This window comes from Alosa sapidissima, chromosome 2 (assembly GCF_018492685.1).
Source record: "Alosa sapidissima isolate fAloSap1 chromosome 2, fAloSap1.pri, whole genome shotgun sequence".
Classification (NCBI taxonomy): domain Eukaryota; kingdom Metazoa; phylum Chordata; class Actinopteri; order Clupeiformes; family Clupeidae; genus Alosa; species Alosa sapidissima.
In genome coordinates, this window is record NC_055958.1 from 39,252,809 (window position 1) to 39,311,947 (window position 59,139).

General features: G+C 43.2%; 2 protein-coding genes and 4 long non-coding RNA genes across 7 annotated transcripts; 5 read left to right on the forward strand and 1 right to left on the reverse strand.

Moving 5' to 3' along the window:
• Positions 1-765: 765 nt before the first annotated feature.
• LOC121692200 lies at positions 766-1,846 on the forward strand. Its single transcript, XR_006025239.1, has 3 exons — positions 766-846; positions 1,304-1,365; positions 1,458-1,846. It is a non-coding gene; the product is annotated as an uncharacterized LOC121692200 (long non-coding RNA).
• Positions 1,847-12,537: 10,691 nt separating this feature from the next.
• On the forward strand, positions 12,538-18,821 carry LOC121697466. The gene is made up of 8 exons (XM_042079000.1): positions 12,538-12,622; positions 13,575-13,636; positions 13,741-13,885; positions 14,174-14,226; positions 15,602-16,051; positions 16,210-16,347; positions 18,116-18,469; positions 18,658-18,821. Exons 3-8 carry the CDS (start codon positions 13,881-13,883, stop codon positions 18,819-18,821), a joined length of 1,164 nt encoding a protein of 387 aa, XP_041934934.1. The 5' UTR covers positions 12,538-12,622; positions 13,575-13,636; positions 13,741-13,880.
• Positions 18,822-24,831: 6,010 nt separating this feature from the next.
• LOC121697475 lies at positions 24,832-31,172 on the forward strand. Its single transcript, XM_042079011.1, has 8 exons — positions 24,832-24,916; positions 25,877-25,938; positions 26,037-26,181; positions 26,470-26,522; positions 27,896-28,396; positions 28,555-28,692; positions 30,461-30,814; positions 31,009-31,172. Exons 3-8 carry the CDS (start codon positions 26,177-26,179, stop codon positions 31,170-31,172), a joined length of 1,215 nt encoding a protein of 404 aa, XP_041934945.1. The 5' UTR covers positions 24,832-24,916; positions 25,877-25,938; positions 26,037-26,176.
• A 6,012-nt stretch (positions 31,173-37,184) lies between these two features.
• Positions 37,185-38,439, forward strand: LOC121692267. The gene is made up of 3 exons (XR_006025245.1): positions 37,185-37,269; positions 38,232-38,293; positions 38,392-38,439. It is a non-coding gene; the product is annotated as an uncharacterized LOC121692267 (long non-coding RNA).
• A 398-nt stretch (positions 38,440-38,837) lies between these two features.
• On the reverse strand, positions 38,838-46,642 carry LOC121692355. Of its 2 annotated transcripts, XR_006025254.1 has the most exons (3): positions 46,262-46,642; positions 39,913-40,251; positions 38,838-38,981 (listed from the first exon to the last, which is right to left on the reverse strand). It is a non-coding gene; the product is annotated as an uncharacterized LOC121692355 (long non-coding RNA). The 2 variants fall into 2 exon arrangements; XR_006025253.1 differs by lacking the exon at positions 38,838-38,981 and having other exon boundaries at positions 39,888-40,251.
• A 9,429-nt stretch (positions 46,643-56,071) lies between these two features.
• On the forward strand, positions 56,072-57,460 carry LOC121692107. The gene is made up of 3 exons (XR_006025230.1): positions 56,072-56,376; positions 56,575-56,740; positions 57,125-57,460. It is a non-coding gene; the product is annotated as an uncharacterized LOC121692107 (long non-coding RNA).
• Positions 57,461-59,139: the final 1,679 nt, after the last annotated feature.

Sequence of the window (59,139 nt, forward strand, 5' to 3'; positions counted from 1 at the left end):
TTTTCCGTATGTTTGCCTCCAGGGGTCATGTTAACCCATTTCATGTGCACACATGTGCACAAACAGATACACACACACACACATACATTCACAGTAATCATACGTATGACACATACTCACACAGTAGACATATGTACGCATGGATGCACAGGCACATACGCATATGCAGGCACACACACAAGCACGCACACGCACACACACACACACACACACACACACACACAACATAAACATGTACATGCACACATGCACACAATTCAAGAATTTCTCAGAATTATGAACAGGCAAGATGGAGGTGGGGTTGTATAAAATGAATTTTACATGTGAAATCTATGAACTAATCATGTTTTGGTACTTGTTGTCTAGCAGATACCAGTGAGAATTGAGTGTGGATAATGCAATTTAGTGAGACAGTTAGAATCCTATAGGCCTTTCAGCGTGATTTATTTTTGTGGAAAAAATGTGCTGGACTGGGCGGCGGTCATATTTTGTACCGCTCTGCGGTACATCTAGTTTTTGTAAGGGCTGTCCCCTCATAAATCTGGAATTTCCTTTAAGAATCTTCCTTTGAGAAAGTCTCTGTGTAGTTTCTTCTGAGAGGCTGAGTCACATACAGTACTGCAGGCAGTGAGAGCAGTGATGTAGTATATTAGCGAGCAGCAGGATGGGTTGCTTAATGTCCAAAGGTCATCTGGGCGGGAAAACTCCCACTGCGCATGCTCTCACTTTCCCGCCATTCCACCACATATAGTACGGGAGGAACCGAGGAACGAAGGTCAGAAAACAAGCTTCGAGTTTTGGAACTGGTGTAGCAGCTTCTCCTGAAATGTGCCCTAAACAATGTTGGTAAGTGGCAACACTTAACTGTAATTACTGTGTTTTAATCATCTTTGCTACAACTGGGAGTTTTTTTTTGCTTGCATGTGCTGTCGGGTGTGGCACTACGTGACACACACTCTGTGGTTAACCAACTCTCACAATAGCTGTATATACTGCATACATTGTTATATAACAATATGCACATATTGTTAGAAGGCTATACATTAGAGGTTTGCGCAGAGGCTGAGGGCTGTGTGTTGTTTCAGTTCTGTTGCTGCCACCTCCACTTGCTGCTTTGCATGCACACAAGTTACGGCAGACTGTGGTGCTGTCTGTGAATGGAGTTTTGTCAATGTGGTTTCTTTGTCAATGTGGTGCATCACACACACACACACACACACCACAAGCTCTTTCAAGTGACACACAATCTATCTGTATGTGTGTGTGTGTGTGTGTGTGTGTGTTTTCTCTCTCTCTCTCTCAGAATGAAGTGGATTATTCCAAGTCAGGTTAAGAGGTCGCAGGGTTGTGGCCCTTTATTTTTGGGTGAGGACCAACTAATTCTCTCTCTCTCTCTCTTCTACTGAAACCAGTCGATCAGAGCCACACATAATAAAGGTTTTTGTGTTTCTTTCTAGTATTCGTCCCTTCTTTGCTTGCCATCTTCACATCCTCTCACGTGGTACTGCCGCCATCATCGCATTATTGAGGAACACCACATAACTCAGATACTCTCAAAGATTTCACACTCGACTCGAGATATGAGGCAAGTGCATGCAGATTTGTGTTTTACTCTGATACCTAGCTTTCGAAAGATGTGCTGATGCAATCAGTCTTTCTGACGCTTCCTGTTTGTGTTTCGTTGCTGTTGTGTGTGGCGTATGACTTCCAGTCTGTCTACATTCAGACCATAAGCCGTGTAAATTCAGACACAAGCTGAACGGTGTAAATTCAGACATATGCTAAACTCTCCGGCAGTGCTGTGTGTATACAGTGTTGTGTGGATAAGCCCTTATCTGTTTTTGATCTGAATATCTTTTGGGATGTTGCACAGACAAGGGACCATGGTGATTGGCATTTGGCTGCTGATGGCGACGCTTTTTTGTGGTAAGTCTCTGAGTTTTTTTCTGAGGAAGAGTGTTTTTGTTGTGATTTGGCTGATCATTTACATCGATCCGGTGAGATGAAATTTTCTGATTGGCTGGTGGGGTGGCTATTCTGAATAACAGGACACCTATGAAGTAGATCTAGTAAAAAAAGTTTAATCACCGTTCCAATACTTATGAATGGTAACTATAACAACCATACTACTTCAGTTGAGCCTGGAAGCAGGCTCAATGGATTCAACTGTAAATAAACTAATAAAACAAATTTCATTACATTCACTTTACTCTCATATCATTCCACCACTATCACTGTTAGGGCCAAAGAAGATGTACAACAAATTGAACAAGTCGGCTTCTTTGTAAACAGAACCTGTTGTTTCCTTTGTGTGCTGTAAAGGCATGATTATTGAATGGCAACTGGGTGATAAGCGGGATAACACCCTTCGAGGTGCCCCGTTATGTGGACTTAATGGACTCGGACGGAGGAAATGGTCCTCCACTGGGCGGCAGGGAGTTCTTAGTCTCCGCCTCATTTATAAATTCTGCAACCTGGTCTCATTAGCGAAACGTTCCCCTGGGAACGTTTTCGCAAACCTAGCCAAACGTTCCACCAGACACGTTTCTGAGGTGCAAACTAGCCAGCGGGGGTGCTAAAGAGAGACATTTAGAAGTTGTTTACTACAGTTAGATCTAGTCAAACTAAATCGCAGCTTACACAAGCTCAGCAGTATTCATTGGTTACCAACCCAAAGTTTTGAATTAATAGTGCCTATATCTCACTACATTTTACAAAATATAAAGGCACAAACTCTGAACTGCCGTCTATGAGTTAGCTGCCACATCTTGATTGTTTTCTTTCACAAGCAACCCGGGGGATTTTAGCTAAATTGTCAACACACTCGACTTCCGCTACAAGGTGCAGCTGTTCGCGGGTTCAAATCCAGCCGTGTGCCGAGTCTGGTCTTCGTCTGTTGTGTTGAATTGCATGGCTCCGCCCTGCACACAGCTGGATTCGAATGAGTGGGTAGTGCTGGTGGCTACATAATGCTAATAAGCTAACAGTTATGCACCACAGTCAGGTGCACCAGCGGCACAGGGGATACGGGGGATATGTCACCCGCAGTTTTAAAGAGATGGCAATACTGACTGTAGCCTACCTATAACATTTTGTTCTGTTTTACTGTAATATGTGACTGGTTGTGTATGACTGTAATATGGTGAATGATTGTGTTTCTGCAGGAGCAGTCATGTCAGCTCCAGTACCTCCACACCAGTCCACAGGCTCTGCTATCCCGGAGGACCTGGTGGAGGTGCCGTTGGGCCAGTCTGACAGCTCTGTGACCCCAGAGGACCTGGTGGAGGTGCCGTTGGGCCAGTCTGACAGCTCTGTGACCCCAGAGGACCTGGTGGAGGTGCCGTTGGGCCAGTCTACAGTGTTGTCCTGCCAGCTACATCTGCCTCCAGGCTCTCTGGAGCAGAACTGCGTCATAGTGCAAACCAAAGACACTCGGGAGAAGAACACACCTTTGTTTCCAACCGGCCCGGAGAAGTAAGTGGAAGTGCTCGAGCAGGTGCTCCTCTACTTGAGGAAAGGTCAGGAGAAGCCCGAGTTTCAGTCCCCGCTGTACCGAAACCGGACCAGCCGCTGGGATGGGGGAGACGTCAGCGTGCAGCTATGGAACGTGTCTGTGAGAGACAACAACACCGTCTTTCAGTGTTTTGTGACTCCTGGCTGCCAGGAATATGTGCTCAAGAGAGAGATTACACTACGGACAGTGGAGAGGACAGATGGTGAGAAACTGCTCTGATGTTTCACTTTGCTCCCTGCTCTGAGGTATTTTACACATGCCTGCTTGCCTGAGCTGATGATGTACCACATGCCTGCTTGCCTGAGCTGATGATGTCCCATATACATACATTATCATCAGGTGAAATGTAAATAAACTTGCTTTGTTTTGTTTACTGAATCCATCGTCTGCAGGTGTGAATCAGAACCCTACTGTGACCGTGACTGCAGGTGTGAATCAGAACCCTACTGTGATCGTGACTGCTGTGGTTGTACCTGTGCTGCTGCTGCTGCTGGGTGCCATTGCGGTTCGTTGTGTCTGCACCAGAATAAAGCGTGAGTACCTCTGTTCTAATCACTGCACTACAAGTTGTTGAAATCAATATTGCATGGTTCATTGTTTCTACATGATTTTTAGGCTCTCAGACTTTTTGTGATCTTCTAAGCAGATTTTGATTAGTCTCTTTTGCTTAGGTTCACTATCTTACAGACAACAAAAACATAAAACACACACACACACACACACACACACACATATATATATATATATATCTCATATATCCATATATAGTGTATCTGTTCTTTAGATCAGCGGTCCCAAACCACCGGGCCGCATTCCTAACCGGGCCGTAGCCTACGACATGAGTTAAAAAAAAAATGCATGCAAACTAAACCAAATTTAATTCGCAATAATGTCACGTTTTTACATGGCATAGGCCTATGTATATGCAGTTGTTTGATTGCACGCATGTTTGCATTTTGCAAGGTCTATTTTCTGTCTGTCCCGCCTTCAACACTTTTACATATTGCCTTCAGCGCTGTGCAGCCTCAGGTCAGCTCACTTCACTTGATCAGTTCTTGGCGAACGGTATGTCACACAAAGTTAGCTAAACTGCTAGAATGAGCAACAAAAAACAAGCATCTTTAGCAGGTCACTGGCCAGAGTGTTTGAGTTGAGAGAGCCGCTGCAGAGATTTCTTACAGAAAAAAAGTCACCGTTGGCTGCACATTTTAGTGATGAGGACTGGGTGTCAAAACTCGCTTACCTGTGTGGCATATTCGGGTTGCTTAATGACCTCAACCTGTCACTCCAGGGGAGAATGACGACTGTCTTTAAACTGGCAGATAAAGTCGCTGCATTTAAAGCCAAGCTTGATCTGTGGGGACGACGAGTGGATCGGGGTGTATTTGATATGTTCCAAACAGTAGTGGGGGTTTTGGGAGAGACTGAGGCAGGGCCCTTTCTCTCGCAGCTGGTGCGCGATCACCTTGTTGCGCTTTCAAATGAGTTTGAGAGTTACTTCCCATCCTCCAAAGATCCACGGCAAACCACTGAGTGGGTCCGCAACCCATTTGTCAATATCCCGAATAGTCCTAACTTGTCAGCAGTTGATCGAAATTGCAAATGACGGTGGTCTTAAGAGTGTCTATAAGGAAACCTCTCTGAAACCTCTTTTGGATCAAAAACAAAGCAGAATATCCCGAGATAGCCGTAAAAGCGCTGAAAACATAGCTACCATTTCCCACCACCTATATGCGAGGCCGGGTTTTCGGCAATGACTGCAACTAAGACCAAATTGCGCAATCGACTGGACATTTCAAACACACTGAGGGTGTCACTGTCTTCTATTATTCCATAAGCAGGGCTCCCACTGATTATATTCGTAATGCACGTTTAGTTCCCATGTTTTCCCATATTTTGTTAAGCATGTTCACACTTATAGATGTAGCTTCAAGTTGTTCAATATTCATAGTTCATATTGTTCAATTTTCACTTCTTCAAGTTCACGTTTTTCACATGTTTGAGAGATCGTTACCTTCGCTGTTCACACATAACTGGAGCTAGTTCTTTTCAAGTAATGCGCATGCACAACACATATGGAACATGGAACCCCCGACATATGGAACATGGAACCCTCCGTGAAAAAAAAATAGGAATCAAACCGGTCCATGGTACATAAAAGGTTGGGGACCCCTGCTTTAGATGCATGTTTATACAAAATAGCTTTATGTTTTCACTGATTGTATGCAGAGTCCGAGTCGGCAGTCTTGTACTGCAATAATTCCAGTGTTATCATACGCTGAATGTGCTTGCTGTTTACTGTGTTTGACTGACAGGTTCTAAATCTGCTGCAGGAGCCAATCAAGATGCCACAGAGGGAGGGGCCATGGGAGCAGTGGAGAATGGAGTGATGGGGAAACCCACTGAGGAGAGCGTGGGAAACCAGGACCAGCCGGACGGACCGGTTGTGATGACCGAGGACCAGCCGAATGGATCATTGAACCGAGACCAGGACCAGCCCAATGGATCAACTACTTACTGGAAGAAACAGCAGCACCAGCAGAGTGGATCAGCTGAGAGCACAGCAGCACCAGAACAGGAGCCTCTGCTCAGGAACGAACACAGCAGGGGGGAGGACGGCCGCGGAGGCCCGAGTGACCAGGACAGAGCCCTGAGTGAACAGGAGACCTGTCTGTAAAACAACATTATGATCATACATATGATAAACATATGGTATTATTATTAAATATAGTATCCTATATAACATTTATTATTATTATTATTATTATTATTATTATATTATAATAGTAGAAGATGGACTGAATTATATCATCATGAATAGCATACTAATTATACTGAATATATGGCACTGTGGCAGCAGTGGCTCAGGAGCTAGAGGAGTCGTCCAGTAACTGGAAGGGTGCTGGTTCGAGCCCAACTCCTCCTGACCTTGTCAAAGTGTCCTTGAGCAAGACACTTAACCCCAGTACTCCCGATGAGCAGGTTGGCGCCTTGCCTCCGCCATCAGTGTGTGTGAGAATGTGAGGCATGACAATGTAAAGAGCTTTGGGTGCTCGCAGGAGACGAAAGAAGTATAAATATACTCTTTTGATCCCGTGAGGGGAAATTTGGTCTCTGCATTTATCCCAACCCGTGAATTAGTGAAACACACTCAGCACACAATGAGGTGAAGCACACACTAATGCCGGCGCAGTGAGTTGTCTGCAACAACAGCGGTCGGGGTTCGAACCGGCAGCCCTCCGGTTACAAGTCCGAAGCGCTAACCAGTAGGCCACGGCTGCCCCACAAAAGCACTATAAATGCAGTCCATTTACCACTTAGAGGTCAGTGAATGACCAAGAGATTCCTTTATTACACACTGCCACCTAGTGGCACTGTGAGTAGTATACAGCCACTGTGGCAGTGACTGTCTATGCAGTAAAAGCCAGTCAGTGTTGTCTAACTGCCCACACAGCTTTGCTTTGTACAAAGTGATTGTTATAGCTTCTAAAAGTCTCATGAGTCAAAAACACAAATGAGGTGAATAGTATGAGAGTGAGGTTATAATGTGTATACTAACACGACACAGGACATACTAACACGACACAGGACATACTAACACGACACAGGACATACTAACAGGACACAGGACATACTGACACGACACAGGACATACTAACAGGACACAGGACATACTAACAGGACACAGGACATACTGACACGACACAGGACATACTAACAGGACAGAGGAAATACTGACAGGACACAGGACATACTGATTGTCCACCTGTGCACACCAAGACCCAGGGCCGCGTTTGGGCATTAGGCTGCAGCCCCGGGCCCGGCCACTAGGGGGCCCCGGCGCGGGACATTTAAAAAAGACAAAAAATAATATGATCATATATATATGAAGGGTTCAGGTGCAAAAGCCTCTAAATGCCACCTACGTCAAAAATTAGATAAAGATGGTGAGTGGATGCTCTCCACACATAGTATACGTTAGTCAAATAATTTAACTTCAAAACCCACTAAATACCACTCTCTTCCTGGTCTGAAATATCGATTTATAGGCAAAAACCTATAGGAGCCTGATTTTAAATGCTCATTTAAAAGAAACGTGGTCAGACGGATTTAGAGGGTTTTGCGTCTGAACTCTTCATATATTATATATAAATAATATGATCAATAATATGATATTTTGATATTTTTGATGCATTTCCCCACCAGTAGTGAAGCCCGCGTTGTCTTATCGTCACGTGTCGTTGCCCGTATCAATGCATGCTATCACAGACGACAATGGCTTCGCACGAGACGATTAGGAAACATGAAAGCGGAGCTCGAAAAAAGAGAGAGCGGCAGCCTGATGTTCTCAGTAAAGCGCGTCTGCAAGTGTACGGCCGTACGCGCTGTGCGTACCTTTAGGCTACTCAACAATGAGAGAGAATTTCCCCTGTGTGTGTGTGTGTGTGTGTGTGTGTGTGTGTGTGTGTGTGTATTCACACCAAATTGGCCTACCATAACTTCCCAACTCTGTACAGTATCCCATTAACTGCATTACAGCAGGCTACAATTTACAATTAGAATGCTGTGCTAGCACACACATCATGTTATTTATTTTTATAACTGTGATAAGTTGTTGTACAACATATCAGCCATAAGCTGACTTATGCCTGGCGTGTGTGTTCAGAGCCTGGCGTGTGTGTCTGTCTGTATGTCTCGTCTACAAATAAAAAGCAGAAAAGCCAATAGTTTGTTCTGTCTGTATTAAGCATTGCACTTTGCACATACACACACACACAAACAAATGTGCGTACACACACACATTCACATGCACACAACACATACACACACACACACACACACACACACACACATACATACTGCCATTGTCAGAGATTCAGTAATGAAGTCCTCTGACTACAGATCATCCTACTTCGTCAGTTTCCTTCTAATAATGTATAAGTATAGTATTAGTACAAGTATAAATATAGCTGCAAGCAGCAATGTGGGGGCCAAGCAGTGCGCTATAGCAGGAATGGCATTGCCATGCCATGAGCAAGCACTCACAGCAAGTTTGATTGCAATTGGATAAAGAATGGCTGAGAAATAAGCTCATTTACTTTGTTACAGTGCCCCTAGAGGCCAAATTACACCAATGTCTTTGTGCGTTCTCACAATCAGCTACCATGTCCCTCTACCAAGTTTGGACTTCATACACCAAAGTGTTGCTGAGATGTGAGCTCACTTTCTTTATTACAGCGCCCCCTATAGAGGCCAAATGATGCCAATTTCCTAGTGAGTTCTCACAATCAGGTACCAAGTCCCTGTACCAAGTTTGGACTTCGTACATCAAAGTGTTGCTGAGAAACGAGCTCACTTCCTGTATTGCAGCGCCCGCTATAGAGGCCAAATGATGCCAATTTCCTAGTGCGTCATCCTAATCAGGTAACAGCTCCTTATACCAAGTTTGGACTTTGTACACCAAAGCGTTGCTGAGATACAAGCTCACTTCCTGTATTACAGCGCCCCCTATAGAGGCCACATGATGCCAATTTCCTAGTGCGTCCTCACAATCAGATACCAAGTCCCTGTACCAAGTTTGGACTTCATACATTAAAGCATAGCCGAGATGTTAGCCCACTTCCTGTTTGGTGGCTTCATCGCCATATTTGATTGGCTGTCACGGGCAAACAAAAATGAAATTAAAAAATCTGACAAGTATCGTTTGTGCGGCTCGGTCTGAAGATCATCTCCGCCAAGTTCTGTGAAAATCGGATGAAATTTGTAACAGCTGAAACTTTTCATAGAGTTTGGACTAAATCCAATATGGCGGAGGTCCAATATGGCGGAAAGTGACGTAATAGGAGTCATTGAACTTAGGTCGGTCCAGGGATTCCAACAGTGCTTGATTTGTGAAAATCGGATGCACCGTTCAATGATCACATGCGTTAATACAATCCAGTTTTGACCCATTGGTGGCGCTAGAGTGTTGGGCATAGAGTTCGGTAAATTGGTGAGAGTGATGATGGGACAGTGTTGAATCAAAGTGCCAAATTTCATAACTTTAGACCCAGCGGTTCAATTTTCGGCCAGATTTTGACCTGTTGGTGGCGCTAGATGGCTGGGTTTAGAGGTCCGTAAATGAGTGTGAGTGGTCAGTGGAGTGTCCCGAAACTTTCTGCCAAAAAATCTGCACTTTTTAGCCAGGCGTTCTATGGGCTGCCATAGACTCCAATGGCAGAAGTGTAATAATAGGAAAAGCTAGTAACTCAATGGGTGCCTTCGCAGCTTCGCTGCTTGGCCCCCAATAATAGGAAAAGCTAGTAACTCAATGGGTGCCTTCGCAGCTTCGCTGCTTGGCCCCCAATTATACCATACTGTAGGTATGACTGAAAAAAGAAGAAAATAAAACAAAACAATTAATAGCTCAATTTGATCTGTATTAGTGTCCCTATATTAGTGTCCCTGTATTAGTGTCCCTATATTAGTGTCCCTATATTGGTGTCCCTGAATTGTCCAGTTTCATCTAAAAATGTCCCTTTTATAATGTCTTTTGGTTTGTTCTGAGAGGCCACGTCACTGTAGTGTTTCGAATGGAATTGAGTGTGAATATGGTAGTAAAAACCATTATTTTGGTAGTGTCATTTGGCTATTGATAGTTGTGGTGTCATTTGAGCATTGATAATTGTGGTACAGGCCTTGGTATGCGTTTGCCTATACAGTAGGCCCTTTTTGACCAAAGTAAAGTCTCACCAAGGGCTGCAGCACAGTCAGCGTTGGCCCACCATGGTTTCCTATGGTTTTAGTGCAGTAACTATACTAGTAACTATGCAGGAACTATTACCATGGTACCCCAAACCACAGTTTGTTTTAAACTGCGCTATTTAAATAAACATGACTATAGTTCTTCATGGTAGCTTTGGTACCACCATGGTTCCCCTACCACTCTTCATTCTTTTTACACACACACACACACACACAGACACACTGTCACAGTCCGGCCCAGAATCCCCACTTAGTCTGTGATCTGTCTGTGCCTCTGCTGTCCCTGGACTCCGTTCCAGGTCTGTGATCTGTCTGTGCCTCTGCTGTTCCTGGACTCCGTTCCAGGTCTGTGATCTGTCTGTGCCTCTGCTGTTCCTGGACTCCGTTCCAGGTCTCTGATCTGTCTGTGCCTCTGCTGTTCCTGGACTCCGTTCCAGGTCTGTGATCTGTCTGTGCCTCTGCTGTTCCTGGACTCCGTTCCAGGTCTGTGATCTGTCTGTGCCTCTGCTGTTCCTGGACTCCGTTCCAGGTCTGTGATCTGTCTGTGCCTCTGCTGTTCCTGGACTCCATTCCAGGTTTTCCCTCTGTCCTGGCTCCTAGCTGACTGACAGGGGAGCTGCCCAATCATCAGCGCATGCACTGTCACACCTGTTGCCACTCTCCTTGTAAGCCACAGCATTTAAGCAGTGCCAGGAGGTAGGGTTGGGCGAATGAAGCCCCATGAGGCTTTGGAAGGTTCTTCCTGATTGTATCGTAAATGTTTCGAAGTGTCAAAGCATCGAATACAAAACAGTGACATCTGGTGGTTAGCAGACATAACGGCGGCTCTCATTAGCGATTAAACAATCACAGACAAAGCCACATGCCGACCAAATGGCCCTTCTCTGACACTGGTAAAACAAAGCGGAGAGACAACGTGTTCTGTTCCCTTGTGAGTAAAAACTATTAGGCCTACAGTCATTGGAATAAACATTATAGTTTTGATATGCTTCTAATAATTTGAATTGAAAATGTAATGTGCTTGGTTTTAAATAATGCTATGTTTCCATGAACATCTTAAAATGGCCTTGGGAGGGTGGTAGCGTGTTCGTATACCGCACGCGCGACCGCGGTTCAAATCCCGCCATGTTCATAATTGCCATGAGTTAGCATTATTTGATATTGCATGCTTCTCTATTGTGGTTGTGTTTAAGACTTCATTTGATGTTTTGCAAAAACTAATGGCAAAATAACGTAGGCTAATTGCTGTAGATGACCACAGTAGTGTCAGATAACAGAAAACATATAAAGGGCATTGTGAAAACATGGGGCATTGTGTACAATGGGGATTGTGAAGTCCTTGTGTAGGGCTACAATTTTAGAAGGGTGCTTGTGCAACAAAACATATGTGTTGGGGACTTTCAGGTTTATCGAACCCGTAACGCTTTAGGGATTTGATACAAGCACCGGTGCCCCTGTGTCAAATGTCCCATTTAAACTTTTCAGTGACGTCCGAAGCTTCGTACGTCATCAGTCACGTGACCTTACAACTTTGATACGCGCTCCGATACATTGTGCCGAAGCAGATTGCTTCGCGGAAGTGATACGAGCTTCGGTGCCTCGGTGTCAGACTTCCCATCCCTACCAGGAGGAACACTCTTTGCCAGATTGTCACAGTGGATTCTCATGTATGCTCATGCTCTTTTGGATTACTGGTTTTTGACCTAAGCCTGTTTTTTTGTACTTTTGAATTCGACTCAACCCTTTGGAAACCTTTGCTTGGACCTTGCATTGCTTTGTTGCCAACCTATGCCTGTTCAGCCATGTGAGTCTCGTCTAGTCCCTTTGTTTCATCTGCTTGTGTATTTCTTGGCCAACTCGTGTACCGAACTCTGTTTTTGCCACCTTGGATTTTTGATTGAACCTTGCCTGTGTTTTTGCCTGCCAACCTGTGTACTGGACTCTGCCTGTTTTTGCCACTTTAGATTTTGACTGAAACCTGCCTGTACCTCTGCCGTTTTGGATTTTTTGAGTTTGCACTGTTTTGTCAAGTCACACTGCCTGGTTCAGTTTTGTAAGGGCTGTCCCCTCATAAATCTGGAATTTCCTTTAAGAATCTTCTTTGAGAGTCTCTGTGTAGTTTGTTCTGAGAGGCTGAGTCACATACAGTACTGCAGGCAGGGAGAGCAGTGGTGTAGCATATTAGCGAGCAGCAGGGTGGATTGCTTAATATCCAAAGGGCATTTGGGCGGCAACTCCCACTCAGTTTCTCAGTTTCCCGCCATTCCACCACATACAAAAGGAAGGAACGGAGGTCAGAAAACAAGCTTCGAGTTTTGGAACTGGTGTAGCAGCTTCTCCTGAAAAGTGCCCTAAACAATGTTGGTAAGTGACAACACTTAACTGTAATTACTGTGTTTTAATCATCTTTGCTACAACTGGGACTGTTTTTTTTTTTTTTTGCTTGGATGAGCTGCCGGGTGTCACTACTTGACACACAATCTGTGGTTAACCAACTCTCACACTGGCTTCCATTTATCGGCAGCTGGATGTCTTCCGCATGGTTTGCCTAGAGGTGAAAGTGTCATGTAGAAGTGTCGTCTGAGATTATTTGCCTTTGAGGTTATGGTTGCGCATAGAGATTAAACCCCTTTATACTGTAGCTCTTGACCGTACAACAAGCTTTTTAGATGCTAACATGGCAACTTGCTATGAATCCTACAAAGTTTAAATTCCATCAAGGACTCTCTCATGTAGAATAGCGGTTGTAGATTAAGCCCAGTGGTATGCCAAGAGGTATGTTACCTCTTTCTAGTTCTTCAGCAAACAATCGGCTGTACAGTCACAATGAGATGAGGCCTATAACATGGTAACATGCTAACTGCTAGGTTAAGATTCCATCTAGCAAAAAGGCCATCATGGTCCTGGTCATTGTCGTTTTTCTGCGTGGGTAAAAGATTGTTGTTTGATGATATCCTCCTTTACTATACTCAGGTATATTGTTAGAAGGCTATACATTAGAGGTTTGCGCAGAGGCTGAGGGCTGTGTGTTGTTTCAGTTCTGTTGCTGCCACCTCCACTTGCTGCTTTGCATGCACACAAGTTACGGCAGACTGTGGTGCTGTCTGTGAATGAAGCTGTCAATGTGGTTTCTTTGTCAATGTGGTGCATCACACACACAGACACACGCAAACACTCACACACGCAAACACTCACACACACACACACATATACACGTACACACACCACAACACAAGCTCTTTCAAGTGAAGCTCTCTGCCACCATCTCTCTTCTCTCTGTGTCTGTGTGGGTGTGTTTTCTCTCTCTCTCTCTCAGAATGAAGTGAATTATTCCAAGTCAGGTTAAGAGGTCGCAGGGTTGTGGCCCTTTATTTTTGGGTGAGGACCAACTAATTCTCTCTCTCTCTCTCTCTCTCTCTCTCTTCTACTGAAACCAGTCGATCAGAGCCACACATAATAAAGGTTTTTGTGTTTCTTTCTAGTATTCGTCCCTTCTTTGCTTGCCATCTTCACATCCTCTCACGTGGAACAGGAAGTGATCTGGTACTGCCGCCATCATCGCATTATTGAGGAACACCACATAACTCAGATACTCTCAAAGATTTCACACTCGACTCGAGATATGAGGCAAGTGCATGCAGATTTGTGTTTTACTCTGATACCTAGCTTTCGAAAGATGTGCTGATACAATCAGTCTTTCTGACGCTTCCTGTTTGTGTTTCGTTGCTGTTGTGTGTGGCGTATGACTTCCAGTCTGTCTACATTCAGACCATAAGCCGTGTAAATTCAGACACAAGCTGAACGGTGTAAATTCAGACATATGCTAAACTCTCCGGCAGTGCTGTGTGTATACAGTGTTGTGTGGATAAGCCCTTATCTGTTTTTGATCTGAATATCTTTTGGGATGTTGCACAGACAAGGGACCATGGTGATTGGCATTTGGCTGCTGATGGCGACGCTTTTTTGTGGTAAGTCTCTGAGTTTCTTTCTGAGGAAGAGTGTTTTTGTTGTGATTTGGCTGATCATTTACATCGATCCGGTGAGATGAAATTTTCTGATTGGCTGGTGGGGTGGCTATTCTGAATAACAGGACACCTATGAAGTAGATCTAGTAAAAAAAGTTTAATCACCGTTCCAATACTTATGAATGGTAACTATAACAACCATACTACTTCAGTTGAGCCTGGAAGCAGGCTCAATGGATTCAACTGTAAATAAACTAATAAAACAAATTTCAATCAAAAAAATTCAAAAAAAGTTTAATCACCGTTCCAATACTTATGAATGGTAACTATAACAACCATACTACTTCAGTTGAGCCTGGAAGCAGGCTCAATGGATTCAACTGTAAATAAACTAATAAAACAAATTTCATTACATTCACTTTACTCTCATATCATTCCACCACTATCACTGTTAGGGCCAAAGAAGATGTACAACAAATTGAACAAGTCGGCTTCTTTGTAAACAGAACCTGTTGTTTCCTTTGTGTGCTGTAAAGGCATGATTATTGAATGGCAACTGGGTGATAAGCGGGATAACACCCTTCGAGGTGCCCCGTTATGTGGACTTAATGGACTCGGACGGAGGAAATGGTCCTCCACTGGGCGTCAGGGAGTTCTTAGTCTCCGCCTCATTCATAAATTCTGCAACCTGGTCTCATTAGCGAAACGTTCCCCTGGGAACGTTTTCGCAAACCTAGCCAAACGTTCCACCAGACACGTTTCTGAGGTGCAAACTAGCCAGCGGGGGTGCTAAAGAGAGACATTTAGACGTTGTTTACTACAGTTAGATCTAGTCAAACTAAATCGCAGCTTACACAAGCTCAGCAGTATTCATTGGTTACCAACCCAAAGTTTTGAATTAATAGTGCCTATATCTCACTACATTTTACAAAATATAAAGGCACAAACTCTGAACTGCCGTCTATGAGTTAGCTGCCACATCTTGATTGTTTTCTTTCACAAGCAACCCGGGGGATTTTAGCTAAATTGTCAACACACTCGACTTCCGCTCCAAGGTGCAGCTGTTCGCGGGTTCAAATCCAGCCGTGTGCCGAGTCTGGTCTTCGTCTGTTGTGTTGAATTGCATGGCTCCGCCCTGCACACAGCTGGATTCGAATGAGTGGGTAGTGCTGGTGGCTACATAATGCTAATAAGCTAACAGTTATGCACCACAGTCAGGTGCACCAGCGGCACAGGGGATACGGGGGATATGACACCCGCAGTTTTAAAGAGATGGCAATACTGACTGTAGCCTACCTATAACATTTTGTTCTGTTTTACTGTAATATGTGACTGGTTGTGTATGACTGTAATATGGTGAATGATTGTGTTTCTGCAGGAGCAGTCATGTCAGCTCCAGTACCTCCACACCAGTCCACAGGCTCTGTGACCCCAGAGGACCTGGTGGAGGTGCCGTTGGGCCAGTCTACAGTGTTGTCCTGCCAGCTACATCTGCCTCCAGGCTCTCTGGAGCAGAACTGCGTCATAGTGCAAACCAAAGACACTCGGGAGAAGAACACACCTTTGTTTCCAACCGGCCCGGAGAAGGAAGTGGAAGTGCTCGAGCAGGTGCTCCTCTACTTGAGGAAAGGTCAGGAGAAGCCCGAGTTTCAGTCCCCGCTGTACCGAAACAGGACCAGCCGCTGGGATGGGGGAGACGTCAGCGTGCAGCTATGGAACGTGTCTGTGAGAGACAACAACACCGTCTTTCAGTGTTTTGTGACTCCTGGCTGCCAGGAATATGTGCTCAAGAGAGAGATTACACTACGGACAGTGGAGAGGACAGATGGTGAGAAACTGCTCTGATGTTTCACTTTGCTCCCTGCTCTGAGGTATTTTACACATGCCTGCTTGCCTGAGCTGATGATGTCCTATATACATACATTATCATCAGGTGAAATGTAAATAAACTTGCTTTGTTTTGTTTACTGAATCCATCGTCTGCAGGTGTGAATCAGAACCCTACTGTGACCGTGACTGCAGGTGTGAATCAGAACCCTACTGTGATCGTGACTGCTGTGGTTGTACCTGTGCTGCTGCTGCTGGGTGCCATTGCGGTTCGTTGTGTCTGCACCAGAATAAAGCGTGAGTACCTCTGTTCTAATCACTGCACTACAAGTTGTTGAAATCAATATTGCATGGTTCATTGTTTCTACATGATTTTTAGGCTCTCAGACTTTTTGTGATCTTCTAAGCAGATTTTGATTAGTCTCTTTTGCTTAGGTTCACTATCTTACAGACAACAAAAACATAAAACACACACACACACACACACACATATATATATCTCATATATCCATATATAGTGTATCTGTTCTTTAGATCAGCGGTCCCAAACCACCGGGCCGCATTCCTAACCGGGCCGTAGCCTACGACATGAGTTAAAAAAAAAATGCATGCAAACTAAACCAAATTTAATTCGCAATAATGTCACGTTTTTACATGGCATAGGCCTATGTATATGCAGTTGTTTGATTGCACGCATGTTTGCATTTTGCAAGGTCTATTTTCTGTCTGTCCCGCCTTCAACACTTTTACATATTGCCTTCAGCGCTGTGCAGCCTCAGGTCAGCTCACTTCACTTGATCAGTTCTTGGCGAACGGTATGTCACACAAAGTTAGCTAAACTGCTAGAATGAGCAACAAAAAACAAGCATCTTTAGCAGGTCACTGGCCAGAGTGTTTGAGTTGAGAGAGCCGCTGCAGAGATTTCTTACAGAAAAAAAGTCACCGTTGGCTGCACATTTTAGTGATGAGGACTGGGTGTCAAAACTCGCTTACCTGTGTGGCATATTCGGGTTGCTTAATGACCTCAACCTGTCACTCCAGGGGAGAATGACGACTGTCTTTAAACTGGCAGATAAAGTCGCTGCATTTAAAGCCAAGCTTGATCTGTGGGGACGACGAGTGGATCGGGGTGTATTTGATATGTTCCAAACAGTAGTGGGGGTTTTGGGAGAGACTGAGGCAGGGCCCTTTCTCTCGCAGCTGGTGCGCGATCACCTTGTTGCGCTTTCAAATGAGTTTGAGAGTTACTTCCCATCCTCCAAAGATCCACGGCAAACCACTGAGTGGGTCCGCAACCCATTTGTCAATATCCCGAATAGTCCTAACTTGTCAGCAGTTGATCGAAATTGCAAATGACGGTGGTCTTAAGAGTGTCTATAAGGAAACCTCTCTGAAACCTCTTTTGGATCAAAAACAAAGCAGAATATCCCGAGATAGCCGTAAAAGCGCTGAAAACATTGCTACCATTTCCCACCACCTATATGCGAGGCCGGGTTTTCGGCAATGACTGCAACTAAGACCAAATTGCGCAATCGACTGGACATTTCAAACACACTGAGGGTGTCACTGTCTTCTATTATTCCATAAGCAGGGCTCCCACTGATTATATTCGTAATGCACGTTTAGTTCCCATGTTTTCCCATATTTTGTTAAGCATGTTCACACTTATAGATGTAGCTTCAAGTTGTTCAATATTCATAGTTCATATTGTTCAATTTTCACTTCTTCAAGTTCACGTTTTTCACATGTTTAAGAGATCGTTACCTTCACTGTTCACACATAACTGGAGCTAGTTCTTTTCAAGTAATGCGCATGCACAACACATATGGAACATGGAACCCCCGACATATGGAACATGGAACCCTCCGTGAAAAAAAAATAGGAATCAAACCGGTCCATGGTACATAAAAGGTTGGGGACCCCTGCTTTAGATGCATGTTTATACAAAATAGCTTTATGTTTTCACTGATTGTATGCAGAGTCCGAGTCGGCAGTCTTGTACTGCAATAATTCCAGTGTTATCATACGCTGAATGTGCTTGCTGTTTACTGTGTTTGACTGACAGGTTCTAAATCTGCTGCAGGAGCCAATCAAGATGCCACAGAGGGAGGGGCCATGGGAGCAGTGGAGAATGGAGTGATGGGGAAACCCACTGAGGAGAGCGTGGGAAACCAGGACCAGCCGGACGGACCGGTTGTGATGACCGAGGACCAGCCGAATGGATCATTGAACCGAGACCAGGACCAGCCCAATGGATCAACTACTTACTTGAAGAAACAGCAGCACCAGCAGAGTGGATCAGCTGAGAGCACAGCAGCACCAGAACAGGAGCCTCTGCTCAGGAACGAACACAGCAGGGGGGAGGACGGCCGCGGAGGCCCGAGTGACCAGGACAGAGCCCTGAGTGAACAGGAGACCTGTCTGTAAAACAACATTATGATCATACATATGATAAACATATGGTATTATTATTAAATATAGTATCCTATATAACATTTATTATTATTATTATTATTATTATTATATTATAATAGTAGAAGATGGACTGAATTATATCATCATGAATAGCATACTAATTATACTGAATATATGGCACTGTGGCGGCAGTGGCTCAGGAGCTAGAGGAGTCGTCCAGTAACTGGAAGGGTGCTGGTTCGAGCCCAACTCCTCCTGACCTTGTCAAAGTGTCCTTGAGCAAGACACTTAACCCCAGTGCTCCCGATGAGCAGGTTGGCGCCTTGCCTCCGCCATCAGTGTGTGTGAGAATGTGAGGCATGACAATGTAAAGAGCTTTGGGTGCTCGCAGGAGACGAAAGAAGTATAAGTATACTCTTTTGATCCCGTGAGGGGAAATTTGGTCTCTGCATTTATCCCAACCCGTGAATTAGTGAAACACACTCAGCACACAATGAGGTGAAGCACACACTAATGCCGGCGCAGTGAGTTGTCTGCAACAACAGCGGTCGGGGTTCGAACCGGCAGCCCTCCGGTTACAAGTCCGAAGCGCTAACCAGTAGGCCACGGCTGCCCCACAAAAGCACTATAAATGCAGTCCATTTACCACTTAGAGGTCAGTGAATGACCAAGAGATTCCTTTATTACACACTGCCACCTAGTGGCACTGTGAGTAGTATACAGCCACTGTGGCAGTGACTGTCTATGCAGTAAAAGCCAGTCAGTGTTGTCTAACTGCCCACACAGCTTTGCTTTGTACAAAGTGATTGTTATAGCTTCTAAAAGTCTCATGAGTCAAAAACACAAATGAGGTGAATAGTATGAGAGTGAGGTTATAATGTGTATACTAACACGACACAGGACATACTAACACGACACAGGACATACTAACACGACACAGGACATACTAACAGGACACAGGACATACTGACACGACACAGGACATACTAACAGGACACAGGACATACTAACAGGACACAGGACATACTGACACGACACAGGACATACTAACAGGACAGAGGAAATACTGACAGGACACAGGACATACTGATTGTCCACCTGTGCACACCAAGACCCAGGGCCACTTAGTGTGTGTGTCCCCTGTGTGTGTGTGTGTGTGTGTTTGGGCATTAGGCTGCAGCCCCGGGCCCGGCCACTAGGGGGCCCCGGCGCGGGACATTTAAAAAAGACAAAAAATAATATGATCATATATATATGAAGGGTTCAGGTGCAAAAGCCTCTAAATGCCACCTACGTCAAAAATTAGATAAAGATGGTGAGTGGATGCTCTCCACACATAGTATACGTTAGTCAAATAATTTAACTTCAAAACCCACTAAATACCACTCTCTTCCTGGTCTGAAATATCGATTTATAGGCAAAAACCTATAGGAGCCTGATTTTAAATGCTCATTTAAAAGAAACGTGGTCAGACGGATTTAGAGGGTTTTGCGTCTGAACTCTTCATATATTATATATAAATAATATGATCAATAATATGATATTTTGATATTTTTGATGCATTTCCCCACCAGTAGTGAAGCCCGCGTTGTCTTATCGTCACGTGTCGTTGCCCGTATCAATGCATGCTATCACAGACGACAATGGCTTCGCACGAGACGATTAGGAAACATGAAAGCGGAGCTCGAAAAAAGAGAGAGCGGCAGCCTGATGTTCTCAGTAAAGCGCGTCTGCAAGTGTACGGCCGTACGCGCTGTGCGTACCTTTAGGCTACTCAACAATGAGAGAGAATTTCCCCTGTGTGTGTGTGTGTGTGTGTGTGTGTGTGTGTATTCACACCAAATTGGCCTACCATAACTTCCCAACTCTGTACAGTATCCCATTAACTGCATTACAGCAGGCTACAATTTACAATTAGAATGCTGTGCTAGCACACACATCATGTTATTTATTTTTATAACTGTGATAAGTTGTTGTACAACATATCAGCCATAAGCTGACTTATGCCTGGCGTGTGTGTTCAGAGCCTGGCGTGTGTGTCTGTCTGTATGTCTCGTCTACAAATAAAAAGCAGAAAAGCCAATAGTTTGTTCTGTCTGTATTAAGCATTGCACTTTGCACATACACACACACACAAAAAATTTGCGTACACACACACATTCACATGCACACAACACATACACACACACACACACACACACACACACACTGCCATTGTCAGAGATTCAGTAATGAAGTCCTCTGACTACAGATCATCCTACTTCGTCAGTTTCCTTCTAATAATGTATAAGTATAGTATTAGTACAAGTATAAATATAGCTGCAAGCAGCAATGTGGGGGCCAAGCAGTGCGCTATAGCAGGAATGGCATTGCCATGCCATGAGCAAGCACTCACAGCAAGTTTGATTGCAATTGGATAAAGAATGGCTGAGAAATAAGCTCATTTACTTTGTTACAGTGCCCCTAGAGGCCAAATTACACCAATGTCTTTGTGCGTTCTCACAATCAGCTACCATGTCCCTCTACCAAGTTTGGACTTCATACACCAAAGTGTTGCTGAGATGTGAGCTCACTTTCTTTATTACAGCGCCCCCTATAGAGGCCAAATGATGCCAATTTCCTAGTGAGTTCTCACAATCAGGTACCAAGTCCCTGTACCAAGTTTGGACTTCGTACATCAAAGTGTTGCTGAGAAACGAGCTCACTTCCTGTATTGCAGCGCCCGCTATAGAGGCCAAATGATGCCAATTTCCTAGTGCGTCATCCTAATCAGGTAACAGCTCCTTATACCAAGTTTGGACTTTGTACACCAAAGCGTTGCTGAGATACAAGCTCACTTCCTGTATTACAGCGCCCCCTATAGAGGCCACATGATGCCAATTTCCTAGTGCGTCCTCACAATCAGATACCAAGTCCCTGTACCAAGTTTGGACTTCATACATTAAAGCATAGCCGAGATGTTAGCCCACTTTCTGTTTGGTGGCTTCATCGCCATATTTGATTGGCTGTCACGGGCAAACAAAAATGAAATTAAAAAATCTGACAAGTATCGTTTGTGCGGCTCGGTCTGAAGATCATCTCCGCCAAGTTCTGTGAAAATCGGATGAAATTTGTAACAGCTGAAACTTTTCATAGAGTTTGGACTAAATCCAATATGGCGGAGGTCCAATATGGCGGAAAGTGACGTAATAGGAGTCATTGAACTTAGGTCGGTCCAGGGATTCCAACAGTGCTTGATTTGTGAAAATCGGATGCACCGTTCAATGATCACATGCGTTAATACAATCCAGTTTTGACCCATTGGTGGCGCTAGAGTGTTGGGCATAGAGTTCGGTAAATTGGTGAGAGTGATGATGGGACAGTGTTGAATCAAAGTGCCAAATTTCATAACTTTAGACCCAGCGGTTCAATTTTCGGCCAGATTTTGACCTGTTGGTGGCGCTAGATGGCTGGGTTTAGAGGTCCGTAAATGAGTGTGAGTGGTCAGTGGAGTGTCCCGAAACTTTCTGCCAAAAAATCTGCACTTTTTAGCCAGGCGTTCTATGGGCTGCCATAGACTCCAATGGCAGAAGTGTAATAATAGGAAAAGCTAGTAACTCAATGGGTGCCTTCGCAGCTTCGCTGCTTGGCCCCCAATAATAGGAAAAGCTAGTAACTCAATGGGTGCCTTCGCAGCTTCGCTGCTTGGCCCCCAATTATACCATAGGTATGACTGAAAAAAGAAGAAAATAAAACAAAACAATTAATAGCTCAATTTGATCTGTATTAGTGTCCCTATATTAGTGTCCCTGTATTAGTGTCCCTATATTAGTGTCCCTATATTGGTGTCCCTGAATTGTCCAGTTTCATCTAAAAATGTCCCTTTTATAATGTCTTTTGGTTTGTTCTGAGAGGCCACGTCACTGTAGTGTTTCGAATGGAATTGAGTGTGAATATGGTAGTAAAAACCATTATTTTGGTAGTGTCATTTGGCTATTGATAGTTGTGGTGTCATTTGAGCATTGATAATTGTGGTACAGGCCTTGGTATGCGTTTGCCTATACACTAGGCCCTTTTTGACCAAAGTAAAGTCTCACCAAGGGCTGCAGCACAGTCAGCGTTGGCCCACCATGGTTTCCTATGGTTTTAGTGCAGTAACTATACTAGTAACTATGCAGGAACTATTACCATGGTACCCCAAACCACAGTTTGTTTTAAACTGCGCTATTTAAATAAACATGACTATAGTTCTTCATGGTAGCTTTGGTACCACCATGGTTCCCCTACCACTCTTCATTCTTTTTACACACACACACACACACACAGACACACTGTCACAGTCCGGCCCAGAATCCCCACTTAGTCTGTGATCTGTCTGTGCCTCTGCTGTCCCTGGACTCCGTTCCAGGTCTGTGATCTGTCTGTGCCTCTGCTGTTCCTGGACTCCGTTCCAGGTCTGTGATCTGTCATGCCTCTGCTGTTCCTGGACTCCATTCCAGGTCTCTGATCTGTCTGTGCCTCTGCTGTTCCTGGACTCCGTTCCAGGTCTGTGATCTGTCTGTGCCTCTGCTGTTCCTGGACTCCGTTCCAGGTCTGTGATCTGTCTGTGCCTCTGCTGTTCCTGGACTCCGTTCCAGGTCTGTGATCTGCCTGTGCCTCTGCTGTTCCTGGACTCCATTCCAGGTTTTCCCTCTGTCCTGGCTCCTAGCTGACTGACAGGGGAGCTGCCCAATCATCAGCGCATGCACTGTCACACCTGTTGCCACTCTCCTTGTAAGCCACAGCATTTAAGCAGTGCCAGGAGGTAGGGTTGGGCGAATGAAGCCCCATGAGGCTTTGGAAGGTTCTTCCTGATTGTATCGTAAATGTTTCGAAGTGTCAAAGCATCGAATACAAAACAGTGACATCTGGTGGTTAGCAGACATAACGGCGGCTCTCATTAGCGATTAAACAATCACAGACAAAGCCACATGCCGACCAAATGGCCCTTCTCTGACACTGGTAAAACAAAGCGGAGAGACAACGTGTTCTGTTCCCTTGTGAGTAAAAACTATTAGGCCTACAGTCATTGGAATAAACATTATAGTTTTGATATGCTTCTAATAATTTGAATTGAAAATGTAATGTGCTTGGTTTTAAATAATGCTATGTTTCCATGAACATCTTAAAATGGCCTTGGGAGGGTGGTAGCGTGTTCGTATACCGCACGCGCGACCGCGGTTCAAATCCCGCCATGTTCATAATTGCCATGAGTTAGCATTATTTGATATTGCATGCTTCTCTATTGTGGTTGTGTTTAAGACTTCATTTGATGTTTTGCAAAAACTAATGGCAAAATAACGTAGGCTAATTGCTGTAGATGACCACAGTAGTGTCAGATAACAGAAAACATATAAAGGGCATTGTGAAAACATGGGGCATTGTGTACAATGGGGATTGTGAAGTCCTTGTGTAGGGCTACAATTTTAGAAGGGTGCTTGTGCAACAAAACATATGTGTTGGGGACTTTCAGGTTTATCGAACCCGTAACGCTTTAGGGATTTGATACAAGCACCGGTGCCCCTGTGTCAAATGTCCCATTTAAACTTTTCAGTGACGTCCGAAGCTTCGTACGTCATCAGTCACGTGACCTTACAACTTTGATACGCGCTCCGATACATTGTGCCGAAGCAGATTGCTTCGCGGAAGTGATACGAGCTTCGGTGCCTCGGTGTCAGACTTCCCATCCCTACCAGGAGGAACACTCTTTGCCAGATTGTCACAGTGGATTCTCATGTATGCTCATGCTCTTTTGGATTACTGGTTTTTGACCTAAGCCTGTTTTTTTGTACTTTTGAATTCGACTCAACCCTTTGGAAACCTTTGCTTGGACCTTGCATTGCTTTGTTGCCAACCTATGCCTGTTCAGCCATGTGAGTCTCGTCTAGTCCCTTTGTTTCATCTGCTTGTGTATTTCTTGGCCAACTCGTGTACCGAACTCTGTTTTTGCCACCTTGGATTTTTGATTGAACCTTGCCTGTGTTTTTGCCTGCCAACCTGTGTACTGGACTCTGCCTGTTTTTGCCACTTTAGATTTTGACTGAAACCTGCCTGTACCTCTGCCGTTTTGGATTTTTTGAGTTTGCACTGTTTTGTCAAGTCACACTGCCTGGTTCAGTTTTGTAAGGGCTGTCCCCTCATAAATCTGGAATTTCCTTTAAGAATCTTCTTTGAGAGTCTCTGTGTAGTTTGTTCTGAGAGGCTGAGTCACATACAGTACTGCAGGCAGGGAGAGCAGTGGTGTAGCATATTAGCGAGCAGCAGGGTGGATTGCTTAATATCCAAAGGGCATTTGGGCGGCAACTCCCACTCAGTTTCTCAGTTTCCCGCCATTCCACCACATACAAAAGGAAGGAACGGAGGTCAGAAAACAAGCTTCGAGTTTTGGAACTGGTGTAGCAGCTTCTCCTGAAAAGTGCCCTAAACAATGTTGGTAAGTGACAACACTTAACTGTAATTACTGTGTTTTAATCATCTTTGCTACAACTGGGACTGTTTTTTTTTTTTTTTGCTTGGATGAGCTGCCGGGTGTCACTACTTGACACACAATCTGTGGTTAACCAACTCTCACACTGGCTTCCATTTATCGGCAGCTGGATGTCTTCCGCATGGTTTGCCTAGAGGTGAAAGTGTCATGTAGAAGTGTCGTCTGAGATTATTTGCCTTTGAGGTTATGGTTGCGCATAGAGATTAAACCCCTTTATACTGTAGCTCTTGACCGTACAACAAGCTTTTTAGATGCTAACATGGCAACTTGCTATGAATCCTACAAAGTTTAAATTCCATCAAGGACTCTCTCATGTAGAATAGCGGTTGTAGATTAAGCCCAGTGGTATGCCAAGAGGTATGTTACCTCTTTCTAGTTCTTCAGCAAACAATCGGCTGTACAGTCACAATGAGATGAGGCCTATAACATGGTAACATGCTAACTGCTAGGTTAAGATTCCATCTAGCAAAAAGGCCATCATGGTCCTGGTCATTGTCGTTTTTCTGCGTGGGTAAAAGATTGTTGTTTGATGATATCCTCCTTTACTATACTCAGGTATATTGTTAGAAGGCTATACATTAGAGGTTTGCGCAGAGGCTGAGGGCTGTGTGTTGTTTCAGTTCTGTTGCTGCCACCTCCACTTGCTGCTTTGCATGCACACAAGTTACGGCAGACTGTGGTGCTGTCTGTGAATGAAGCTGTCAATGTGGTTTCTTTGTCAATGTGGTGCATCACACACACGCACACACAGACACACGCAAACACTCACACACGCAAACACTCACACACACACACACATATACACGTACACACACCACAACACAAGCTCTTTCAAGTGAAGCTCTCTGCCACCATCTCTCTTCTCTCTGTGTCTGTGTGGGTGTGTTTTCTCTCTCTCTCTCTCAGAATGAAGTGAATTATTCCAAGTCAGGTTAAGAGGTCGCAGGGTTGTGGCCCTTTATTTTTGGGTGAGGACCAACTAATTCTCTCTCTCTCTCTCTCTCTCTTCTACTGAAACCAGTCGATCAGAGCCACACATAATAAAGGTTTTTGTGTTTCTTTCTAGTATTCGTCCCTTCTTTGCTTGCCATCTTCACATCCTCTCACGTGGAACAGGAAGTGATCTGGTACTGCCGCCATCATCGCATTATTGAGGAACACCACATAACTCAGATACTCTCAAAGATTTCACACTCGACTCGAGATATGAGGCAAGTGCATGCAGATTTGTGTTTTACTCTGATACCTAGCTTTCGAAAGATGTGCTGATACAATCAGTCTTTCTGACGCTTCCTGTTTGTGTTTCGTTGCTGTTGTGTGTGGCGTATGACTTCCAGTCTGTCTACATTCAGACCATAAGCCGTGTAAATTCAGACACAAGCTGAACGGTGTAAATTCAGACATATGCTAAACTCTCCGGCAGTGCTGTGTGTATACAGTGTTGTGTGGATAAGCCCTTATCTGTTTTTGATCTGAATATCTTTTGGGATGTTGCACAGACAAGGGACCATGGTGATTGGCATTTGGCTGCTGATGGCGACGCTTTTTTGTGGTAAGTCTCTGAGTTTCTTTCTGAGGAAGAGTGTTTTTGTTGTGATTTGGCTGATCATTTACATCGATCCGGTGAGATGAAATTTTCTGATTGGCTGGTGGGGTGGCTATTCTGAATAACAGGACACCTATGAAGTAGATCTAGTAAAAAAAGTTTAATCACCGTTCCAATACTTATGAATGGTAACTATAACAACCATACTACTTCAGTTGAGCCTGGAAGCAGGCTCAATGGATTCAACTGTAAATAAACTAATAAAACAAATTTCAATCAAAAAAATTCAAAAAAAGTTTAATCACCGTTCCAATACTTATGAATGGTAACTATAACAACCATACTACTTCAGTTGAGCCTGGAAGCAGGCTCAATGGATTCAACTGTAAATAAACTAATAAAACAAATTTCATTACATTCACTTTACTCTCATATCATTCCACCACTATCACTGTTAGGGCCAAAGAAGATGTACAACAAATTGAACAAGTCGGCTTCTTTGTAAACAGAACCTGTTGTTTCCTTTGTGTGCTGTAAAGGCATGATTATTGAATGGCAACTGGGTGATAAGCGGGAGAACACCCTTCGAGGTGCCCCGTTATGTGGACTTAATGGACTCGGACGGAGGAAATGGTCCTCCACTGGGCGTCAGGGAGTTCTTAGTCTCCGCCTCATTCATAAATTCTGCAACCTGGTCTCATTAGCGAAACGTTCCCCTGGGAACGTTTTCGCAAACCTAGCCAAACGTTCCACCAGACACGTTTCTGAGGTGCAAACTAGCCAGCGGGAGACATTTAGAGAGACATTTAGACGTTGTTTACTACAGTTAGATCTAGTCAAACTAAATCGCAGCTTACACAAGCTCAGCAGTATTCATTGGTTACCAACCCAAAGTTTTGAATTAATAGTGCCTATATCTCACTACATTTTACAAAATATAAAGGCACAAACTCTGAACTGCCGTCTATGAGTTAGCTGCCACATCTTGATTGTTTTCTTTCACAAGCAACCCGGGGGATTTTAGCTAAATTGTCAACACACTCGACTTCCGCTCCAAGGTGCAGCTGTTCGCGGGTTCAAATCCAGCCGTGTGCCGAGTCTGGTCTTCGTCTGTTGTGTTGAATTGCATGGCTCCGCCCTGCACACAGCTGGATTCGAATGAGTGGGTAGTGCTGGTGGCTACATAATGCTAATAAGCTAACAGTTATGCACCACAGTCAGGTGCACCAGCGGCACAGGGGATACGGGGGATATGACACCCGCAGTTTTAAAGAGATGGCAATACTGACTGTAGCCTACCTATAACATTTTGTTCTGTTTTACTGTAATATGTGACTGGTTGTGTATGACTAATATGGTGAATGATTGTGTTTCTGCAGGAGCAGTCATGTCAGCTCCAGTACCTCCACACCAGTCCACAGGCTCTGTGACCCCAGAGGACCTGGTGGAGGTGCCGTTGGGCCAGTCTGACAGCTCTGTGACCCCAGAGGACCTGGTGGAGGTGCCGTTGGGCCAGTCTACAGTGTTGTCCTGCCAGCTACATCTGCCTCCAGGCTCTCTGGAGCAGAACTGCGTCATAGTGCAAACCAAAGACACTCGGGAGAAGAACACACCTTTGTTTCCAACCGGCCCGGAGAAGGAAGTGGAAGTGCTCGAGCAGGTGCTCCTCTACTTGAGGAAAGGTCAGGAGAAGCCCGAGTTTCAGTCCCCGCTGTACCGAAACAGGACCAGCCGCTGGGATGGGGGAGACGTCAGCGTGCAGCTATGGAACGTGTCTGTGAGAGACAACAACACCGTCTTTCAGTGTTTTGTGACTCCTGGCTGCCAGGAATATGTGCTCAAGAGAGAGATTACACTACGGACAGTGGAGAGGACAGATGGTGAGAAACTGCTCTGATGTTTCACTTTGCTCCCTGCTCTGAGGTATTTTACACATGCCTGCTTGCCTGAGCTGATGATGTCCTATATACATACATTATCATCAGGTGAAATGTAAATAAACTTGCTTTGTTTTGTTTACTGAATCCATCGTCTGCAGGTGTGAATCAGAACCCTACTGTGACCGTGACTGCAGGTGTGAATCAGAACCCTACTGTGATCGTGACTGCTGTGGTTGTACCTGTGCTGCTGCTGCTGGGTGCCATTGCGGTTCGTTGTGTCTGCACCAGAATAAAGCGTGAGTACCTCTGTTCTAATCACTGCACTACAAGTTGTTGAAATCAATATTGCATGGTTCATTGTTTCTACATGATTTTTAGGCTCTCAGACTTTTTGTGATCTTCTAAGCAGATTTTGATTAGTCTCTTTTGCTTAGGTTCACTATCTTACAGACAACAAAAACATAAAACACACACACACACACACACACATATATATATCTCATATATCCATATATAGTGTATCTGTTCTTTAGATCAGCGGTCCCAAACCACCGGGCCGCATTCCTAACCGGGCCGTAGCCTACGACATGAGTTAAAAAAAAAATGCATGCAAACTAAACCAAATTTAATTCGCAATAATGTCACGTTTTTACATGGCATAGGCCTATGTATATGCAGTTGTTTGATTGCACGCATGTTTGCATTTTGCAAGGTCTATTTTCTGTCTGTCCCGCCTTCAACACTTTTACATATTGCCTTCAGCGCTGTGCAGCCTCAGGTCAGCTCACTTCACTTGATCAGTTCTTGGCGAACGGTATGTCACACAAAGTTAGCTAAACTGCTAGAATGAGCAACAAAAAACAAGCATCTTTAGCAGGTCACTGGCCAGAGTGTTTGAGTTGAGAGAGCCGCTGCAGAGATTTCTTACAGAAAAAAAGTCACCGTTGGCTGCACATTTTAGTGATGAGGACTGGGTGTCAAAACTCGCTTACCTGTGTGGCATATTCGGGTTGCTTAATGACCTCAACCTGTCACTCCAGGGGAGAATGACGACTGTCTTTAAACTGGCAGATAAAGTCGCTGCATTTAAAGCCAAGCTTGATCTGTGGGGACGACGAGTGGATCGGGGTGTATTTGATATGTTCCAAACAGTAGTGGGGGTTTTGGGAGAGACTGAGGCAGGGCCCTTTCTCTCGCAGCTGGTGCGCGATCACCTTGTTGCGCTTTCAAATGAGTTTGAGAGTTACTTCCCATCCTCCAAAGATCCACGGCAAACCACTGAGTGGGTCCGCAACCCATTTGTCAATATCCCGAATAGTCCTAACTTGTCAGCAGTTGATCGAAATTGCAAATGACGGTGGTCTTAAGAGTGTCTATAAGGAAACCTCTCTGAAACCTCTTTTGGATCAAAAACAAAGCAGAATATCCCGAGATAGCCGTAAAAGCGCTGAAAACATTGCTACCATTTCCCACCACCTATATGCGAGGCCGGGTTTTCGGCAATGACTGCAACTAAGACCAAATTGCGCAATCGACTGGACATTTCAAACACACTGAGGGTGTCACTGTCTTCTATTATTCCATAAGCAGGGCTCCCACTGATTATATTCGTAATGCACGTTTAGTTCCCATGTTTTCCCATATTTTGTTAAGCATGTTCACACTTATAGATGTAGCTTCAAGTTGTTCAATATTCATAGTTCATATTGTTCAATTTTCACTTCTTCAAGTTCACGTTTTTCACATGTTTAAGAGATCGTTACCTTCACTGTTCACACATAACTGGAGCTAGTTCTTTTCAAGTAATGCGCATGCACAACACATATGGAACATGGAACCCCCGACATATGGAACATGGAACCCTCCGTGAAAAAAAAATAGGAATCAAACCGGTCCATGGTACATAAAAGGTTGGGGACCCCTGCTTTAGATGCATGTTTATACAAAATAGCTTTATGTTTTCACTGATTGTATGCAGAGTCCGAGTCGGCAGTCTTGTACTGCAATAATTCCAGTGTTATCATACGCTGAATGTGCTTGCTGTTTACTGTGTTTGACTGACAGGTTCTAAATCTGCTGCAGGAGCCAATCAAGATGCCACAGAGGGAGGGGCCATGGGAGCAGTGGAGAATGGAGTGATGGGGAAACCCACTGAGGAGAGCGTGGGAAACCAGGACCAGCCGGACGGACCGGTTGTGATGACCGAGGACCAGCCGAATGGATCATTGAACCGAGACCAGGACCAGCCCAATGGATCAACTACTTACTTGAAGAAACAGCAGCACCAGCAGAGTGGATCAGCTGAGAGCACAGCAGCACCAGAACAGGAGCCTCTGCTCAGGAACGAACACAGCAGGGGGGAGGACGGCCGCGGAGGCCCGAGTGACCAGGACAGAGCCCTGAGTGAACAGGAGACCTGTCTGTAAAACAACATTATGATCATACATATGATAAACATATGGTATTATTATTAAATATAGTATCCTATATAACATTTATTATTATTATTATTATTATTATTATTATTATATTATAATAGTAGAAGATGGACTGAATTATATCATCATGAATAGCATACTAATTATACTGAATATATGGCACTGTGGCGGCAGTGGCTCAGGAGCTAGAGGAGTCGTCCAGTAACTGGAAGGGTGCTGGTTCGAGCCCAACTCCTCCTGACCTTGTCAAAGTGTCCTTGAGCAAGACACTTAACCCCAGTGCTCCCGATGAGCAGGTTGGCGCCTTGCCTCCGCCATCAGTGTGTGTGAGAATGTGAGGCATGACAATGTAAAGAGCTTTGGGTGCTCGCAGGAGACGAAAGAAGTATAAGTATACTCTTTTGATCCCGTGAGGGGAAATTTGGTCTCTGCATTTATCCCAACCCGTGAATTAGTGAAACACACTCAGCACACAATGAGGTGAAGCACACACTAATGCCGGCGCAGTGAGTTGTCTGCAACAACAGCGGTCGGGGTTCGAACCGGCAGCCCTCCGGTTACAAGTCCGAAGCGCTAACCAGTAGGCCACGGCTGCCCCACAAAAGCACTATAAATGCAGTCCATTTACCACTTAGAGGTCAGTGAATGACCAAGAGATTCCTTTATTACACACTGCCACCTAGTGGCACTGTGAGTAGTATACAGCCACTGTGGCAGTGACTGTCTATGCAGTAAAAGCCAGTCAGTGTTGTCTAACTGCCCACACAGCTTTGCTTTGTACAAAGTGATTGTTATAGCTTCTAAAAGTCTCATGAGTCAAAAACACAAATGAGGTGAATAGTATGAGAGTGAGGTTATAATGTGTATACTAACACGACACAGGACATACTAACACGACACAGGACATACTAACACGACACAGGACATACTAACAGGACACAGGACATACTGACACGACACAGGACATACTAACAGGACACAGGACATACTAACAGGACACAGGACATACTGACACGACACAGGACATACTAACAGGACAGAGGAAATACTGACAGGACACAGGACATACTGATTGTCCACCTGTGCACACCAAGACCCAGGGCCACTTAGTGTGTGTGTCCCCTGTGTGTGTGTGTGTGTGTGTTTGGGCATTAGGCTGCAGCCCCGGGCCCGGCCACTAGGGGGCCCCGGCGCGGGACATTTAAAAAAGACAAAAAATAATATGATCATATATATATGAAGGGTTCAGGTGCAAAAGCCTCTAAATGCCACCTACGTCAAAAATTAGATAAAGATGGTGAGTGGATGCTCTCCACACATAGTATACGTTAGTCAAATAATTTAACTTCAAAACCCACTAAATACCACTCTCTTCCTGGTCTGAAATATCGATTTATAGGCAAAAACCTATAGGAGCCTGATTTTAAATGCTCATTTAAAAGAAACGTGGTCAGACGGATTTAGAGGGTTTTGCGTCTGAACTCTTCATATATTATATATAAATAATATGATCAATAATATGATATTTTGATATTTTTGATGCATTTCCCCACCAGTAGTGAAGCCCGCGTTGTCTTATCGTCACGTGTCGTTGCCCGTATCAATGCATGCTATCACAGACGACAATGGCTTCGCACGAGACGATTAGGAAACATGAAAGCGGAGCTCGAAAAAAGAGAGAGCGGCAGCCTGATGTTCTCAGTAAAGCGCGTCTGCAAGTGTACGGCCGTACGCGCTGTGCGTACCTTTAGGCTACTCAACAATGAGAGAGAATTTCCCCTGTGTGTGTGTGTGTGTGTGTGTGTGTGTGTGTATTCACACCAAATTGGCCTACCATAACTTCCCAACTCTGTACAGTATCCCATTAACTGCATTACAGCAGGCTACAATTTACAATTAGAATGCTGTGCTAGCACACACATCATGTTATTTATTTTTATAACTGTGATAAGTTGTTGTACAACATATCAGCCATAAGCTGACTTATGCCTGGCGTGTGTGTTCAGAGCCTGGCGTGTGTGTCTGTCTGTATGTCTCGTCTACAAATAAAAAGCAGAAAAGCCAATAGTTTGTTCTGTCTGTATTAAGCATTGCACTTTGCACATACACACACACACAAAAAATTTGCGTACACACACACATTCACATGCACACAACACATACACACACACACACACACACACACACACACACTGCCATTGTCAGAGATTCAGTAATGAAGTCCTCTGACTACAGATCATCCTACTTCGTCAGTTTCCTTCTAATAATGTATAAGTATAGTATTAGTACAAGTATAAATATAGCTGCAAGCAGCAATGTGGGGGCCAAGCAGTGCGCTATAGCAGGAATGGCATTGCCATGCCATGAGCAAGCACTCACAGCAAGTTTGATTGCAATTGGATAAAGAATGGCTGAGAAATAAGCTCATTTACTTTGTTACAGTGCCCCTAGAGGCCAAATTACACCAATGTCTTTGTGCGTTCTCACAATCAGCTACCATGTCCCTCTACCAAGTTTGGACTTCATACACCAAAGTGTTGCTGAGATGTGAGCTCACTTTCTTTATTACAGCGCCCCCTATAGAGGCCAAATGATGCCAATTTCCTAGTGAGTTCTCACAATCAGGTACCAAGTCCCTGTACCAAGTTTGGACTTCGTACATCAAAGTGTTGCTGAGAAACGAGCTCACTTCCTGTATTGCAGCGCCCGCTATAGAGGCCAAATGATGCCAATTTCCTAGTGCGTCATCCTAATCAGGTAACAGCTCCTTATACCAAGTTTGGACTTTGTACACCAAAGCGTTGCTGAGATACAAGCTCACTTCCTGTATTACAGCGCCCCCTATAGAGGCCACATGATGCCAATTTCCTAGTGCGTCCTCACAATCAGATACCAAGTCCCTGTACCAAGTTTGGACTTCATACATTAAAGCATAGCCGAGATGTTAGCCCACTTTCTGTTTGGTGGCTTCATCGCCATATTTGATTGGCTGTCACGGGCAAACAAAAATGAAATTAAAAAATCTGACAAGTATCGTTTGTGCGGCTCGGTCTGAAGATCATCTCCGCCAAGTTCTGTGAAAATCGGATGAAATTTGTAACAGCTGAAACTTTTCATAGAGTTTGGACTAAATCCAATATGGCGGAGGTCCAATATGGCGGAAAGTGACGTAATAGGAGTCATTGAACTTAGGTCGGTCCAGGGATTCCAACAGTGCTTGATTTGTGAAAATCGGATGCACCGTTCAATGATCACATGCGTTAATACAATCCAGTTTTGACCCATTGGTGGCGCTAGAGTGTTGGGCATAGAGTTCGGTAAATTGGTGAGAGTGATGATGGGACAGTGTTGAATCAAAGTGCCAAATTTCATAACTTTAGACCCAGCGGTTCAATTTTCGGCCAGATTTTGACCTGTTGGTGGCGCTAGATGGCTGGGTTTAGAGGTCCGTAAATGAGTGTGAGTGGTCAGTGGAGTGTCCCGAAACTTTCTGCCAAAAAATCTGCACTTTTTAGCCAGGCGTTCTATGGGCTGCCATAGACTCCAATGGCAGAAGTGTAATAATAGGAAAAGCTAGTAACTCAATGGGTGCCTTCGCAGCTTCGCTGCTTGGCCCCCAATAATAGGAAAAGCTAGTAACTCAATGGGTGCCTTCGCAGCTTCGCTGCTTGGCCCCCAATTATACCATAGGTATGACTGAAAAAAGAAGAAAATAAAACAAAACAATTAATAGCTCAATTTGATCTGTATTAGTGTCCCTATATTAGTGTCCCTGTATTAGTGTCCCTATATTAGTGTCCCTATATTGGTGTCCCTGAATTGTCCAGTTTCATCTAAAAATGTCCCTTTTATAATGTCTTTTGGTTTGTTCTGAGAGGCCACGTCACTGTAGTGTTTCGAATGGAATTGAGTGTGAATATGGTAGTAAAAACCATTATTTTGGTAGTGTCATTTGGCTATTGATAGTTGTGGTGTCATTTGAGCATTGATAATTGTGGTACAGGCCTTGGTATGCGTTTGCCTATACACTAGGCCCTTTTTGACCAAAGTAAAGTCTCACCAAGGGCTGCAGCACAGTCAGCGTTGGCCCACCATGGTTTCCTATGGTTTTAGTGCAGTAACTATACTAGTAACTATGCAGGAACTATTACCATGGTACCCCAAACCACAGTTTGTTTTAAACTGCGCTATTTAAATAAACATGACTATAGTTCTTCATGGTAGCTTTGGTACCACCATGGTTCCCCTACCACTCTTCATTCTTTTTACACACACACACACACACACAGACACACTGTCACAGTCCGGCCCAGAATCCCCACTTAGTCTGTGATCTGTCTGTGCCTCTGCTGTCCCTGGACTCCGTTCCAGGTCTGTGATCTGTCTGTGCCTCTGCTGTTCCTGGACTCCGTTCCAGGTCTGTGATCTGTCATGCCTCTGCTGTTCCTGGACTCCATTCCAGGTCTCTGATCTGTCTGTGCCTCTGCTGTTCCTGGACTCCGTTCCAGGTCTGTGATCTGTCTGTGCCTCTGCTGTTCCTGGACTCCGTTCCAGGTCTGTGATCTGTCTGTGCCTCTGCTGTTCCTGGACTCCGTTCCAGGTCTGTGATCTGCCTGTGCCTCTGCTGTTCCTGGACTCCATTCCAGGTTTTCCCTCTGTCCTGGCTCCTAGCTGACTGACAGGGGAGCTGCCCAATCATCAGCGCATGCACTGTCACACCTGTTGCCACTCTCCTTGTAAGCCACAGCATTTAAGCAGTGCCAGGAGGTAGGGTTGGGCGAATGAAGCCCCATGAGGCTTTGGAAGGTTCTTCCTGATTGTATCGTAAATGTTTCGAAGTGTCAAAGCATCGAATACAAAACAGTGACATCTGGTGGTTAGCAGACATAACGGCGGCTCTCATTAGCGATTAAACAATCACAGACAAAGCCACATGCCGACCAAATGGCCCTTCTCTGACACTGGTAAAACAAAGCGGAGAGACAACGTGTTCTGTTCCCTTGTGAGTAAAAACTATTAGGCCTACAGTCATTGGAATAAACATTATAGTTTTGATATGCTTCTAATAATTTGAATTGAAAATGTAATGTGCTTGGTTTTAAATAATGCTATGTTTCCATGAACATCTTAAAATGGCCTTGGGAGGGTGGTAGCGTGTTCGTATACCGCACGCGCGACCGCGGTTCAAATCCCGCCATGTTCATAATTGCCATGAGTTAGCATTATTTGATATTGCATGCTTCTCTATTGTGGTTGTGTTTAAGACTTCATTTGATGTTTTGCAAAAACTAATGGCAAAATAACGTAGGCTAATTGCTGTAGATGACCACAGTAGTGTCAGATAACAGAAAACATATAAAGGGCATTGTGAAAACATGGGGCATTGTGTACAATGGGGATTGTGAAGTCCTTGTGTAGGGCTACAATTTTAGAAGGGTGCTTGTGCAACAAAACATATGTGTTGGGGACTTTCAGGTTTATCGAACCCGTAACGCTTTAGGGATTTGATACAAGCACCGGTGCCCCTGTGTCAAATGTCCCATTTAAACTTTTCAGTGACGTCCGAAGCTTCGTACGTCATCAGTCACGTGACCTTACAACTTTGATACGCGCTCCGATACATTGTGCCGAAGCAGATTGCTTCGCGGAAGTGATACGAGCTTCGGTGCCTCGGTGTCAGACTTCCCATCCCTACCAGGAGGAACACTCTTTGCCAGATTGTCACAGTGGATTCTCATGTATGCTCATGCTCTTTTGGATTACTGGTTTTTGACCTAAGCCTGTTTTTTTGTACTTTTGAATTCGACTCAACCCTTTGGAAACCTTTGCTTGGACCTTGCATTGCTTTGTTGCCAACCTATGCCTGTTCAGCCATGTGAGTCTCGTCTAGTCCCTTTGTTTCATCTGCTTGTGTATTTCTTGGCCAACTCGTGTACCGAACTCTGTTTTTGCCACCTTGGATTTTTGATTGAACCTTGCCTGTGTTTTTGCCTGCCAACCTGTGTACTGGACTCTGCCTGTTTTTGCCACTTTAGATTTTGACTGAAACCTGCCTGTACCTCTGCCGTTTTGGATTTTTTGAGTTTGCACTGTTTTGTCAAGTCACACTGCCTGGTTCAGTTTTGTAAGGGCTGTCCCCTCATAAATCTGGAATTTCCTTTAAGAATCTTCTTTGAGAGTCTCTGTGTAGTTTGTTCTGAGAGGCTGAGTCACATACAGTACTGCAGGCAGGGAGAGCAGTGGTGTAGCATATTAGCGAGCAGCAGGGTGGATTGCTTAATATCCAAAGGGCATTTGGGCGGCAACTCCCACTCAGTTTCTCAGTTTCCCGCCATTCCACCACATACAAAAGGAAGGAACGGAGGTCAGAAAACAAGCTTCGAGTTTTGGAACTGGTGTAGCAGCTTCTCCTGAAAAGTGCCCTAAACAATGTTGGTAAGTGACAACACTTAACTGTAATTACTGTGTTTTAATCATCTTTGCTACAACTGGGACTGTTTTTTTTTTTTTTTGCTTGGATGAGCTGCCGGGTGTCACTACTTGACACACAATCTGTGGTTAACCAACTCTCACACTGGCTTCCATTTATCGGCAGCTGGATGTCTTCCGCATGGTTTGCCTAGAGGTGAAAGTGTCATGTAGAAGTGTCGTCTGAGATTATTTGCCTTTGAGGTTATGGTTGCGCATAGAGATTAAACCCCTTTATACTGTAGCTCTTGACCGTACAACAAGCTTTTTAGATGCTAACATGGCAACTTGCTATGAATCCTACAAAGTTTAAATTCCATCAAGGACTCTCTCATGTAGAATAGCGGTTGTAGATTAAGCCCAGTGGTATGCCAAGAGGTATGTTACCTCTTTCTAGTTCTTCAGCAAACAATCGGCTGTACAGTCACAATGAGATGAGGCCTATAACATGGTAACATGCTAACTGCTAGGTTAAGATTCCATCTAGCAAAAAGGCCATCATGGTCCTGGTCATTGTCGTTTTTCTGCGTGGGTAAAAGATTGTTGTTTGATGATATCCTCCTTTACTATACTCAGGTATATTGTTAGAAGGCTATACATTAGAGGTTTGCGCAGAGGCTGAGGGCTGTGTGTTGTTTCAGTTCTGTTGCTGCCACCTCCACTTGCTGCTTTGCATGCACACAAGTTACGGCAGACTGTGGTGCTGTCTGTGAATGAAGCTGTCAATGTGGTTTCTTTGTCAATGTGGTGCATCACACACACGCACACACAGACACACGCAAACACTCACACACGCAAACACTCACACACACACACACATATACACGTACACACACCACAACACAAGCTCTTTCAAGTGAAGCTCTCTGCCACCATCTCTCTTCTCTCTGTGTCTGTGTGGGTGTGTTTTCTCTCTCTCTCTCTCTCAGAATGAAGTGAATTATTCCAAGTCAGGTTAAGAGGTCGCAGGGTTGTGGCCCTTTATTTTTGGGTGAGGACCAACTAATTCTCTCTCTCTCTCTCTCTCTCTTCTACTGAAACCAGTCGATCAGAGCCACACATAATAAAGGTTTTTGTGTTTCTTTCTAGTATTCGTCCCTTCTTTGCTTGCCATCTTCACATCCTCTCACGTGGAACAAGAAGTGATCTGGTACTGCCGCCATCATCGCATTATTGAGGAACACCACATAACTCAGATACTCTCAAAGATTTCACACTCGACTCGAGATATGAGGCAAGTGCATGCAGATTTGTGTTTTACTCTGATACCTAGCTTTCGAAAGATGTGCTGATACAATCAGTCTTTCTGACGCTTCCTGTTTGTGTTTCGTTGCTGTTGTGTGTGGCATATGACTTCCAGTCTGTCTACATTCAGACAGTAAACCGTTTAAATTCAGACACAAGCTGAACCGTGTAAATTCAGACATGCGCCAAACTCTTCTGCAGTACTGTGTTTATACAATTGTGTGTGGACAGGCCCTTATCTGTTTTTGATTTGAATATCTTTAAGGATGTTGCATAGACAAGGGACCGTGGTGATCGGCATTCGGCTGCTGATGACGACGCTTTTTTGTGGTGAGTCTCTGAGTTTCTTTCTGAGGAAGAGATTAAATTTTCGATCCGGTGAGATGAAATTTTCTGATTAGCTGGTGGGTTGGCTATTCTGAATAACACGACACCTATAAAAAAAAAAAAAGTTTAATCACCACTCCAATGCTTATGAATGGTAACTATAACAACCATACTACTACAGTTGAGCCTGGAAGCAGGCTTTGCAACAATGGAATCAACTGTAAATAAACTAATAAAAACAAATTTCATTACATTCACTTTACTCTCATATCATTCCACCACTATCACTGTTAGGGCCAAAGAAGATGTACAACAAACTGAACAAGTCGGCTTCTTTGTAAACAGAACCTGTTGTTTCCTTTGTGTGCTTTAAAGGCATGATTATTGAATGGCAACTGGGTGATAAGCGGGATAACACCCTTCGAGGTGCCCCGTTATGTGGATTTAATGAATATAATAAAAAAATAAATAATACATTCTGCGAAATGTTCCCCTTGGGAACGTTTTTGCAAACCCAGCCAAACATACCACCAGGTACGTTTCTGGAATGCAAACTCATAAATTCCGTATAACAGGACACCTCGGCAGCTGTTATCCCTTACTTAATCTGCGATTTCATCAAGGTCTCTGATTCTGAAATGCCCTATGCAATGAGTGGGGTACTGATGTCAATGCTAAGATGCTAACAGTACCACAGTAGTTTCCATCAAGGTAAATAAATATGACCAATCTTCTTCTGCAGAAATTACCAGAATATTTCACCATGGAGATAGTTGTCATGATTGTTTATAATGTTTTAAAAAGCCTGACTTTGCTCACTTAACCCTTAAATGTGACACTTCCAAGTCAGGTTAAGAGGTCACAGGGTTGCGGTGTGTAATTGGGGTGTAATTCTCTCTCGCTCTCTCTGCATACTGTTGGTTGTGTGTGCATGGATACATATGATGGTTTTTTGTTTTAATATGTGACAGGTCATGCATGACTAACATATGGTGAATAATTGTGTTTCTGCAGAAGCAGTCATGTCAGCTCCAGTACCTGCACACAAGTCTGATGGCTCTGTGGCCCCAGAGCCCCAGCTGGGTCAGTCTGACAGCCCTGTGATGTTGGTGCCTTTGGGCAAGAATGTCGTGTTCTCCTGCAAGCCTCCAGGCTCTCTGGCGGAGAGCTGCATCTCAGTGCAAACCAAAGACACTCGGGAGAAGGAGCCATCTTCTTTGTTCGTAACCGGCCCGGAGAAGAAAGTGGAAGTGCTCGAGCAGGTGCTCCTCTACTTGAGGAAAGGTCAGGAGAAGCCCGAGTTTCATTCCCCGCTGTACCGAAACCGGACCAGCCGCCTGGAAGGGGGTGACATCAGCGTGGAGCTACGGAACGTATCTGTGAGAGACAACAACACCGTTTTTCACTTTGTGGCGTGTCCACACTGCCGCAAGTGTGTAATCCAGTGTGAGATTACTCTACGGATTACAGTGGAGAGTGGAGAGGGTGAGAGACAGCTCTGATGTTTCACTTTGATTCCTGCTCTGATGTGTGTGTTTCACTAATTCACGGATTGGGATAAATGCAGAGACCAAATTTCCCTCACGGGATCAAAAGAGTGTATACTTACGTATACTTTATACTTATACTGATGCTGTTCTTCTCTGACATTGATTTTACACATACCTGCTTGCCCAGGGTTCTCAAGTCTCACGCAATGGGCATGAGACACACGCAATTCACAATTCAAGTTCACACGCTCACACGCCACACCTTGCATTTTTCACGCAGAAATATTACTAGGGATGTCAAGGGATCTGCATAATTAGTAGAGGAGGCGCAGGCATACGAGAGGATTTCTCGCAGGGTTCAGAACTAGCGCACCACTCGCCAGCAAAATCAAAAACATAAATAGCCACCGATTCATCCATTTCATTCATAGCCACTCCAATCAAAAAATGTATCCGGGTAAAATTTCAAAATAGGACATCCCTTCCCTGAAACCATGTTATGTTTGTGCGCTTATGTGGGGTTACACGTTTAAGATGTCAAAACTGCACCAAAATTATTTTTATTCAGAAATTCAACTGTTTGTCATTTTTCATTGTCAAACCAGCCTACTTATGGCACTTTGTGTGTGTGTGTAAATCAGGCCTTTCTACGAACACTTGTAACGCTGTAAGCCTAGCTTACTTTATGGCAAAATTATTTTCCTATTTATAAACTAAACTACACTGTCGGACATTAAGAAAACATAATGAAGTGTCATTGTAGCTTTGTGTAACCCAGACATCAGCAATGTTCATTTTATACGACCAATCACTCTCGTGGCTGCCCGCACTTTCCCTGTCGTCACGGCTGCAACTTTCACACTCGTTTGTGCTTTTTAGCGGCGTGTTCATCAGGTCCCGGGACACCCGTCTGAGCCTCCATGGACCATGTCAACAATGAATGAAAATTAGCTTATTATCAATGAGTGTTATCAATGTGAGCGAGTATACTACTCATATTTTTTTTTTGTCCTTTTCAAATATAATAATCTTGACTGAGGGCTATTCTATGGCTCATCAATTCATGAGATATATGTACTGAGTGACTAAATATCAAAAGTTATTTCTACTGACATGCTTTGTGACAAAAAAACAAAAATGCATTCCCCTTGATATAAAGGCTGACATAAGAGACATAAGCTATGCAAGATGGGTACAAATCCCAGACTGTCCTGGAAAATAAACAAAAACAAGATATAGGATGTATACAATGACAAATTAAAGTGCCTGGGGGGCCCATTTCGCATCTGATAATCCGCCCATGTGTGCACACCTTTTGCTACATAGTGCACAAGTTTTTTTAATAAATGGTGCACTCATCTTAGTAAATAATGCACTTACTTTATTCAATTCCACACACAAGCGAAACATTTTAGTGAGTGAGTGCCCCTACCCCCCCCCCCCCCCCCCCAAATCTCACTCCAAGCTGAGCTCAACTTGAGAACCCCGTGCTTGCCTGAGCTGATGATGTCCCATATATGTACGTTATCATGACAAATGTAAATAAACTTGGTTTGTTTTGTTTACTGAATCCATCATCTGAAGGTGGGAAAGGGAACCCTGTGATCGTGACTGGGGATGAGAACACCACTGCCACCTTGATTGCTGTGGCTGTTTCTGTGCTGCTGGTGGTGCTGGTCTCCATGGTTGGTTGTTTCTACACCAGAAGAAAGTGTGAGTACTTCACTTCTAATGACTGCAAGTCTTTGCGATTAATCAGTATTGCATGGCTCATTGTTTTTACATTGCTTTTAGGCACTTACAGACTTTTTGTGACCTTTTAGGCACTTTGGCATTTTTATGGGTCTCTTTTGCTCATAAGATCATTCTCTTACAGACAACAAAAACACAATATATTGTATCTTTTCCTTATCTGCGCTTTAGATGCATATACAAAATTGCTTTATGTTTTCACTGGTTATACTGTATGTAGCGTCTGTTTTCACTGGTTGTATGCAGTGTCTGAGTCGGCGGTCTACTACTGCAAAAATTCCAGTGTTATCATACAGTATGTGGGATGTGCCTGCTGTTGACCTTGTTTGACTGACAGGTTCTAAATCTGATGCAGGTTGATCAACTCTCAAAAACCAAGACCAGTCGAATGGATCAACTCTCAAAAACCAAGACGAGACCAGTCGAATGGATCAACTATCAAAAACCAAGACCAGTCGAATGGATCAACTCTCAAAAACCAAGACCAGTCGAATGGATCAACTATCAAAAACCAGTCGAATGGATCAACTCTCAAAAACCAAGACCAGTCGAATGGATCAACTATCAAAAACCAAGACCAGTCGAATGGATCAACTATCAAAAACCAAGACCAGTCGAATGGATCAACTCTCAAAAACCAAGACCAGTCGAATGGATCAACTATCAAAAACCAAGACCAGTCGAATGGATCAACTATCAAAAACCAAGACCAGTCGAATGGATCAACTCTCAAAAACCAAGACCAGTCGAATGGATCAACTATCAAAAACCAAGACCAGTCGAATGGATCAACTCTCAAAAACCAAGACCAGTTGAATGGATCAACTATCAAAAACCAAGACCAGTCGAATGGATCAACTATCAAAGAACAGGACCAGCCGAATGGATTAACAATGATGACACAGCAGAGTGGATCAGCTGACATAGTAGCAGAACAGGAGCCTCTGCTCAGGAACGAACACAGCAGGGGGGAGGACGGCCATGGAGGCCAGAGTGACCAGGACAGAGCCCTGAGTGAACAGGAGACCTGTCTGTAAAACAACATTATGATCATACATATGATAAACATATTATAGATTTATTATCTGATACATTATTATTATTATGATTATTATTATTATACTATTATACTAGTATAGAAGATGGACTGAATGATAATAATGGATAGCATAATTCATGATTAGTGCACTACATATGGCTGCATTAACGTAACAACAGATGTATTTGCCAGTTCATGCACGTCACAGGGCGCAATGAATCAATGCATTTCCAACATCTAGAGGAACATGACTGAGGATGGCCTCAGATGTTTGTAGAGTTTACCATTTGGCATTTTTAGAAGTTATTTTCAGAAATGAAAATATGTACTGAGAACATGTTTGGTAATGCAAAGTGATTGATCTTACCCGGTAATTAAAAGTGCATTAGTTACATTATGTGTCATACACATTAGAGTCCTTAGAGGTCAGTGGATGACCAAGAGATTTCTTAATAAACACTGCCACCTAGTGGATGGTTAGTTTACAGTAAACAAATGCAGCCAGCCTGCCAAATGTGAACTGCATACGGTAGTAAAGCAATGCGTTTCTGCCTATGATTAATCATCTTAATATTTTTCTCTCATGTTAGTAGCCTATGTGGCCATTCTGCCCTGCTGATAGCTTGCCCCCCTCATCACTGGCTGCAGCTGTAGTATGAGGTTGCTTAGCTTTGTTCTTTGGCTCTTTTTTAATATGTGTACTTTTTTGATTGAAAGTTATAAAGAAATAAAGAAATAGGTATGTTTAACACATTGTTAGAGAGTGTTTGTGAATTTTTAGCAGTAGTTCATGACTTTCTTTTTCATTAAGGCAGGGGTCTTCAAGGCTGAGAGAGACACTGAACACGGGACCCCCCCCCTCTCTTTAAATAATAATAAAAAAAACAATAGTTCTGATATCACACACCCATGCGGGGTCCATTTGGGTTGGATATGGGCTGGGCTGGTGAGTGGGCCCCATCTGGGCTACCCAGCTGGGTCCCAGTTAGTTTTATCCGGGGGGGGGGGGGGGGGGTACATGGTGGCCCCATTGAAACTGGTTTAGCAGCTTCTCCTGAAAAGCAGTGTTGTGCCAGTTCACAGCTTTTCTGAACTAGTTCAAGTTCAGTTCATACATGCTCAAAGTGAACAGTTCACGTTCAAAGTTCACAATTTTAATTCTGAACTAGTTCAAAGTTCAGTTCATTTTACTTTTTTCGTGAAATATTCAAATAAATACTTTTTTTCACACTACGAGCTAGAAATCACTATACGTTCTTTGAAGCTGCTCATTGTAGACATTTGCTCATGACACTGCGATTGTGGGTTTTTTACCAGGTGATGAAACTTGCAGCAGTACAGACAAGGTAGACCAGTTCTATACTTAGTGCAATGAAATCCAGCCCTCCGCGCTCTCGTCGTTGCCTGTGACGCGGTGTTGCTATGCCTACCCCGCTCTGCTGCAATTCATCACGGGTAACGTTGTGCAGAAGCCAGTATGCTATTCAACTATTCTCAGCCGGACACTACGTTGCCCGCAATGCATTGCGCACACAATGTCAAAACCATTTCTGTCTGGTGATGCATGATTTAAGCGGCACCAGCGAGAATTGAGGGAGGAACTTTCTCTCGTTGCGTTTGAAAAGAGAAAACAGATGTCACTCAGTTTTCAATGGAAAACAAATTCCAACGTTCATTTACAGTGATGTCTGCCGTTCATGACACATAATGTGAACTAATTCACGTTCAAGTTCTTTATTAAAAAATGTGTTGCGTTCAGTTCAACGTTCACGAAAAAATGAGCGTGTTCAATGAACGCGTTCTTTTGAACTCGTTCACGCACTGCTGAAAAGTGCATTAAAGGGATATTCCACCATTTGAGGAGTTACACTCATTTCCCACCTTGAGTTAAACCTTTCTCCAGTTCATCCAGCCGTTCTCTGTGTCTGGCGGTACCACTTTTAGCTCCAGCCTAGCATAGATCATTGATTCAGATTAGACCATTAGCATCTCGCCTGCTAGCATCACGTTTAAAAGTGACTAAGATTTACGGTAATTTTCCTATTTAAAACCTCTCTCCTCTCAAGTTAGAAAGTGTAATAAGACAAATGGGAAATGAAACATGGCGGTTTTCTAGGCTGATTTTATAACTATACTCTCATTCCAGCGTAATAATCAAGGAACACCATGAGTGCAGCAGCACAATAATATCATGCAGCACCTGAAAATAGTTCCCTTAGGCTACTTCCAGCAACAATTCAGATTATTACACCTGAATGAGAGTATAGTTCCATGTCAAATCAGCCTAGAAAATCACCATGTTTTATTTTCCGTTCCGTTCCCATCCAATATTATGAGGCCTACAACATGCTAGCATGCTAAATGTCCTGTTAGGTTACAATTGTGTAGCGCCTCCTAGCGTGTCTGGCTATTAGTGTGGAGTGCGCTCCCCGAATTCCTATGTGGTGAGAGATCTCTCTCTCTAAGCTTAATTAATGCTCTAAAGTACTTCCCTAATTATTATTTGTTTGTTAGCATTTACAGCTATTTTAATACCTACCCTAATGGTAGCTGGCAACCTAATGTAAATATCAATACAGTGTCTTTAGCGCTAAGTTAAAGAAAAGCACTAAAGGTCTGCAGCTATCTCACTTAGTTAACTAAACATTAACTTTTTAAATGGCTATCAATACAATAAGTGCAATAAGCATCAACTGAAATGTCACTTCTCAATCAGCATTTAAACACTTTTACTTTAAACCAGGCTAATTTTAACTCAATAATATTATCTTACCTTAAGGATCAAAATCATAAAGATCATAAACCCAATGTAATGCACGTCTTCAACAAAAATACGTTTAAACTATTTACTGAAAAAAATATAGTATGCACATACAGTTAAACTATCATAAGTGCAATTCCAAAAACACAGTTCAATCCAATGGCTACTTATGCAAACAACACATTAAATCACATACAGTTAAAGCTAAGCCGGCAAATAGAATGAATACCCAGACAGTCATAGGAGGGAGGACACGTTGCAGGCCTGTATCGTGGCTTGGGAGCGTAGAGACCTCAAACAAAATGGTCGCTTGGCGCCACTGCGCAGCAAACAAAGAAAACTCACTGCTGCAGTAGTGCTGGTCGTCGTCGTTGTCCACGCCGCGGCAACGCGGTGCTGGCGATGCAGGTGGTTTAAGACGTCTTCCAACAGCTTAGCAGGGGATGGTTCTGGAGATAAGTGCTTCTTCAGACGATGCACAAAAGGGCAACCGAGCAGGCTACTCGCTGGCAAAGTCTTTGTAGCTAGATCGTGCTGACTAGCCGTCCACTCTTTTTCCTCGTTGAGAACTCTAACCGAGTTCTTCAAAACCATAAACTATTACACTGCAAACTTATCCAAATGTATGTAACTCACTCTTTGTGTAGTATGCAGGTACATTTACTATCACACTTATTAACTTGGTGTTTTACCAATTTCTAAGGTGGCAGTACACAGCGCAGTTCTCACTCGTCTCTCTCTCTTTTTCCCGATGGTCTCCTTCTCCTCCCGTTCATCTTCCTTCTTCCTCGTGACCTCTAACCCCGACTCCTGATTGGATCTTTCTTCCAGGTAAGTCATTTTTAATTAACTTAATTTTTAGTACATGTAAACATTTTTAACACATTCTTAACAACATGAAATGTGCATTATAAAGAAAATAACCAAAATGAAAATATTAGTTTTAGGAAATAACCTAAATTCCCATAGGGCTACAATTGCATCCAGTAAAAAGCCTGCAGGTCTTCCTCACACAGAGCTAATCTGATAAAAACGAGATATTTACCAAGAGGTTATGTTTGCACATAGAGATTAAATCCCTTTAAAGCTCTTGACCTCACAATACAGTAGGGCTTGCAGTGGTGTATTGAAGCCTTTAAAATGCTAACATGCCAAGAATCTTGCAAGGTTAGATTCCATCAAGAACTCTCTTTCACACATGTAGAAGTTTAGTCACAGATGAAGCCAATGTAATGTATTTGCCTAGAGGTTACTGTTACACATATAGATCTAACCCCATTTAGTTCTTGACTGTATACTGGAGCCTTTAAAATGCTAACATGCTTAGAGTCCAGCAAGGTTTAGATTCCATGAAGGACTCTCTTTCTCACACAAATGTAGATGAATGGTTGTAGAATAAGCCAAGATGTATCCCTAGAGGTTACAGTTGCACAGAGAGATATAATGCTTATGATATTCAGTGAACAATATGCTGTGCCATCAATAGGATGAGACCTACAACATGCTAGCATGCTAAAAGTCCTGTTAGGTTACAATTGCATCCAGTAAAAAGCCTGTAGGTCTTCCTCACACAAAGCTAATCTGATAAAAACGACAGTTAATGCATGTGTTTTCCCAGCAAATACACTAACTTGGCCGTCACAGGGCCACAATGGGATTTTCCGAAAAACGTTTACGTTGTCGACACGTTAGGTTCTGACCTAGCGGCAACCGGAAAAGTGAAAGACGACGTAATATTGCTGCAACGTTATTTTCCGACCTTAACGACCAGGATGACTGTAGTCATAATACATGAAATCTGGATGATTGTAGAGGTTTTGCAGTGCTGTGCTATACTGCTATACACATGGATTGACACAGATGGGCTAACCAAAAAACACATCTGAAATCATGTAGGGGTGGGTCAGCTACTTAGAGCACCTTTTAGGCCATTTCTTCATCAGCATCTGTTTCATTTCTGCATCTCATACCACAAAGATATGAACAAGGTAGAGAAATCTGTAGTCATAAGATTATTTGTATATTCTTTGGATACATAATATATTGGTATGTGCAACATATCCTATTTGATGTAGAAAACACAGCTGTTTATGGACATATCAGACAAGTAATATATGTCAGGTTTGCATCGCTAACATATCAGGTCTGTGATGTGTGTGTGCCTGGTAGTTTAATAGAGTTTGCATAGCTAACATATAAGGTCTGTGTGCCTGGTAGTTTAATAGAGTTTGCAGAGCTAACATATCAGGTCAGTGATGCACCTGATTACAGAAATGAACATTTGAATATTGTTATATTAAGTCCATATTACATGTAAATAAATTATCCCCAGTGTATCTTAAAGTAAGGACAGTTACTTTATTAACTTAAAACGTACTTGATTATTTCAAATCAAATTTCAGATACCATTTTCAAAAACTTCAACTTTCAAAAACTTCAATTTCAAAAACTAAAATAATGCTACAACAGAAGTGCATGAACAACATGTACACACATTATATAAAGGGCATAACAAAGAACACTCCGTTCGCACATATGCAAACATTTGTTTCTCTTAACATGAGCAAATCTAATTTAGATAACCGTAGAATAGACAGTCTTGGGGACCTCCTTGTTTCTCTTAACATGAACAAATCTAATTTAGATAACCGTAGAATAGACAGTCTAGAATAGAGTCTTGGGGACCCCGTTGTGATCTCTGGCGCCCCCTCAGGGAGACTAGAGTGCAGTTTCATTTTGGGCTTGAGTGCAAAATGGAAGAATGAGTTGGCCTGAACCTGTGGTCCTATTCTGACGTTATTATTGTGTTTGCTAAACACAGATTCTCTCCCACTGAAACCAGCCAGTAGTGTCTCGGTATTTGTCCCTTCTGTGCTTGCCGTCTTTACGCGGAACAGGAAGAGGTCTGATCCAGAATATTTTGCGGAACAGCGTCATCAACGCCGCTGCACAAAGGAACCACAGGCACCATTATCGCTGCACGAGGAGCACAACATACTTCAGATACAGTCAGAAGTTCTGCACTCTGTGAGGCATGAGGCAAGTATATGCAGAGATGTGCTTGTTATTCTGATCCCTTTCTTTATGTACAGTATGTGCGCTGGAGCCATCAATCTTTTTAATGACAAGCGGAAAAACACGCACTTCCTGTTTTTGTTGTTGCTCTTGTCTGCGGGGTTTTACTTCACTTACTAAACCGTCTAAATCCAGACTTGTCTGTGTGCTGTGTGTGTGTGTTTGTGTGTGTGTGTGTGTGCGTGTATGCAGTGGGGTGCAGATGGTCCTTTATCTGATTTTTGGTTTTACATCTGTTTTCAGGAAGTTGAACAGGCAGGACACCGCACTAATAAATATACGGCTGCTGTTAATGGCCTTTCTGTGTGGTAAGACCTGTGTCTATGTCAGATTCTCAGAATGAGTCATCATGGAAACCTGTTATCTGTTACACTGTGTGTGATGAGTTTTGTTTTTGTTTGTTTTGTGTTTGATTCGGTTGTGAGCGCGTGTGTTTTGTGATTTGCATCATGGCGGATCTTGACCTTATGGCAGACTGCCAAGTTGCATTGTGTGTGTGTGTGTGTGTGTGTGTGCAAGAGAGAGAGAGAGGATGAGAGAGTGTGAGAGAGAGAAAAGTATTTTCCCAAATGGTGGCGTATCCCATGTATGTATTGGGCAAATTAATACATGTAAATGTAAATGTTACACAACCACATCATCACACACACACACACACACACACACACACACACACACACACTCACACACACACACACACACACACTCACTCAGCACATGTCTACCTTGAGATGTTAAGTAAACGTGTCTGAACTCAGGATGCAAATCTCTGCTCTGCGTCTGCAGGATGGGTTGGAGCAGTTACCCATGAGGCACTGCAGCAGCGTAACGCCCCGGAGGTCACTGAGCACCAGTCTGCACCCAACACTTCCACTAGTCTCCCCGCAGACCAGCCACTGCAGGTGGCTCTGGGCCAGACGGTTTTGCTTCCTTGTCTTCTACCATACCTCCCCACCTCTCTGCATGAGGTCCGTGTGTACTGGTCCACCAAAGACAACAGCCAGGTGGAGAAGATCTATAAGCGCCCAGTGGAGGTGGTTCATGTCTTCAACAAAGGCCATGAGGAGTTTATGCATCAGTCCTCCGCTTACCACAACAGGACCCGGCTCTTCACCAATCAGCTGCAGTTTGGCAACTTCAGCCTGGAGTTACACAACGTCTCTGAGCACGACAACCTCACCACCTTTCAGTGTCTTGCACTTTATGATGGAATTATAGGTCCTAAATTCCTGAACAATGTTTCTTTGCTGATACTGCATGAAGAGGGTAAGGAATATCATGCTTTATTGCCTTATGACACTGTAAAAAGTAATAGCTTTCCTTACTTAAAATGTTCTAGTAAGTAGAAATCAGTTTGTGTCTTTTGTTGAGATTACTTGCGTAACATGAGTGTTTTTTTTGAGGTAGAAAAGTAGACAATCAAGTAAATTACACTTAAATTACTGAAGTTTGTGCTGTACTTCCCTAGTCAGTACAGACTCATCTAGACACATATGAACACAAGTATTCAGAGTATAAACTGCACAGAAGCACATACACATGATGACTGGTCTCAACAGAGCCAGGAGATCAGCCATCAGCCCATACAAAGCAGGAGCACCAGCATATACAAGCGAGGGACACAACAATGAATGAATGAATGAATCAATCAATCAATCAGTCAAGCAAAATACAAAGTCAGTCAACAAGTTAGTTAATTAGGTTGCACACACAGATTGAAGACAAAAATGATCAATCCACACCCAGTTAGTTATGACCGCCGCACAGCGAAGCGGCGGTCATATAGGTTTAGTCAGATTTTTTTTTTCTTTCTTTTTCGCATGGCCAAATTTCCATCAAGCATGTAACCCCACATGGATAGCATGGAACCACCGTTTTTCGTTTTGATCTGTAGCCCCCCCGCTGGACTGGACCCCCCGAAAGGAGGGTAGGACAGACACAGTTTTCTGTGAATATCGCGAGAACCGTAGGGCCAAGGAGGACCACCTTTTTTTTGTATGTTGGTCTTAAGGGGGCATGTCAACCTATCCCATTACCACTTATTTCATGTATAGCGCCACCTAGTTAAAAAGCAAAAAATTAGATGTTTTCATCACAATATCTCTGCCTGACATGGTCAAAACTGCACGAAATTGAAAGTGTAGGATCATTATGACACCCTCCGAATGCATGCCAAGTTTCGCGAACTTTCGTTCATGGGGGGCCTTACAATAAAATAATTTATCTGTACATTTAGTGACCGTAAACCGAGTTTTCTGTGAATATCTTGAGAACCGTAGGGCCTAGGATGACCAATTTTTTGCGTATGTTTGCCTCCAGGGGTCATGTTAACCCATTCCATATGCACACATCTGCATAAACAGATACACACGCACACACATACATTCACAGTAATCATACATATGGCACATACTCACATAGTAGACATATGTACGCATGCATGCACATGCACACACACAGGCACATACGCAAACACACACACACACACACACACATAAACATAAACATGTACACACACACATGCACAAAATTCAAGAATTTCTCAGAATTATTAACAGGCAAGATGGGGGTGGGGTTGTATAAAATGAATTTTACATGTGAAATCTATGAACTAATCATGTTTTGGTACTTGTTGTCTAGCAGATACCAGTGAGAATTGAGTGTGCATAGTGCAATTTAGTGAGACAGTTAGAATCATATAGGCCTTTCAGCGTGATTTATTTTTGTGGAAAAAATGTGCTGGACTGGGCAGCGGTCATATTTTGCACCGCTCTGCGGTACATCTAGTTATTTGTTTGTTTTGGTGCTAAGCTAAGCCAGGGAAATCCTCTGGTGTCTGTTTATCCTACATGTTTTAAAGTGACTAATAAATATTACTCCCACAGATCGTGAGCGACCAGGAGCTCCCACTACTGACTGGAAGTTATATTGCTACATCAGTATCCCAGTAGCAGTATGTGTTTTTGTGGTGATACTCGGTAAGTTTTGTGGTTTGTAAAAGCATCTTATACAAATTATTTAAATTAATATAACAGCTTCAAAGTATTTCAATTAAAATAAATGCTGCAAGGTTAATTGTTGAATTTGTGTTTTGAACTTTAGGTTTCTGCCTGGCTGCAAGAAATAAGTGCAAATGTTCACCCCTACACAACAATGCTGGTAAGAGTTGCATTCAGTCCCGGCGTCATGGGGGGGCTTTGGGGGGCCGGGCCGGGCCCGCCCTGGATGAGCTTTGCTACACCGACCAAACCCACTTTCCCAATCCCATGAACTGATTTTGAACGCTAATGTAACGTAGGGCTGTATGATAGGTCTGTCAATATAATATAGTAGCAAATAAAACTTGTAAAATCTGTATTATTCCGTATGCTTATCAATCAGAAACATTAGCTAAGCCTTATCACCTTCATGGAGAGAAGATTTTAATGGCGCAGTTTAGGCTAGCCTACTTTACTTCTGCACTAACCCCTGTCATCCGATGACAAATATGGCTTATCGGCTAACAGGTAGGCTATGTCTCTTATCGTAGTTAGTAGAACTAATGTATGCCTAGTAGTTTCTGGGTTTGTTTGATAGCGTTAACCTTTACTGTTTTATCTTCTGACCTAGTCGGAGAACGTAGGCGAACCTTATATTACCGCTCCAGGGCCGAAGTTATCCGTAACTTCAGAGCTACAACTCCCTTCCCTCTATCTGAACGTGGTCAGCAAATGAACAAGGATTTTGGTTTTATCTGCAGATTTATTTTTCGCATTATTTTGAATATGACTCGCTTCAGTCTCAACAGCACGTCTACTTTCTCCATACGCATCTCAGTTCTTACACAAATATCCCCTCAAATATCCCTGTGGACGGGGCTCTCTTAAAGGAGCTGCACTGCATTTTAGGTTACCCCAAACATCTACATTTTCATATTAGAATGTTTTGTCAAGTGTAAGCTTGTAATTATACAATAATTACCCTAATTAACGGCCACACTTCAGTCATTTTTGGCACTAGATATCTATTTGAATTCAGTTGTTGTAACCCCAGTGTCTATTAATGGCCTATCTTAAACTACCGCGATCAATTTAAGCAACAGTGATCAATTTGTGCCCCCGTTGGAAAAATGTAATGCCTGTCCCTGAATTTGTGTCTGCCGCCGGATCTGGTTGCATTCCTTTATTCCAAATAAATGATTATACAGTATACTTCCAGCCTATTTCACTACACAACAACCTATACGGAACTGCACATCAAACATAGTTAAATCTACAATGATGTGCCAGTATGTTTTTTTATGTTACAATTACAGTGATGATGATGTAATGCTATTGTTTTGCTGATTGTATGATTTTGACAGGCATGTCCCCAAAGGGTGTTAGAAGAGTAATATTGCCATAGACCTTACTGTACACCTATATATATTTCACTCACACATTACAGACTTACTGTACACCTATATTTCACTCACACATTTCACACAACAGGGCTTCCCAAGCAGCCTGGAATCAGTATACTGGTTCTGTTCCATAAAACAGAATACAAATGTGTGTTAATGTGTTGTTCTGTTATTGTGTGCTTTTGCCTTACAGACCCAGAGCGTGGTGAGGGAAAAGAGGGGGAAGAGCGAGAGGAGGAGAATGGAGTGGAAGAGGGAAAAGAGGGAGAGGAGGAGAAAAGAAGAGAGGGGAGGAGAGAGGGAGAGGAGAAGGCAGGAGAGGAGAGAAGAAAGGGAGAACAAGAGGAGTGTGGAGGAGGAGACCAGGGCCAGCTGAATGGATCAGCTATGATGAATCAGCCAAATAGACCAACTATGAAGAACCAGCAGAGTGGATCGTCTGAGAAGAACCAGCAGCAGCAGAATGGGTTGAAGAACCAGCAGCAGCAGAATGGGTTGCCCCCGGAGAACCAGCAGCAGCGCCAGCAGAGTGGATCAGCTGAGAGCACAGCGGTACCAGAACAGGAGCCTCTGCTCAGGAACGAACACAGCAGGGGGGAGGAAGGCCGCGGAGGCCAGAATGACCAGGACAGAGCCCTGAGTGAACAGGAGACCTGTCTGTAAAACAACATTTAGGATCATAGAAGATATATTATATTATATGTTATTATTATTATTATTATGATTATGATTATTATGATTATTATTATTATTATAATTATGATTATTAAAGCAGAGGTTAATGTGGGTTAAGTGAGAGACGAGGTTGTCTCTCATCATTGTCATTAGACATACACACCAGCTGAACACCCCTGCAGAAACCCCTGCTGTTAGATCTTAAAACTATACTATTAAATCATACCAAGTATAATTAAGATTATAGTTAAGAATAATGCATTATATAATTACAATATATAACTAATAACATGTGTGGTGTTGTTAGACATATATTATATTATATTATATTATAATATATTATATTATGTTAAATAGTAAATAATAACTGATTAATTGTAGTGTGTGGTAAGGTAGGTTACCATGCTGCGGAAACTACACAGTGACAGAACAGAAGGTGATACCAGCATTTGCTAATTCTTACTTATTCACTTGTTCCTTTGGCTGATGCTTTTGTCCAGTAATTGAATTACTACAAGGGCCAGTTTCCTCAGAGAGATTACAGTAAGTGCCTTGTTCAAGTGCACAACAGTGGCACCCAGGAATTGAACCCTAACCAAGCTCCTTAGTCACTATGCAACCAAAAAATGAACCATAAATTGGTTGAGTAATTTGTAGCCCTTTTTAACTTTTAGAGGAACATGTCAGAGGTTTGTCATCTATGACTTTTAGAAGTTTCACAGAAATTATGTGACTTCATGCAGTGAGCATTTGTTTGGTAATGCCATTTATTGGCAGCTAACCTCATTCAGCTTTGCTGAGCATATGGTTGCTGTTACTTCCGAAAGTCTTATGGATCTCAGTGTCCACACAGGTGGATAATAATGCTGTGCAACCAGTATTTCCTGTTTCCTGATCGTATATACATTATAACTTCACTTTAATATTCTCTTCACTTCAATACGGTTGATCCCCATATATTATACCTGTATATGAAGTAATTGTTGTGTATTTTTTATTTAATTTTTTGTAATTATCTGTTTATCACCTAATCTTAAAACTAAATATTCACTTGTTGGTTGTATGTTTTATCATACATATTCTCTTGTTCTTTTGTTACTTTGCAAAACATATTGGAACTGTGCTGCATGCTATAAGTGATTAATCTGAAACGTACGATAATAAATTCCAATTGATACTCTTTGGATTATTCAGACAATATATCTAGGGGCCAAGGTGGGAGACTGTATAGAAAAGCAATGTGTTTCTGCCTTTTTTCTGTCTTAATCTTCTTCCACGTTAGTTTGTGGCCCTTCTGTCCTGCTGGATAGCTCGCCCGAATCATCACCGCTTTCAGCTATAGTATGAAGTTGTTACATGGTGGAGATATATTTAATGCATCAACATGTTTTCTGCAAGTATACTTCCAATGTGAGTATTGACATTAGCAGTAACGCAGGAATTCCACCTGTAGACAAAATGTATTCACAACATTTAATGACAACAGTAACCCATGTTAGTCTGACCCCAGTGGGCATGTGATGATTAGCCATGACATCACACATCATGTATTACTTTTGCAGAGCAGAGTCTTTGTACAGGTTAGAGATAGGCGTGTAGGTTAGAGGTAGGCCTGTAGGTTACAGATAGGCCTGTAGGTTAGAGGTAGGCCTGTAGGTTACAGATAGGTTACAGTTAGACTTGTAGGTTAGAGATAGACCTGTAGGTTACAGATAGGTTACAGAAAGGCCTGTAGGTTAAGAGATGGGCCTGTAGGTTACAGATAGGTCTGTAGGTTAGAGGTAGGCCTGTAGGTTACAGATAGGCCTGTAGGTTAGAGGTAGGCCTGCAGGTTACAGATAGGTTACAGATAGACCTGTAGGTTAGAGATAGAACTGTAGGTTACAGATAGGTTACAGATAGGCCTGTACAGTAGGTTAGAGACAGGCCTGTAGGTTACAGATAGGTCACAGATAGGCCTGTAGGTTACAGATAGGCCTGTAGGTTACAGATAGACCTGTTGGCTATGAGCACACACCATTGAGTTCCGGGGGATGACGTTGTTACGGGACAGGAAACCGTGGGCACTGCCATTTTGGCAGCATTTGGCAGATTGGCAGACTGTGGTGGTGAAGAAGGCTAAACATGGTAGATAACTGTTGTGCACCAGGTTGCACAAATAAACGAGGGAAAAAGAAAGGTTCGTCGTTTTACCGCATTCCTAAAGATGTGGAAAGGCGAGCTAGGTGGATCAGTGCCATTAAAAGAGCTAGGAGCAAGCAAAACAAGACTGAAAGATGGGACCCCCCAGCCGTTGGATTCCGCTTGTGCAGCGATCACTTCATATCAGGTAAGTTACCGAATATAAAGCTTACTAACATCTTCATTATTTAATAGGCTATAATTGTGGTTTCTGATCAGTTTAATACTAGCTAGTTGAATTACAGCATGCAATTCGTGGGGCTAACAATGTCATATTTTGTAAGCTAGTGCTAACGTAGTAAACAAAACCCAGTTTAATACTGAAATGTTTCTATTTATTTTGTAGGGAGAAAGAGTGATAATCCCTTGAGTCCGGACTTTGTTCCATCTATTTCCAACTATGTGCCATCTCCGGAGATGAGGAAAAGACTGGAGGTTTTCAACAGACGACAGAAAACAAAGCTACAGAAGATAGAGCAGACAAAGCTATCTGCAAAAGCCATCCCTCCCAGGTGAATATATCAAAGTTCCTTAACCTGTTAAACCCCACTTGCATGGACTTGGTAAAATTATAAACCAAAAGGTTTTCGCACAATATATTGTAGATTTAATAACACCCAATGAGCTAAAAACCATAACATCTGTGACTGGTTTGAAATCATCACACACACCTTTAGCAACTTGCATTTGGCAGCCACTGACTATGCATGGGATTGTCACTGTCATTGTCAATATCTATCTATGTATTAATATATATTATGATGTAAATGTGCTATATAAATACAATTTACTTACTCACTAAAGAAACAGAGAGTGATTGAATAAAAAAAAATGACAAACTGTCATCAGTAGTGTATACATATACTCTTTATATACTACTTTTGTGTTTTCACCAGAGCATCAACCGATTGTCCCCAAGACAGCAACAAGGACCCTACTGCAGACCAAACTCCCACCACAGAGCCTTTTGAATCTACCCATGAAGAACCTGGAAATTATGTCCAGCCTGTTCTCCATGAGGATGATCCAGCAACTCCACCAGCAACTCCACCATGCAGCACTGAAACCTGTGGTAAACGCATCCAATCTCTTGAGCAAGAATGCCAAGCTCTGAGGACTGAGAAAATGTTGTTGAAAGAAAAAATGAATAGGACTACACTGAATGAGATGAGCTTGCATAACAAACGATGATAAGAGAGTTAATACTCTCACTGGTGTGTCAACATATTCAATTCTCATGGCAATGTTTCATATTTTGGCTCCTTTCCTCAAACTTAAATCTGGTTTAACATGTTTTCAGCAGTACATGTTAACTCTAATAAAGCTCAGAATTAACTTTTGGCTTTTTATTTTGGCATTGACTCAACCACTGTTAACTTAAATCTGGTTTAACATGTTTTCAGCAGGACATGTTAACTCTAATAAAGCTCAGAATTAACTTGTCCTTTGAATTTTTGGCTTTTTATTTTGGCATTGACTCAACCACTGTTTCAAAGCTTTTCAAACGTTGTATTAGTGTGATGCATTGTAGACTGGTGCCAAGTCTTGTGTTGTGGCCTGACAGAGAATACTTAAGAAAATCTCTTCCATATGCATTTCGAAACAGTAGCTTTGAAAAGACAGTTTGCATAATAGATTGTTTTGAAATATTTCTAGAGAAACCCAGTAGATTGCTAGCCAGTGCTCAGTGTTACTCATCATACAGATCACACCACACAATCAAATATTTAATTGCAATTTGCCCTCAAGGTTCCATTTGTTTCATCCTGGATGAGGAGGTCGCACAAGTGATAAGTTCATCACAGAACAAAGTAACTTTTTATCTTATTTGCTCCCAGTGGACGTAGTTTTAGCAGACAGAGGTTTCCTGGTTAAAGAGTCCATTCAGAGATGCCAAGCTGAATTAAAGATTCCAGCATTTACTCGGGGAAAGAAGCAATTAGATCCAGTTGATTTGGAGAACACCAGATGTCTAGCCTCTCTTAGGATACATATTGAAAGAGTAATAGAGTTCTCCGTCAAAAATACACAGTCTTGCAAAGCACTGTCCCTATAAGGGACCGTTCGTTATTTATAAACGGGGCCACCGGAGGAAAATAGGGGAGGGTCATGTCTTTTTATTCGTTGTTGAGGGGAGGGTCACCTAACCTTTTTTTGTCTAGGAGGCAGGGTCACCCATCTTTTGTATTAATGAAAACAGCAAAAAGTCAAAGTGGCTTGTTTGATTGTTGATTTCTGTCGCCATATAACGTTCTCTTTCGTTCCATAGCTCTGTCAACATTGAACAATGAAAATAAGGGAGATTTCCCGGGTTTCTCACGCAAAATACGGAAAATGTCAACATTCGTCTCCATTAACTTAAATTTAACTTTGGTTTACTTGTAGTTTACCGTGTAGCCTAACTTTAAACAGTGTGCATGCTTAACATAAAGCACACTTGTGCTTCATTCATCCACACATCCAGCTTCTAACGTTTTGACAAGCATTTCTACCAATTGACCTCGTTCCTGCCCATCTCTAGCTTTGCTGTCTCCATCCTTTCTGTTTTTGTTAAAATATAGTATTTATTGGTAACCAGCAACAAGTGCAATTTGTTAATCGCTGTCATTCTCTCTCCTGCCAACAAAAATGTGTTACGTTCCAAATAGCAGTGCGTAATTCTGCTTCATAAAGTTGAACAAATACATTTGGTCATATAAATAGCCAGTTTATGGTCTACAGTGTAGTTGGTAAGTTATGGTAGGCCAACTTGGAGTGAATATACAGGGGGAATTCTTTGTCTAGCTGAGTAGCCTGGCAGGTGCGCACGTAGGCATAGCCTACGGCCGAACACTGCAAGCGCTAATGAATCGTGCTCTCACGACAACCACGTTGTTAACTTAAATAGGCCTACTGTAGGTTAACATCACTC

Excerpts from the sequence above, each read along its gene's own strand:
- LOC121697466 (XM_042079000.1), top strand. Across the intron at positions 14,227-15,601 it reads GATGGCGACGCTTTTTTGTG|GAGCAGTCATGTCAGCTCCA; the intron begins GTAAGTCTCTGA and ends GTGTTTCTGCAG. Across the intron at positions 16,052-16,209 it reads GACAGTGGAGAGGACAGATG|GTGTGAATCAGAACCCTACT; the intron begins GTGAGAAACTGC and ends CATCGTCTGCAG.
- LOC121697475 (XM_042079011.1), top strand. Across the intron at positions 28,397-28,554 it reads GACAGTGGAGAGGACAGATG|GTGTGAATCAGAACCCTACT; the intron begins GTGAGAAACTGC and ends CATCGTCTGCAG. Across the intron at positions 30,815-31,008 it reads CCTGAGTGAACAGGAGACCT|TGGCTCAGGAGCTAGAGGAG; the intron begins GTCTGTAAAACA and ends CTGTGGCGGCAG.